Source organism: Rattus norvegicus, chromosome 3, assembly GCF_036323735.1.
Source record: "Rattus norvegicus strain BN/NHsdMcwi chromosome 3, GRCr8, whole genome shotgun sequence".
Taxonomy (NCBI): domain Eukaryota; kingdom Metazoa; phylum Chordata; class Mammalia; order Rodentia; family Muridae; genus Rattus; species Rattus norvegicus.
The window spans coordinates 93,675,013-93,747,101 of record NC_086021.1 but is presented as its reverse complement, the minus strand read 5'-3'; the positions used below and the strand labels follow the sequence as shown (position 1 = coordinate 93,747,101).

The following is a 72,089-nucleotide window of genomic DNA, read 5'->3' as shown; positions in this document are numbered from 1 at the left end:
ATATATCCCTAGGTGGGGCAGTCTCTGGATGGCCTTTCCTTCAGTTTCAGCACCACTCTTTTTTTTTACTTGAAAAGCATATTTATTTATATAATTTATCATTGAAGGTAAATTATTTGTAGTCAGGAATTGTGATGTGCACTTTTAACTGTTGACTTGACACCAAGGAAGAGAGTGTCAGTGAGGAACTGTAGATCAGGTTAACCTGTGAGCATCTGTGGAAGACTGCCTGAACTATACTGACTGGAAACACTGGCATAGACCAGGTGCAGGATATAGAGTGGCATTCAGGAACTCAGTAACCAACACAACAAATGTGAGCAAAGTATAGAATTGGTGGAACCAGATGGGTGGTTCGGCAGTTCAGTTTGCTCAGTCAGCTCCACTCTTTATTCCTGCATTTCCTTTTGACAGGAGGAATACTGGATTAATATTTTTGAGGTGGATGGGTGGCCCCATTCCTCAACTGGGGGGCCATGCCTTTCCACTGCATATGGTCTCTGCAGGTTCTGTCTCCCCTTTGTTGGGTATTTGGGCTAATGTCCTCGCTGTTGGGTCCTGGGAACCTCTGAGATCTCCGTCCTCTGGAACTTTCTAGTAGCTAACCTGAGTTCTCCTTCCCCCACTGCTGCACAGCTACTTTCAAATTCCTGATCCTCTCTACTTCTCACCCATCTCCTCCCTTGCCTGAACTGGTTTCCCCTTTTGCTTCCCCCTCCTCTCTCCCTCCCAGATCCCCCTCTCCCTGTACTTCTCAGAGATTATTCTCTTCTCCCTATGTTATGTAGGACTGTAGCATCAACACTTTGGTGTAATCTTCTTTTTTCTGGGGTTTCATATAGTCTGTGAGTTTATTGTGGGTATTCCAAACTTCCTTTTGGCTAATGCCTACTTATCAACCTCCATCCTAGCATATTGAACCTATATACAAATTACCATATTCTAGGTATCTCTGTTCTTTCAGAGCCAAATAGGAAAAAAAAAATGTGTATCATGATCCAGGAAACAGGGTGCAATAATAACACAGCACAGTGAGCTATAGCATTATGTTTGCACAAAATGTACATTTTGAAAATAACAAGCAAGGTGAGACTTAGAAATATGAAGGAAAAGAAGATAAGACCAGGATAAAAAATTAAGTTTGTTGAATATTTCTATTAAATTCCAATAAATTTTATCTTGCAAATTTTCCTCAACAAATCTTGGTATTGGTTTATACAGTCTTATAAAATCTGAGTAAAAGCAAAGGATAAATACACACACCCACATATACTCATAAACACATTTTTATATACACACGTGTGCACATACACACATGCACATAGAATACACTGTAGCATTTTTGGAACAATTTTACTGCACTCTAGCACTAAAGTAAATACTAGTTTCACTAAATAAATACTAATCAAATTCAAGTTTTCATATGACATAATTTTAAGAAAATAATCATTATACGAAAAAGGTAGAGAATTTTCAATATGTATTCAACAGCATCTCTTATTTTTCAGTTTTTTCAGAGCTTCTTTCACATCCTTGTTCCTCAGGCTATAAATCAGAGGATTTAGCATCGGTATCACAAGGATATAAAACAGTGAGCTCATTTTGTCTTGATCAAGAGAATAAGAAGAACTTGGCCGGAAATACATAAAGAGCACAGTTCCTTGGAAAATCGCAACTGCAATCAGGTGAGAAGCACAGGTAGAGAAAGCTTTGAACCTACCCTCAGTAGAGCTGATCTTCAAGACTGATGAGATGATGTAACAATAGGAGACAAGAACTCCTGAGATGGTGCTCAGTTCAATAAACCCAAAAATTGTGAATATTGCTAACTCATTGACCTGTGTGTCTGAGCAGGACAGTAGTAAGATGGGAGGGATATCACAAAAGAAGTGATCAATTTCGTTAGATCCACAGAAACACAAGTGAAATGTCAATGTTGTATGGATCAAAGAGTCTGCCACACCTACAAGATAGACTCCAGCCATTAGCAAGGAGCACAGTCTGCTGGACATGTTCGTTGTGTAAAGTAAGGGATTGCTGATGGCCTGGTATCGGTCAAAAGCCATCACTGCCAGCAGTATGCACTCAGAGTCCACAAATGTACAGGAAATGAAGAATTGCAAAGCACAGCCAAAAAAAGGAATTGACTTATCATTACCAAATATGTCTGTTAACATCTTAGGACCAACTGCAGAGGAATAGCAGAGATCACAGAAGGAGAGGTTACTGAGGAAAAAGTACATTGGTGTTTGTAGCTGTGGATCCACTTTAATTAAAACAATCATTCCAAGATTCCCAATGAGGTTGATCAGATAGACCACTAGAAATATTGTGAATAGAGCTGCCTTTACCTCAGTGTTGTTGGTAATTCCCATTAATATGAATTCAGTAAAGGAGGAACAATTTTCTCTCTCCATCCTTCTTTGCATGTCTATAATGTTTGCAAAATGTTAAAGAAAGTGGCAGAAGATATTGCCTCCTGAATATCAACAATGCACCTACAACACAGAATATGATTGGCTTCAGGTATTACTAATATATTGTAAGCAAGTCATAAGTCAGTTCAAAAATTCATTGCTTTTTACTTGAAAGAAAAAAAGCTAATGTGTGTTAGATGTTTAACAGCTAAAGTGTTTAGAAAATTTGGTCATATTTCTTTGTTATTCATGGAGCATGCTGCTTTCTACAAGTTCCCTAATTTTTTAATTCATTTTTCCTTGTCATGGAGTATACTTAGCTGAAGGAAATATTTAAAATTTAAAATATCAAAGACTCTAGCATTAAAGACAGTATAACATATAGTCTTATGTGCTTTGCAGTTTTCATGTGACAGAGAGGATCTCATTATCTCCTAAATAAATGATGATGGCTTTGGAAAGAATTATTAATGTTATAGAAGTGTGGATCAGGTAATTAAATATTGTTAAGAGGCTTCTATGTTACTACACTTGATTTCCTCTGGCAAACTGTGTAGTTTGCACACAGTCCTTATTAAGTGTTTGTAGCAGTCAAGAGTCTCCTACTAATAGGCAAGTCTCCAGAACAATGACATATGCCAGAAAAATAAAACAAAAGTGATTATGCATTCTATTAAGCTTGATCTTAAAATTAACTATTATATATAAAGTTGGAAATTGACAAAGATTTAGTTTTTACTACTACATACCAAACAGTTATCCATCTCAAACATATCAGCAACTGAAGGAGCTCACCAACCCATATGTTCTCTGATAGCAGTGCATACAAGACAGAAAGGGAAAGAAAACCTAGCTTAATGAATGTCCTTTCCTCCTAGCCCATGGGAGCCTCAAGTGGCCCCTAGATATCCAACTACATGAACCAGGGCATTGTGTCTTACATAAAGAGTAAAGGACTTCATCATCACTGTTCACCAGGATCTAGAGCATCCTTCCCTGGATGAAATGGACATTGTATTTCATCAATTGATGGAAATAGACAAAAAAATATCCTATAACTGAGTATATGTCTGAGAGCTAACCAGATCCAGAAGATAAACAGAATCATGATTAGTGTTCCATGCAGAAAGGAACAATGATTTAATAAATCCAGAAACTTTGGAAGTTGGATGAAAATAGAATTTTTTCTTGCATATAGAATTTCTCTATCTCTCTGTATTTGCCCTAATTCTGTCTCTATTTCTCTTTCTCTATGTCTGTCTGTATCTGTCTCTCTTTCTATTTCTGTCTTGGTCTCCTCAGTCTCTATCTATGTTTCTCTATCTATCTATCTATCTATCTATCTATCTATCTATCTATCTATCTATCTCTCTCTATCTCTCTTTCTCTCTCTTTCTCTCTCTCTCTCTCTGTGTGAGTGTGTGTGTGTGTGTGTGTGTGTGTGTGTGTGTGTGTGTGAGAGAGAGAGAGAGAGAGAGAGAGAGAGAGAGAGAGAGAGAGAGATTTTGTTTTTATTATTGGATTGGATCTATCTCTTTGTCCACAATGACAAGATATGTAAAACTTGGAATGTGTGTGAAAAACGTTTCAGGAATTTGCTAGATGTAACAAATCATGGCAAGATTCACACATGGAGCTCAATTTAAATATGTTCCTCACTACTTATAATCGCTTTTGATATTAAAAGTCAATTCAGTTCATTGATGTGTTACACAATTATAAAAGAAATAAAGTCCTGTAACCAGACTAAAATAATTTATTTTGTTACTACTATTACCTACTACTTGGACACACATTATTGCCATTCACCACAAATAAATATTTTCAGCAATTAAAAATAAAAACACATGAACTAAATGAAGTAACAAGTAAAATATAAGATATATCTTTCTATGAAGGTAATTTAGAATTTTTATCTTCTGTGTTTAGATTTGGAAACTTAGAACCTACCTTAGTTGAGCAGCAGGTCTCTGCCACCTGCATATGAGAGAGATACCATTTTATCTTAGGGAATGACAATTGGGACTCATTTCCCTTGGGCTTTTGTGTGACTAATTATAATTGTGGGTCTGAATTCCAGATTATAAGTCCAGTGTTAATTCTTTATTATGGCAACCAATTAATATATGTCAGAAAATAAACTATTAGTTGTTCTTTATAATCTTAGGTTTGGTTCTCCCTTCAAAGCAGAAGTCTAAAAAACCAAAATATGCCATCTTAACAGCCTCATCCTCTTCTGTAGTATTACACACCTTCATATTTTAACTTTTCATTATCCCAGAAATATGACAACCTTGACATAATAATTTATTTTTCAATAAAAACATATAGTGTAGTTTTCAACATTTTAAAGCAAAACTGTATTTAATTTCTCAGTATATTTATTGGTTGTTAGCCACAAATACTATATGATTCTAATATTTTCTTTAAGTTTCAGTAACAAATTCATATTCATTAGTAGTCATCCTCCCTCTTCAGTTGTCTGAAGTCTCGGGAATACACATTTCTGATGATAAACATTTGCCTATTCAGCACAGATCATAAAATTATAACTATATAAAATATAGCCTTTTGCAGCAGATTTACTATATTTACCCTAAGGTTTTCAAGTAAATAGCATTTGAATACATCAAACATATTTCCTTTTATGACTAAATCCAGCAGTATTGTGTTCATGCACATAAAAACACATCTATTCCTTAGTGAACATGCAATTTATTGAACCTTCTGGCTACTCTCTGTCTTTTTAGATAATTTATCAGGAATTTCAAAGACATTAGTGACTGTTTACTACACTTGGAATTGTAACAGTTGTGTGCTTGTGTGTGTGCATGTGTGTGTGTGTGTGTGTCCTATAAGTGCTATTTAAGACCACAATAGGATGTTAGATATCTTCCTAGAACTTTCTAGTTTATTCTCTTGATGAAGCGTCCAAAATTGCAAGGAAGTTCACTAACTGTGACTAAGTTGACAGGACAGTGAACTCTCACGACTATTTCTCTTTGTTCCACAATACTGAAGTTACAGACACTAGAAAATTTTATTGATATTATATGAATTTATATTTCAGATGTTTCCCCCTTTCCCAATTTCCCCTATTGAATTCCCCTATCCCATTCTCACTCTCCCTGATTCTATGAAGGTGATCTCCCTCCCAAACAGCCACCCCATTGCACTACCCTGGCATTCCCCTACACTGGGGAATTGAGGCTTGACAGGACCAAAGGCCTCTCACCATCCTGATGCCAGACAAGGGAATTGTCTGCTACATATGTAGCTGGAGCCATAGATCCCTCCATGTATACTCTTTAGTTTGTGGTTTAGTCCCTGAGAGCTCTGAGGGTAATGGTTGGTTAATATTGTTCTTCTTATGGCGTTGTAAACCCCTTTGATAAGAACTTGAAGTTCCTGAAGAAAGCAATCAAAGAAGATCTCAGAAGGTGGAAAAATCACCAATGCACATGGATTGGCAGGATTAATACTGTAAAAATGGCCATCTTGCCTAAAGAAATCTACAGATTTAAAGTAATTCCCATCAAAATTTTCATGCAATTCTTCATTGAGTTACAAAGAGCAATTTGCAAATGTATTTGGAATAACCAAAAACCCAGGATAGTGAAGAATATTACTAATAAAGGGACTTCTGGAGAAGTCATCATCTCTGATCTCAACATGCACTACAGAACAATAATGATAAAAACTGTATGACATTGGTACAGAGACAGGTAGTTAGATCACGGAAATAGAATTGAAAACCCTGAAATGAACCTATACACCTATGGTCACTTGATCTTTAACAAAGGAGCTAATACCAGTCAGTGGAAAAAGACAGCATTATCTACAAATATGCTTGTTCAACTGGCAGTCAGTATGTAGAAGAATGCACATCAATCCATTCTTATCTCTTTGTACAAAACTCAAGTCCAAGTAGATCAAGGACCACTATGTAAAACCAGATACACTAAAACTAATAAAAGAGAAAGTGGAGAAGAGCCTTGAGCACATGAGCACAGGGGAAATTTTCCTGAACAGAACACCAATGGCTCATGCTCTAAGATCAACAATCGTGTATGGGGAATGCCAGGGCATTGAAGTGGGAATGGGTAGGTGGGAGTGTGAGCATTTTCATGAAAACAGGGGGAGGGGTTACGGGAGAGGTGGGAAAGGGGATAACATTTGAAAAGTTAATGCACAAAATAATCAGTAAAAAAGTCGACAAATGGGACCTCATAAATTTGCATTTTTAAGGCAAATGACACTCTCATTAGGACAAAACACCAACCAACAGGTTTGGGAAAAGATCTTTACCAATCCTACATCCAATAGAAGGCTAATATCCAGTATATACAAAGAATACAAGAAGATAGACTCCAAAGGACCAAATGACCCTATTAAATCTGGGGTACAGACATAAAAAATTAACCAAGCAAGTAAAAGATCTGTACAATAAGAACTTCAAGCCTCTGAAGGAAGAAATTGAAGAAGACCTCAGAAGATGGAAAGATCTCCCATCCTCATGGATTGGCAGAATTAATATAGTAAAAATGGCCATTTTACCAAAAGCGATCAACAGATTCAATGAAATCCTCATCAAAACACCAATTTGCAAATTCATCTGGAATAACAAAAAACCCAGGATTTTTGAACTCTCCTCAACAATAAAAGGACTTCAGGGGGAATCACTATCCCTGAACTCAAGCAGTATTACAGAGCAATAGTGATAAAAACTGCATGGTATTGGTACAGAGACAGACAGATAGACAAATGGAATAGAATTGAACACCCAGAAATGAACCCACACACCTATGGTCATGTGATTTCTGACAAAGGAGCCAAAACCATCCAGTGCAAAAAAGATAGCATTTTCAGCAAATGGTGCTGGTTCATCTGGAGGTCAACATGTAGAAGAATGCAGATCGATCCATGCTTATCACCCTGAACAAAGCTTAAGTCCAAGTAGATCAATTTTCTCCACATCAAACCAGATACACTCAAACTAATAGAAGAAAAAGTGGGGAAGCATCTCGAACACATGGGCACTGGAGGAAATTTCCTGAACAAAACACCAATGGCTTCTGCTCTAAGATCAAGAATCGACAAATGGGATCTCATAAAACTGCAAAGCTTCTGTAAGGCAAAGGACATTGTGGTTAGGACAAAACGGCAACCAATAGATTGGGAAAAGATCTTTACCAATCCTACAACAGATAGAGGCCTTATATTCAAAATATACAAAGAACTCAAGAAGTTAGACCGCAGAGAGACAAATAACCCTATTAAAAATGGGGTTCAGAGCTAAACAAAGAATTCATAGCTGAGGAATGCCGAATGGCTGAGAAACACCTAAAGAAATGTTCAACACCTTTAGTCATAAGGGAAATGCAAATCAAAACAACCCTTAGATTCTACCTCACACCAGTCAGAATAGCTAAGATCAAAAACTCAGGGGACAGCAGATGCTGGTGAGGATGTGGAGAAAGAGGAACACTCCTCCATTATTGGTGGGATTGCAGACTGGTACAACCATTCTGGAAATCAGTCTGGTGGTTCTTCAGAAAATTGGACATTGAACTACCTGAGGACCCAGCTATACCTCTCTTGGGCATATACCCAAAAGATGCCACAACATATAAAAAAGACACGTGCTCCACTATGTTCATAGCAGCCTTATTTATAATAGCCAGAAGCTGGAAAGAACCCAGATGCCCTTCAACAGAGGAATGGATACAGAAAATGTGGTACCTCTACACTATGGAATATTACTCAGCTATCAAAAAACAATGACTTTATGAAATTCATAGGCAAATGGATGTAACTGAAAAATATCATCCTGAGTGAGGTAACCCAATCACAGAAAAACACACATGGTATGCACTCATTGATAAGTGGCTATTAGCCCAAATGCTTGAATTGCCCTAGATACACAGAACACATGAAACTCAAGAAGGATGATCAATATGTGAATGCTTCACTCCTTCTTTAAAGGGGGAGCAAGAATACCCTTGACAGGGAATAGGGAGGCAAAGATTAAAACAGAGGCAGAAGGAACACCCATTCAGAGGTTGCCTCACATGTGGCCCATACATATACAGCCACCCAATTAGACAAGATGGATGAAGCAAAGTGCAGGCCGACAGGAACCGGATGTAGATCTCTCCTGAGAGACACAGCCAGAATACAGCAAATACATAGGCGAATGCCAGCCGCAAACCACTGAACTGAGAACGGGACCCCTGTTGAAGGAATCAGAGAAAGGACTGGAAGAGTTTGAAGGGGCTCGAGACCCCATATCAAAAACAATGCCAACCAACCAGAGCTTCCAGTGACTAACCACTATCCAAAGACTATACATGGACTGACCCTGGGTTCCAACCTCAAAGGTAGCAATGAATAGCCTTGTAAGAGCACCAGTGGAAGGGGAAGCCCTTGGTCCTGCTTAGACTGAACCCCCAGTGAACGAATTGTTGTGGGAAGGGCGGTAATGGGGGGAGGGTTGGAAGGGGAACTGCCATATAGAAAGGGAGGGGGAGGGATTAGGTGGATGTTGGCCCGGAAACCAGGAAAGGGAATAACAATCGAAATGTAAATAAGAAATACTCAAGTTAATAAAGAAAAAAATAAATATAATTCTGGACAGATGACAAAAAAAAAAAAAAAAGAATTCTCAACTGAGAAATATTGAGTGGCCAAGAAGCACCTAAAGAAAGGTTCAACATCCTTAGTCATCAGAGAAACACAAATCAAAAGAACCGTGGGATTCCACCTCACAGCTGTAAGAATGGCTAACATTAAATCTCAGATGACAGATGCTGGCTAGGATGTGGAAAAAGAGGAACACCCATTTTTGGTGGAATTGCAAACTGGTACAGCTACTCTGGCAATCACTCTGGCAGTACCTTAGAAAACTGGACATAGTACAATCTGAGAACCCAAGTAAACCACTCCTGGACTTACACCGAAAAGATGCTCCAACATGTAATGAGGGCACATCCTCAACTGTGTTCATGACAGCCTATTTATAATATCCAGACATTGGAAAAACAGACATATTTCAACATACAGAAAATATAGTACATTTATAAAATGTTTTACTACTCAATTATTAAAAACAATAAATTCCGAAATTCTTAGGCAAATGGATGGAACTAGGAAAGATAATCATGGGTGCATTATCCCAGTCACAGTAGAACACACATAGTAAATATTAGCCCAAAATCTCAGGAATACTCAATACTTTGGGGTTAGTTGAAAGAATACTTTCTTGCTTTTTCTAGGGTATAGTTTTCCCTCCTGTGTTGGAGGTTTCCATTTATTATTCTTTGTAGGGCTGCATTGTAGAAAGATATTGTTTAAATTTGGTTTTGTCATGGAATATCTTGCTTTCTCCATGTATAGTAATTGAAAATTTCACTGGGTATATTAGCCCGGGGTGGCATTTGTCTTCTCTTAGGGTCTGTATGACAATTGCCCAGGACCTTCTTGCTTCTATATTCTCTGTTAAGAACTCTGGTGTAATTCTGATTTGTCTGCCTTTAAATTACTATTTTTCCTTACTGCTTTTAATAGTTTTTCTTCTTTTTGTTCATTTGGTGTTTTGACTATTTTGTGAAGGATGGAATTTCTTTTCCAGTCCAATCTATTTGGAGTTCTGTAGGCTTCTTGTGTGTATATAGGATTCTCTTTCTTTAGGTTAGGAAAGTTTTCTTCTATAATTTTGTTGATATTTACTGGCCTTTTAAGTTGGGAGTCTTCACTCTCTTCTATATCTATTATCTTTACATTTTTCTTCTCATTGTGTCCTGGATTTCCTAGATGTTTTAGATCCAACCATTTTTGCATTTTGTATTTTCTCTGACTGTTTTGTCAATGTTTTCTACGGTATCTTCTGCCCCAGAGATTCTCTCTTCTATCTCTTGTATTCTGTTGGTGATGCTTGTGTCTATGACACCTGATCTCTTTCCTAGGTTTATTTCTAGGGTGGTCTCCCTTTGTAATTTCTTTATTGTTTCTATTTCCATTTTTAGATCCTGGATGGATTTGCTCAATTCCTCCACTTGTTTGCTTGTGTTTTCCTGTAATTCTTTAAGGGATTTTTTTTGTGTTTCCTTTTTTAGGACTTCTACCTATTTACTTGTTTCATCTTGTATTTTTTAAGGGATTTATTTGTGTTATTTTTAAAGTCTTCTATCATCATCATGAGATGTGATTTTAAACATGAACTTGCTTTTCCTGTGTAATGAGGTATACAGGGTTTGCTGTAGTAGGGAAACTGTGTTACGGTAATGCCAAGTAATCTTGCCTTCTACTACTCAGCTATTAAAAACAATGAGTTCCTGAAATTCTTAGGCATATGGATGGAACTAAAAAATATTATCCTGAGTGGCATTACCCAGTCACAAAAAATACACATGGAATTCACTCACTGAGTAGTGGATAATATCTCAAAAGCTCAAAAATGCATGAAACAATTCACAGACCATATGAAGCTCAAGGAGAAGGAAAACCAAAGTGTGAATGTTTCTTTCCTTCTTATAAGGGTGAACAAAATACTCATGGAAGGTGAAAGGGGGATACATGGACAGAATGGAGCAGGGAATGAAGAAAATGTCCAACAGAGACTGCCCAACCTGGGGATCCATCCCATATAGAGCCACCAAACCCAGACACTATTGCTTGTGCCAAGAAATGCTTGCTGACCATAGCCTGATAGGGATTTGTCCTGAGAGTCTCTGGCAGAGCCTTATTGATACAGATAAGGATTCTTATACTTAACCATTGGACTGATCACAGGGACCTTAATGGAGGAGTTAGAGAAAGGACTGAAGTAGCTGAAAGGGTTTGTAAACCCACAGGAAGAACAACAATGTCAACCAAACAGACCGCCCAATTCTCCCAGGGTCTAAACCACTAACCAAAAAAGTACACATGGCGGGGGACCCATGGCCCCAGCCGATGTGTAGCAAAGGGTGGTATTATCTGGCATCAATAGGAGCAGAAGCCTTTGGTCCTGTGAAAGCTCATATCCCCAGTGTAGGAAAATGCCAGGATGTTAGGGTGGAAGTGAATATGTGGGATGGAGACCACCCTCATAGAAGCAGGAAGAGGGGTTTATAAAAGGGGGGAGACCTATAAAGCAGATAACATTTGAAATGTAAATTCAAAAAATATCCAATAATATATTAATTTTAAAAAAAGAAAAAGAAATACATTATCACAAATGAAAATATTTCTTCACTGGAAAATTCAAGAACAGACTAAGAAATGAACATGTTTCCCAACCCTAAATTTTTCAAACATCCACTGCAATCCTACTTAAAAACAGGAGACCTACTGTGTATATTTTTGAGGTTTGAAGCATTAATGGATATAGCAGTTTTTCTTTGTTTGTCTTCTGTTTCTATCCTATGCTGTTTGTGAAACTCTCTTCTGCTCAGTTCAGAAGTGCTTTAGTCTACCTCATCATTGTGTAGTATTTACACTTTCATAATATCATAAAATTAAAGTTAAAATTCTGAAAAGTGGGGACCATGATGCTTGTTACAACTTCAAAGAATTTTAAAGTGTCTTCCATTGTTTTATAGTATGAAGAAAATCCAGGTGACTGACAGTGAATTGTTTTCTGACAACTATGTACTATTCACTAAATGCTTACTGGCTTATGTCTTATGTGTAGATGAATCTACTTTTGAAGTTTTGCTGAGGCAGATAATGCAGCAGTGAATCTCTTTTGTTCATTCATGTATTTATATGGACACAATTTTTAGTAAATAGTTGATATTTTATTGAGTTCTGAATTTAATATCAAATATACAATGCAGTTGTCTATAACATGAGTTAGCAAGTCCATTCCTGAGCAAATAATTTTATATCTTTATCTTAACATGTTACTTTCATAAGCAAATGTATTATACATCAAGAGTCGTCATTAACAATGTTAGTATTGAAGATCATGAGTTTTGGGGTTGCGCAAGTAGTTTATCTATGACATTAGACGATAGCACTTGTGAATATAGAGAAAAGACTTCACATGAAAGAAAAAATACATAATACAGAGAAGTATAGCCTAGCCTCACTCTGACAGAGAATCTTCTTGCCATGGCTCTATTATGCTAGGCTTACTGGTATGTGTGCGTACTTTGGCTTATGAAAATGTTTCAATAAGAGCCTACAAAATTCTGTGAAAATGGGAAGAGTAAAAACTAAGTAAATCTAAAGAAACTATGAAATTCAATGTAATAAGACACTATGTAAAAACAGACTAACTGGGCTAGTCCTGTAATTTCAAATATGGGTGGTTAAGGAAGGGGTTTTATAATTTCAAAGTCAGTCTAGAAACGATAATTAATAGCTAAAACTGAATGTGAATGTCAGGAATGTGGTATGGATACTGAATATATATTTAAAACCATATTTTGCTTTTTAACTTTCTTCAAAGCCTCATTCACAACCTTGTTCATCAGGTTGCAAATCAGAGGGTTCAGTATGGGAATCACAGAGTTTAAATAGACACATCATTAATAAAGGTAATAAGAACTTGAGATCTGGCTCTGCCACATGTCTTCCTTTGGTGGAGATGCCATCCCCATCTTGCCCCTTGACACCTGTGGAACCAAGGTCACAATAATGGGTGAGTTGCATTATAAAATATAAGGGAATACCTGGCATGCCTATGTCAAGGTTTTCCCCTGAGATATCATGCCATGCCACCTACCTAGCATAAAGAAGATTTACTGTGTGGAAATGTGAAAATGGTAGCGGCAGAGAAAGAAGGGAGAAGGGCAGAATGGAGAAAGAGAGAAAGAGAGGCCAGCTGGGAACACATGGCAACAGAAAAAGGAGAGGACAAAAAGGAGGAAGAATGGGAGGACAAGGAGGAGGAGGAGGAAGAGAGAGAGAGAGAGAGAGAGAGAGAGAGAGAGAGAGAGAGAGGTGGGGCGCTGGGGGAGTCAGCAGTTCTCTTTATAATCTGTCAACCTGGCTTGCCCCTGGTGGTGAATGATGACACTTCAAGTTGAAGCACTCAGGTGAGCTGGCAGCTGGCCCTGCCCTGGCCTCACAGGAGAGCTAGTCCTGGTAGCAGGGCAAAAGCAAGGAAAAGCTATCTGCCATGGGATGGCATGGATACAGGATTGATTCCCACAATCTCCCTCAACCCTTGCCACCTACAACAGTACAGAGAAATGGCTCCTGTATCATATCATAAGAGCAAATTAGTTGGCTCTGCCTCTCACCAGCTACAACACAGATAAGTCAGTTCTATGGTTGTAGGACCAATAGCAGTGGTCCACCCCTTGCCTGCCTGAGTGTTTGGGAAAATGGACCCTATGTCCCAACTGAACAGTGCAATAGAGCTAGCTATGGAGTCTTGGATATAGGTGAGCCTGCCCCAAAGTCATGAGAGTGGGAGAGATGACTCTGCTTCCTACTGTTAGAGCACATTAGGTGATCTAGCTGGACCAATGCTGGAGAGCTTGCCCTGGTGGTGTGGATGTGGGAGTGACAAAAGGCTGCCAGCTTGTATACTCCCAAGGCCCAGTTCCAAGCCTTTGAGTTTGCCCATTCCAAAATCTACAATGTATGCGATGTGTTGGAGAATGTGAAGGAGCCAGCCCTGCTGTTCCAAAGCTGGAGGATCTCTATGACCCAGGGCTGTAATAGCAAAGCAGGAAGGAGTCCAGGTGATGACCAAATATTTATGGTATGGCAAAAGCCAGAAACCTCAAGTCAGACCAATTACTCATTGCAGTGAACATTTGCAAGTGAAGATGTGCAAATTGAGGAGTATTTTATGGGACTCACTGAGACACATGTTCTACAATGAGATGTTTTCTATGCTTTGATTTGCTAGTTTTGTTTGTTTTGTATTTTTATTTACTTTTGTGTCCCCAGGATGCAATGGCAGAGGTAGACAGGAGGGGATGGGGAGCTGAGTGAGACTGAGGTGCATGATATGAAACTCACAAAGTATCGATGAAAGGCTAAATATTTAAAAAGAGCCACCCTGATAGACTCTCTGGAGCATCTCCCACGTCTTGTCCCTGGAATATTCTAGAGAGCTTCCCTTCCAGGTGCCAATGATTTCCTTTCACTCTCCTAGTCCTCTTTCCCTTTCCCTGTACCTGATCTCTCCATCCCCAAACCCTGCTCCCCTCATCATCCTATTTCACAGGCAGTTCCTTCCTTTCATTCAACTCTGATGAGTATTTCCCCTTCTGAATGAGATTCAAGCATCTTTCCTTAGGCCCTCCTTGTTTTTTAGCTTCTTTGGGCTGGGGATCATAGTTGTGTACTTATTGCCTAACATCCACTTATAAGTGAATACATATCATGTATGATTCTTTAGGGGAGGGTCTGAGTTACATTACACTGAATGATGTTTTCTAGTTCCATCCATTTGCTGGCAATTTTCATGACGTCCTTGTGTTTAATAGCTGAGTACTTTTACCATTCCATGGAATGGTATAGCTGGGTATTGAGGTAGACATGTCAATTTTTTTGGAGAAACTGCCAAATTGATTTCCAGAGTGTTTGTACAAGTTTGCATTCCCACCATCTTTGGTGGTTGGGGGGGATGAGTTCTCCTTGTTCCACATCCTTGCCAGCATGTACTGTTGCTTGAGTTTTTGGTCTTATCCATTCTGATGGGTGGAAGGTAGAATCTCAGATTCAGTTTGATTTCAATTTCCTTTATAACTAAGGACATCGGACATTTCTTGATGTCTTTTAGCTACTGGAAATTCCACTGTCGTGAATTCTCTATTAGCTCTGTACTCCATTTTTAATTGAATAATTTAATTTGATGGTATCTAACTTATTGAGTTCTTTATATCTTGTAGTGGTGACATTCTATAGCCAGGCAGGACTCTCAGTGAATGAATAAGAACACAAATTCACCCATAAAATCTTTAACCCAAAATTTGTTCAGCCTATAGGAAATACAGGGACAAAGATAGAGCAGAGTTGCCAACCAATGACTGGACCAACTTGTGCCCAATCCCATGTGCAAGAACCAATACCTGACACTATTAATGTGACTCATTTATGCTTACAGATAGGAACCTAGCATAATTGTCATCTGAGAGACTCCATCCAGCATCTAACTGAAACAGATAGAGAGACCCACAACCATTAGTGATCTGGCAGTCATTCCAAGGAATTGGGATTGATTGAGGGGATAGGGACTCCAGAAGAAGTTCAGAAGATTCCACTAACCTGGGAGCTTAGGAGCTCACAAACTGAATCACCAACCAAACAGCATACGTAGTCTTAACCTATTCCCCCACACATATGTAACAGATATGCAGCTTGGTTTTCTTGTTGATTCCCCCAACAAATGGAGTTGGTGCTGTCCTTGATTCTGTTGCCTGTTTGTGAATCCTGTTTCCTTATCTGTGCTCTCTTGTCTGACCTTAGTGGTAGATGAGTTGCCTAATTCTGCAGTGACTTGGCATGCCAATACAATAGTAAACATGACTGTCTTCAGAGAGGGTTCATGCAGCAATTGTTGGAAACTGATGCAGAGGCTCAGAGCCTAGCAGTAAGTGGATCTTGGGGAATCCTGTGCAAAAGGGTAAATACATATTGAAGGAGCCAGAGAAGTCAAGGACACCACAAGAAAACCCATGTAATCAACTAACCTGAGCTCATATGGCCTCATACAGACTGAACTGCCAACCAGAAAGCATCCATGGGATGGATCTTGGCTCTCTAAATATATGTATCAACCATGTAGCTCGTTTTTCACATGGGACCTCCTAAGTGGGAGTGGAAGCTGTCTGGATGCATTGCCTGCCTTTGAATCCCTTCCTCCTAACTGGGCTGACTTACCTAGCCTCAATATAAGAAGATATGTCTAGACTTACTGAAACCTAATATGCCAAGTGGTTGATATCCTTGAGAGGTCTCCCCTGTTTTTGAGGAGAAAGGGGGAGAAAGCAGAAGGGGAAAAGAGGTAGTATGGAGCTACATACTAGAGAAGGAAGAGAAAGCTAGGTTCATAGTATAAAGTAAATAAAAATAATAAATAAAAATGAAACAATAAATGAAAGAAAAAGAAATTTGATAAAACTAGATGAATATTAGAGTTAATTGAATATTGATAAATGCAGTCAAGTGTGAAATACAAAGATATATTCGAACCTCCACTCAGTAGAGTGAATTTTCAAGCCTTACGATGATGTAACAATAAGAAACAAAAACCCCTGTGATAGGGCTCAGTCGAAAAAAACTATAAATAATAAGTATCTGAGTATGGGAGAAGGTAAAATACACATAAATTACAGAAGAAATGCTTGATCTCATTGGACTCAGAGATATATAAGTGGAACGCTTCAAAGTGTCTAAAATTCACACTAGGAAAATACAAGCTGTAAGCATGCTAAACAGAGAGAGATGACTCAAGAAAAAGTACATGGATGTGTAGAGCTGGGGATCCATCCTCATTAAAAATGATCATGTCAACTTTCCCTATAAGATTAATCAGATAGATAAGTACAAACATGACAAAGTGTCCCTTTCATCTCAAGGTCATTTGTAACTACCACAAATTTTAATTCATTCAGGGAAGGATTTTCTATGTCAGTTCTTTCTTCCAGTCTATAATATAAAATAATTAAAATTCATTTATTCCATTTTCATTGGTTATTTTTTATTTGCATTTCAAATGTTATCTCCTTTCCCAGTTTCCCCTCCTAAAACCCACTGTCTTCTCACTCTCTCCCTTGCCTCTGTGAGGGTGCGCTCCCTCCTGACCACCCACTCCTGCCTCAGCACCCTAGCGTTCCCCTACCCTGGGTCATCCAACCAGTACAGGACCAAGGGTCTCCCCTCCCAGTGATGCCTGATAAGGTCTTCCTCTGCTACAAATCCAGTTGGAGGCATGGGTCCCTCATGAGTACCCTTTGGTTGTTGGTTTAGTCCCTGGGAGCTTTGGGGATCTGGTTGGTCAATATTATTGTTCTTCCTATGGGGTGGCAAACTCCTTCAGCTCCTTCAGTCCTTGCCCTAACTGATTCTTTGAGGTTCCTGTGCTCAGTCTAATGTTTGGATGCATGCATCTGCATCTGTGTTGGTCAGCCTTTGGCAGAGTCTCTCAGTGAACAGCTAAACCAGGCTCCTGTCAGCAAGGTCTTCTTCATTTTTTTTTTATTAACTTGAGTATTTCTTATATACATTTCGCGTGTAATTCCCTTTCCCGGTATCCGGGCAAACATCCCCCTCCCCCTCCCCTTCCTTATGGGTGTTCCCCTCCCCACCCTCCCCCCATTGCCGCCCTCCCCCCAACAGTCTAGTTCACTGGGGGTTCAGTCTTAGCAGGACCCAGGGCTTCCCCTTCCACTGGTGCTCTTACTAGGATATTCATTGCTACCTATGAGGTCAGAGTCCAGGGTCAGTCCATGTATAGTCTTTAGGTAGTGGCTTAGTCCCTGGAAGCTCTGGTTGCTTGGCATTGTTGTACATGTGGGGTCTCGAGCCCCTTCAAGCTCTTCGAGTTCTTTATCTGATTCCTTCAATGGGGTCCTATTCTCAGTTCAGTGGTTTGCTGCTGGCATTCGCCTCTGTATTTGCTGTATTCTGGCTGTGTCTCTCAGGAGCGATCTACATCCGGCTCCTGTCTGTCTGCACTTCTTTGCTTCATCCATCTTATCTAATTGGGTGGCTGTATATGTATGGGCCACATGTGGGGCAGGCTCTGAATGGGTGTTCCTTCAGTCTCTGTTTTAATCTTTGCCTCTCTCTTCCCTGCCAAGGGTATACTTGTTCCCCTTTTAAAGAAGGAGTGAAGCATTCACATTTTGATCATCCATCTTGAGTTTCATTTGTTCTAGGCATCTAGGGTAATTCAAGCATTTGGGCTAATAGCCACTTATCAATGAGTGCATACCATGTATGTCTTTCTGTGATTGGGTTAGCTCACTCAGGATGATATTTTCCAGTTCCAACCATTTGCCTACGAATTTCATAAAGTCGTTGTTTTTGATAGCTGGGTAATATTCCATTGTGTAGGTGTACCACATTTTCTGTATCCATTCCTCTGTTGAAGGGCATCTGGGTTCTTTCCAGCTTCTGGCTATTATAAATAAGGCTGCGATGAACATAGTGGAGCACGTGACTTTTTTATATGTTGGGGCATCTTTTGGGTATATGCCCAAGAGAGGTATAGCTGGATCCTCAGGCAGTTCAATGTCCAATTTTCTGAGGAACCTCCAGACTGATTTCCAGAATGGTTGTACCAGTCTGCAATCCCACCAACAATGGAGGAGTGTTCCTCTTTCTCCGCATCCTCACCAGCATCTGCAGTCACCTGAGTTTTTGATCTTAGCCATTCTCACTGGTGTGAGGTGAAATCTCAGGGTTGTTTTGATTTGCATTTCCCTTATGACTAAAGATGTTGAACATTTCTTTAGGTGTTTCTCAGCCATTCGGCATTCCTCAGCTGTGAATTCTTTGTTTAGCTCTGAACCCCATTTTTAATAGGGTTATTTGTCTCCCTGCGGTCTAACTTCTTGAGTTCTTTGTATATTTTGGATATAAGGCCTCTATCTGTTGTAGGATTGGTAAAGATCTTTTCCCAATCTGTTGGTTGCCATTTTGTCCTAACCACATTGTCCTTTGCCTTACAGAAGCTTTGCAGTTTTATGAGATCCCATTTGTTGATTCTTGATCTTAGAGCATAAGCCATTGGTGTTTTGTTCAGGAAATTTTTTCCAGTGCCCATGTGTTCCAGATGCTTCCCTAGTTTTTCTTCTATTAGTTTGAGTGTGTCTGGTTTGATGTGGAGGTCCTTGATCCACTTGGACTTAAGCTTTGTACAGGGTGATAAGCATGGATCGATCTGCATTCTTCTACATGTTGCCCTCCAGTTGAACCAGTACTATTTGCTGAAAATGCTATCTTTTTTCCATTGGATGGTTTTGGCTCCTTTGTCAAAAATTAAGTGCCCATAGGTGTGTGGGTTCATTTCTGGGTCTTCAATTCTATTCCATTGGTCTATCTGTCTGTCTCTGTACCAATACCATGCAGTTTTTATCACTATTGCTCTGTAATACTGCTTGAGTTCAGGGATAGTGATTCCCCCTGAAGTCCTTTTATTGTTGAGGATAGCTTTAGCTATCCTGGGTTTTTTGTTATTCCAGATGAATTTGCAAATTTTTCTGTCTAACTCTGTGAAGAATTGGATTGGTATTTTGATGGGGATTGCATTGAATCTGTAGATTGCTTTTGGTAAAATGGCCATTTTTACTAAATTAATCCTGCCAATCCATGAGCATGGGAGATCTTTCCATCTTCTGAGGTCTTCTTCAATTTCTTTCCTCAGTGTCTTGAAGTTCTTATTGTACAGATCTTTTACTTGCTTGGTTAAAGTCACTCCGAGGTACTTTATATTATTTGGGTCTATTATGAAGGGTGTCGTTTCCCTAATTTCTTTCTCGGCTTGTTTCTCTTTTGTGTAGAGGAAGGCTACTGATTTATTTGAGTTAATTGTATACCCAGCCTCTTTGCTGAAGTTGTTTATCAGCTTTAGTAGTTCTCTGGTGGAACTTTTGGGATCACTTAAATATACTATCATATCATCTGCAAATAGCGATATTTTGACTTCTTCTTTTCTGATCTGTATCCCCTTGACCTCCTTTTGTTGTCTGATTGCTCTGGCTAGAACTTCAAGAACTATATTGAATAAGTAGGGAGAGAGTGGGCAGCCTTGTCTAGCCACTAAAATCAGAGTCTTCTTCATTTTAACTGCTGGATATCAACATCATACTAATGGGGTAGAACATCATTTACTTCTCATCTATAACGTAGATTATGGAAATAATATGGACTATATTTCTTAATGCATTTATACTGAATACATTATTTGTGACACAATAAGTCAATAATTTATATTTAATACTTACATCACTTAAGTCAACACCTGCACTCATAAATATAAAATAATTGGGGCTTTCTTATATACAAGACTAGAATAAAATATTTAAAATGCTGTTTTGCTGGCACTGTGACATTTTGTGGGACTCACAGTTCCGTTTAAAAATATTATTTTCATTCATTGACCCCAAACACTGTGACAGTGGTATTTTATTATGTTATGATATTTGTAACAAAAGGTTGTGAAATCATTTCCCCTAAGCTTCAGAATGACTGGTTTCATTTTCTGTATTAGTCTCTGTAAATATATCACCATCCTTAGCAAAAATATAGCTTGAAGACTTTATTATTTTTATTAATTATTCTATTTCAGTAAGAACAGTTTCAGTGTGTGTGTATGTGTGTATATGTGTGTATATGATATAATACATTAGAAATCCAAACTCTCCTTCTCCAAAGTAGAATTTCAATAGGTCAAACATTAAATGCCTTCACTTAATTACCCACAATACATCTTTCCTTGTACATTTCATGTTCAGTATTAAAATATTTGTTTGATATATAATTTAGGAAGGCCACTATTTTTAAAAAAATATTTATTTGTAACTGTAATTCTTTGGGGTTTTCCCCTACCAACTTTGTATCCTAATAACTACAGAGTATTTCTATGACTAATCTAGTCTAGTCTATGTCCAGTATAACTGACCCAGACACCTGGTATTTTTATTAACAAACTGCATGCCTAAGCTGTCCAGGTTCTGAACATTTCTAACCCTGTAAGGCTGTTCTCTCCATCTGGTTTCTCCATAATTTCTTTCTGTTGTGGTCCTTCTTTTCTTCTCCTCTCTCTCTAGTCTCCCCAGGACACTCTCAATCACATTGAACATGCAGTCCCATCCTATTCTCTTCTGCCCAGATAATTGGCTGATCAGCTCTGTATTGACCAATCCAAATGGGGCCAAGTTCTCTTTATTTATTTACAAAACAATGAGAGAGGTGATGCTTCATAAACATTACAAAGTGTGGTCTGTACCCAGAGCTCTGCAGGTAGAGAAACTAGCATTTGAATAATACAAAGACAGTTTTAACCAAAACACAAGGGGATTATACGAACATTAATTCATTTTTGTTTTATGTGTACAAGCATTTTTTTCTGCATGAGTTCATGTGTACTACATGACTGCCTGTTGCCAACAGAGGCCAGAAAAAGATTTTGGATCTTCTAGAAAGTCGCAAGAGGTTTTCTGCTGCCATGTGGGTGCTAGGAACCACACGGTTCCCCTGCGGGAAGGGAAAATACCATCTCTCCAGTCCTTATAGTATGTTATCCATTAAAATGAACATTTTTAAAATTACCATGCTTTTTAGAATGTCCATAAGGCTATAGAATTGTGACCACAACCTAATTGCAGAACATTTTTGATCATTCTATTGTGATCATGGTTTTAGTAAACACATCTAATTTCACTACATCTTTTACAATTAACACACTGACTTGCAAGATTTTGTTTTGAAATAAAATGTCAATGAGAACGGACTTTTTTCCCCTAACTCTCATCTTACTTGAAAATTACTCAGCTTTTTGCTGAATTATGATTATAACTAGGGTTCCCATTGAATATATTATCTTTATTGTGCTGACAATCATTCCTTCAATAACTAGTCTACCAAAAATATTCATCAAAATGGTTAGAAATTTTTCACAGATCCTTGTATCCGTTTATTAAGATAATATCATTTTAACTTTTTATACCTATAATGTTTTAAATGACATCAATTGTATTAATTTCATCCAAAAAAATAAAAACCACCAACCCAAAAGCGTCACTTTTAACACCTTAGAGAGTACTATGAGTAGGGATTAAGAAATGATTCTGTGTTATTGAATGTTTTTGTTAGTTGAATATTTATATTCGTTGCTCCTGTTGCCAGAAGTTCCAACTTAGGCATCTGTAGTTGGAATGAGAAGCATCTTGAAGAGTTCTTTGTCATGAGGATTGTATTTTAGACCTTAGAGCTTTCTTGGCAGCATCCTTTACATCTTTATTTCTCAAACTATAAATAAGTGGATTCAGCACTGGGATAATAATGGTGTAGAACACTGAGATGATTTTATCTGTATTTGGGGAATATAGGGAGCTGGGCCGAGAATAAATGAATAGAAGTGTGCCCTGATAGATGGCCACAGAGGTCAGGTGAGAGGCACATGTGGAGAAGGTTTTTTTTCTCCCACTCGTAGACCGGATCTTCAAGACTGAGAGAAGGATGAAAAAGTAGGAGATGATGATGATGAAGAAACAGATGACCTCCACGGAACTCCCATAAGTGGAAAGTAGCCACTCATTAATGGACGTGTCTGTACAGGAAAGCTTCAGGAGAGGAGGGAGGTCGCAGAAGAAATGATTAATGATATTTTTGTCACAATATTTCAGAATAAAGGCGAAAGATGTGTGAACAAGGGAACTCATGTTGCCACCAACATATGACAGCACGATTAACCATGTGCAGAGACTCTTGGACATTGCAACTGTGTATAACAAAGGATTGCAAATGGCAACGTAGCGATCATAAGCCATGGCAGCCAAGATAAAGGATTCAGTATCTGCAAATGTGCAGAAGAAATAAAATTGCAACGCACAGCCAAGGTAAGAGATAGATTTCTTTGATGAGAGGAAATTAACAAGCATGTTGGGAACAATGACTGAGGAATAACAAAGGTCTACAAAGGAGAGGTTGCTGAGGAAAAAGTACATAGGAGTTTGAAGATGTGAGTCCGTCCTAATTAACAACATCAAGCCAATATTCCCTATCAATATCATACCATATAACATCAGAAACAGAAGGAATAAGATGATTTGGAGTTCAGGTCGTGTTGGAAATCCTAAGAGGATAAATTCAGTGACCAATGTGTAGTTTCCATTTGTAAATTCCATGACTACAGAGTTTTTCTCTTTTAGAGAAATCAAAAATATGGTACAGGTGGAAAAGTAAGACAATTCAAAATAAGGTTATTTCATGATTTTAAACATGCTACTAAAGAAATAAAAATGTATACCCACACTGTTTCCAAACACAATATTTAAGAGATATATTTCAGATTTTTGTGGATGCCAGGAACTAAAGAAGGTCTGGTACTATTTGATTTATAACTCTGACATTGAACAATTGGCATTTTCTGTACTATGTTTAAAGAATACATGGTTTTGTTTACATTTTTAACATAAACACATAGCCTCTTGATAAGAATGAAGAAATGTTTATTAGAAACACTATGTTAAAAGAAAAACCATATGTATTTAAATTGATACCTTGATTTTTATTTAAGAAGAATTTTAGAAAAGCCTAATTCCCTTTCTTTTTTGCTCTCCAAAGGCCAAGATTTAAAAGTTACATGCATGATGGTTGGCTGATTTTTTATTTATTTTTTGTTTGGTTGTTTGTTTACTTGTTTTGTTTTTTTTGTCCAATTGACACAGGTAGCCTCAATAGAGAGTAGAAAGAATCCTGCAGCAAGGAAATTTGTCCATAATATTGAACTATGGACAAGACTATGAGTCATTGGCTTCATGAGTGATTTATGTGGGAGGGTCCAAGTGATTGTGGATAAGTCTATCTCTGCAATGTTGGTCCTGGGTTCTATAAGAAAGCTGTCTGTGCAACCTATGAGGAACAATCCAGTATTTAGTATTCCTCCAGGACCTCTGCATCAGCTTCTGCCTCCAGGTCCCTGTCTTCTTAAGTTCCTGTGCTTATTTTCCTTAATGATAAACATTAATGTGGAAGTGTAAGCAAAATAAATCCTTCCCAAGATGTTTTTGATGTGGTAATTCATTAAAGGAATAGTAATTCTAAGACACAGGGGTTATGTTTTGTAAATGTGGGTGTAGTTGTATAACAAAAACATACTAGATAACTATTTATTTTCCAGCTGAAAAAACGAACCATTATTAGTGAGATTAAGTGAATTTTTAGGAACCATAAACTAAGTATGTTTGAGAAAGAGAAAATTTAGGATAATTATGAGTTTTCCATAATTAAAAAAACTGATTATGTTGGTAAGCATCTTTGGTAACATATGCTTAGTTTAAAGCATTAAGCATTACCCACTAAATATTATTTAGTTGACTAAATAAAATATTGTAGTAGTTGGTCATAAATTAATTTCTTATGGTCATCAGACTGAATACAGGGACAGCAATGGAGGAGTTAGAGAAAGGACTGAAGGACCTGAGGGGTTGTAAAGGAAGAAAAACAATATCAACCAAACAGATCCCCCAGAACTTCCGGAGATTAAACCACCAACCAAAGAATACACGTGAATGGACCCATGGCTCCAGCCGCACATGTAGCAGAGGACAGGATTGTCTGGCATCAATAGGAGGAGAAGTCCTTGGTCCTGTGAAGGCTTGTTTCCCCAGTCTTGGAAAATGCCAGCATGATGAGGTGGGAGTTGGTAGGTAGGAGTGGGAGCATCTTCATAGAAGCAGAGGGAGGTTGGAGAGAGTATGGGAAAGGTGGGAAAGTGGATAACATTTGAAATGTAAATGTGCAAAATATCCAACAAAAATAAGTTTAAAAAAAGCCTGTAAAATTATCTATCACTTTCACAAATATTAGTTACAAATAAAATAACTAACAATTTTATCATAGTATGAAAAAAGTTATTGTATCTGAGAAGTCTGATAATCAATATTTTTGTGCTTTAGGGCTATTTAAGTGGTAGATGATTAAGATTTGAATGGTTTTATGTAGTATAATTTTGTAATAAATAAAATCTGTACTTAATCTGGAAAATTATTTTGGAAAGATAAAAAAATGAGTGAAATATTCAAAGCCTATATTAATGTTACCAAGAGCCTCATGAAGGAAAACATACCTGTTTCTAGAGTATTCACTAATTCCTTTCTTTTTGCTTTCCAAAAGCCAAGATTTAAAAGGTACATGTATGATGGGCTGGCTGATTTTGTATTTATTTTTGTTTGTTTGTTTGTTTTGTCCAATTGACACAGGTAGCCTCAATAGAGAATAGAAGGTATCCTCAAGTGAGAAAATTCCTCCATAATATTGAACTGTAGACAAGACTGCGAGTCATTGGCTTCATGAGTGATTTATTCACTAGAATAAAGGTGCTAAGGTGGTATGAATAATTAGTACGATGTCTTTCATATTTAATCATTAAAACATCCCTTACAATATGTATACATCAGAGAACAGAAGGTTCATTATCAGAGAAAAGGCTATCAACAGAGAGTATAAAGGTATACCCCATTTGGGATAGTGGAAAGTAATTCTCATTTTTTGGTAGCTTTTAAAGTATTATGATATTAACCAAGACATTACCTTCTTACTAGTATGTAATAAAATATAATTTGTTTTGGTTATATTCATGTTATAAAACTTTTGAACATTAACTTACTGTACAATCTATAAAACAATATTGATGCATCTTGTGGTTCTGTGTTAGGCTAAAGAGTTATTTAATTATTTGCATATTTGTGTGTACATTATTCACTTGTCTGCCTATCATCTCTTGATTCCTTTCTTTTTGTTTTTCTCACACATCACATTTTAGACAGAATAACAAGTAGAAATAGTATTTTAAGATGCTTACACAGCTTTACAAACAGGAACTACTAGCTGTATAAGGTTCTTCAGATATAATGCAATGTTTCAAATACTTTCCTTGTAGCTTATCAGTGTGTCGCCAAAACAACTTAAGAATACAAGTAAAACCTACAGTCATTATCAGTCTTAACCTAACAACCTTATTTTATAGAGGGAAAAATAAAGGAATAGAAAATTTGAGGTTAAAGGGAAAATTGAAACAAAGTGGAGATAAAAACAATTATGACCCCACAATTCTTAGATGTGTTATTAGCTTGGCATAAACTTCCATTTTATCCCTATTACCTGTCAGGTAGATGCTTAAAATAATGTACAAAAATATTCCACTAGTCAGTCATGATTTAGAAATGTATCATTAGTCAAAGTCACTGGGGAAGAACAAACAGGTCAAGACTTCCTAGTGAAATCGCGCTGAGACAGGCTGAGTGGAGGAAATGTTTTCTCATTTTCAAGAAAAGCATGGGAGCCACTCCGGGGAACTTGGGATAAAACATGCCTAGTGGGAGTCACAGAAACCAAAGAAGAAGACATGAAGGGAATAAGAAGAAGACAAAAAACCTTAAGTCCTCGGAAATCTAAACATAAAAGAAAATTTTAAAAAATAGACCCACCCAAAAACAATGTTTAATATAAAATAAAATATTTCAGTTTTTCAAATAGGCAGCATAGAAAATTTCATATCTATAACAAAAACTGTATTTACACAAAGATGTTACAAATTATTTTGCTATAATAGTGAGAAATTTTTTTTTGCAAACCAAATCTCTTTATCTTTTCCTTCCATTTTTGTCATGATTCATCATTTTTATTTATCTCAAATCTACAAAACCTAATTTTTATGCAAGGGAAGTCCTTTTTACACCCACCAAAATGACTTACCAAGGACAGGACTGTTTTCAAATAGATTAAATGAATAATTTCACAGAAGAACAAAGGACTTTTTACTACACTCTCATGCCATAGGGGATTTGATAACTGAGATCCCAAATTAATCCTTCCAAGGGACCCTGGGGAACCCAAATTGGATTACCGCAACTGCGGTATGTTTTCTTATAAACATATTAATAATTACTGAAAAAAACTCTCAGTGTTAATTATTTGTAGAGGTAATTATCACTCTCAATAATATTTGGATTTGTTCCTTTTCTTGCTTTTCTATTTTTTTTTTTTTTTGGTTCTATTTTTCGGAGCTGGGGACCGAACCCAGGGCCTTGCGCTTGCTAGGCAAGCGCTCTGCCACTGAGCTAAATCCCCAACCCCGCTTTTCTATTTTTTTAAACTGGTAACTAACCTTAGGGACTCAAACATACTAAATCCATATGCTTTCAACCTCACACAATAATAGTAGAAGACTACAACATTCCACTCTCAGGAACAGCCAGATCATGGAAATAGAAACTAAACAGAGACACAGTAAATTTACCAGAAGCTATAAACCGAAAAGATAATGTTTTACTGTTGCAGACACAGATGAAAGGATATTTTTCAGTAGTAGATATGTTAAAGTATGTGTGATGTTTAAAAAGAATGTAAATATGACCGCACAGACAGTGGAAGCAGCAGCTCTGGTTTTGCCTTCGTCCAAATCTTTAGTTTTTGCTGACAACATGCATGTAGTGGTTCATCGTACACTATGTTACTCGACTTCACTTGTGGTGACTTCATAGAAAGAAACTCAGCAAAGAACTTCTCATGAGGTTCCTGTGGATTCTGGCTGCGTTTCCAGACTTGAGCTGGTTTTGTAAGCCTCACAGTCTCATCCGGATTGAACTGCCCTTCCTGATTCATGTGTGTTGTCTGCTAAGTAAACTGGTCTGCAGCCGCTTATTCGATTCATGTTAGGTGTTTGAACAACATAGTTTGGAAACACTCTGAAGAACTATTTCTAAACAGGTGGTCAACTTCCCCTGTATTCTAATAACCTTGCTTTTTCTACTACGTCTGGTGGGTGGTGGGCTAGAGGAAAATTTGAATGATTTTTTGGGTTTTATTTTATTTTATTTTATTTTATTTTATTTTATGGGATATGCTTTTTATTTACATTTTAAATGTTTTCCCCTTTCCCAGTTTCCCTTCCAAAAACCCGCTACCACATCCCCATGCTTCTATGAGGGTGCTCCCTACCCAACCACCCACTCACTCCCACCTCCCCACCCCATTATTCCCCTACACTGCAAAATCAAGCCTTAAAGCCATCCAGAGACTACCCCACCTGGAGATCCCTCCAATATGTAGACATCAAGCCCAGACAAATATTGTAGATACCAAGAAGTACATTGCTGACAGGAGTCTGATAATAGCTACCTCATAAGAGGCTCTGCCAGAACCAGACAAATACAGATGCAGATGCTTGCAATCAACCATAGGACTGAATTGGGTCCCCAATAGAGGAGTTATAGAAAGGACTGAAGGGTTTGCAACTCCATAAGAACAACAATATCAACTAATCAAACCCCGAAGAGCTCCCAGGGACTAAACCGCCCTGTTGAATATTTCTTCTCAGCCATTTGAGATTCCTCTGATAGGAATTCCTTCTGTGGCTCATTTTTTAAAATGGGTTATTTGATTCTCTGGACCATAACTTCTTGAGTTCTCTGTATATATTAGACATTACCCCTCTATTGGATATAGGATTGGTAAAGATTTTTTTTCCCAATCAGTTGGCTGCTATTTTGTCCAATTGACAGTGTTCTTTGCCTTACAGAACCTTTGTAATTTTATGAGGTCCTCTTTGCCAATTCTTGATCTTAGAACATAAAAGCCATTGGTGCTTTGTTCAGGATACTTTCCCTTGTAAACCTTTGTTCAAGGCTCTTCCCTACTTGCTCTTAATTAGTTTCACTGTATCTGGTTTTATATGGAGATTCAAAATCCACGTGGACTTGACTTTGTACAAGACTATAGCAATGAATCAATTGGCATTCTTCAGGTTTTTTTTTCTTTTTTCGGAGCTGGGGACCAAACCCAGGGCCTTGCCCTTGCTAGGCAAGCGCTCTAGCACTGAGCTAAATCTCCAACCCCTCAATTGGCATTCTTATACATGCTGAACCCCAATTGAACCAGCACCATTTGGTGAACATGCTACTTTTATACCACTGGATTGTTTTAGCTGCTTTGTCAAACACAAGTGACCATTTGTGCATAGGTTCATGTCTGGATCTTCCATTGATCTACCTGCCTGTCTCTCTACCAAAACCATACAGCTTTTTATCACCATGACTCTGTAATACACCTGAAAGTTAGGGATGGTGATTTCCCTCAGAAGTACTTTTATTGTTAAGGATAGTTTTGGTTACCCTGGGATTTTTGTTATTCCAAATAAATTTGCAAATTGTTCTTTCTAACTCTGTGAAGAATTGACTTGGGATTTTGATGGGGATTACATTGAATCTGTAGATTGCTTTCCTCAAGATGGCCATTTTTACTTTATTAATCCTGCCAATCCATGATCATGGGATGTCTCTCAAGCTTCTGAGATCTTCTTCAATTTCTTTCTTCAGAGACTTGAAGTACTTGCCATACAGATCTTTCTCTTGCTTGGTTCTAGTCACATGGAGGTATTTTATATTACTTGGGATTTTTATGAAGGGTGTTATTTCCCTAATTTCTTTCTGAGACTATTCATCCTTTGATGTGTTTGAGTAAATTTTATATCCAGCCATTTCGCTAGAGTTACCAGCTGTAGGAGTTCTCTGGTGGAATATTTTGGGTCATTTAAACATGCTATAATATCATCTGCAAATAGTGAAATTTTGACTCCTTCTTTTCCAATTTGTTTCACTTGGACCTCTTTTTGTTGTTTAATTGCTTTGGTAAGGAATTCAAATATTATATTGAATAGGTATGGAGAGTGCGAGCAGCCTTGTCTAGGAGATTTTAATGGGATTGCTTCGTTTTTCTCCATTTAGCTTGATGTTGGCTACTAGTTTGTGGATTATTGCTTTTACTGTGTTTAGTGATGGGCCTTGAATTCTGATCTTTCTAAGACTTTTATCATGAAGGGGTGTTGAATTTTGTAAAATGCTTTCCCCTCATCTAATGAGATGATTATGTGGGATTTTTTTTCTTTGTGCTTGTTTATATAGTGGGTTACTTTGATGGATTTCCATATATTCTGTATTCCTGGGATGAAGCCAACTTGATCAGGATGGATGATCATTTTGATTCAATCTTGGATGCAGTTTGTGAGACTCTTATTAATTTGGAAACAATATTCAGGAGGGAAATTTTTCTGAACTTCTCTTTGTTGGGTTTTGTGTGTTTTAGGTATACATATAATTGTGGCTTCATAGAACAAACATGGTAGTGTTCGTTCTGTTTCTGTTTTACAGAAAAGTTTGGAAAGTATTGATATTAGGTCTTCTATGAACGTCTGACAGTATTCTACACTAAACCAATCTTGTCTTGCATTTTTTTTGGTTGGGATATTTTTAATGACTGCTCTATTTCTTTAGGAGTTTTGGGACTGTTTATATGGTTTATCTAATCCTGATTTAATTTTGGTAGCTTGTATCTGTTTAGAAAAATTATCCATTTCATCTATATTTTCCAGTTGTATATTTTTTGAGTATAGGCTTTTTATAGGATCTAATGATATTTTTTGAATTTCTTCCATTTCTGTTGTTATGTCTTCCTTTTCATTTCTAATTTTGTTAGATTGGATATTGTCTCTAGGCTTTCTGGTTAGTCTGGCTAACAGTTTAACTATCTTGTTGATATTCTCAAAAACCAGCTCCTGGTTTTGTTGATTCTTTCGATTGTCCTTTTTGTTTCTATTTGGTTGATTTCAGCTCTGAGTTTGATTATTTCATACCTTCTACTCCTCTTGGGTGTATTTGTTTTTTGTTTTTTTTTTTGTTTTTTTTTTTTTTGTTAGAGAGCTTTTAAGTGTGCTGTCAAGCTGCTGATATATGCTCTCTCCTGTTTCTTTCTGCAGGCACTCAGAGCTATGAGTTTTCCTCTTAGCACATCTTTCATTGTGTCCCATAAGTTTGGGTACGTTGTACCTTCATTTTCATTAAATTCTAAGAAGTCTTTAATTTCTTTCTTTATTTCTTCCTTGACTAGGTTATCATTGAGTAGAGCATTGTTCAACTTCCATGTATATGAGGGTGTTCTTTCCTTATTGTTATTGAAGACAAGCTTTATCCCGTGGTGGTCTGATAGGACACATGGGATTATTCTATCTTTCTGTATCTGTTGAGACCTGTTTTATGACCGATTATATGGTCAATTTTGGAGAAAGTACCATGAGGTACTATGCAGAAGATATGTTCTTTTGCTTTAGGGTGAAATGTTCTACAGATCTGTTAAATTTGTTTGGTTCAAAACTTTTAATAGTTTCACTGTGTCTCTGTTCAGTTTCTGTTTCCATCATCTGTCCATTGATGGGAGTGGAATGATGTGACTATTATTATATGAGGTGCAATGTGTGCTTTGAGTTTTAGTAAAGTTTCTTTTATGAATGTGAGTGCCCTTGAATTTGGAGCATAGTTATTCAGAAGGGAAAGATTATCTTGGTGGATTTTTCCTTTGATGAGTATGAAGTGTCCTGCCTTATCTTTTTTGATAACTTTTGATTGAAAGTCCATTTTATTTGAAATTAGTATGGCTACTACAGCTTGTTTCTTGAGATCATATGCTTGGATCTTTTTCCTTATCTTTTATTCTGAGGAAGTGTCTGTCTTTGTCACTGAGGTATGTTTCCTGTATGTTGCAAAATACTGGGTCCTGTTTATGTATCCACTCTGTTAGTCTATGTCTTTTAATTGGGGAATTGAGTGCATTGATGTTGAGAGATATTAGGGAACAATGATTGTTGTTTCCTATTATTTATGTTGTTAGAGGTGGATTTATGTTTGTGTGGTTAGTTGAAAGATTACTTTTTTTAGGTTGTACCTTCCCTCCTTTTGATGGAGTTTTCCATCTGTTATCCTTTGCAGTACTAGATTTGTGGAAAGATATTTTTTAAATTTGGTTTTGTCATGGACTATTTTGGTTTCTCCATCTATGGTATAGGAGAGTTTTGCAGGGTATAGCAGCCTCAGCTAGCATTTATGTTATCTTAGGTTCTATATGACATGTGTCCAGGATCTTCTCGCTTTCGTAGTCTCTGTAGAAGTCTGGTGTACTTCTTATATATCTGCCTTTATATGTTACTTGACTGTTTTCTCTTAATGCTTTCAATATGTTTTCTTTGCTTAGTGCATTTTGTGTTTTAACTATTATGTGACAGGAGGAATTTCTTTTATGGTTCAATCTATTTGTAGTTCTGTAGGCATCTTGTATGCTCATTGGCATCTCTTACTTTAGGTTAGGGTAATTTTCTTCCATAATTTTGTTGAAGATATTTACGGGCCCCATAAGTTGGGAGTCTTTGTTCTCCTCTATACCTCTATACTTATCCTTAGGTTTGGAATTCTCATTGTGTCCTGGATTTCCTGGATGTTTTGGGTTTGGAGCTTTTTGCTCTTTGCATTTTCTTTGACAATGTGTGTCAATGTTTTCTATGTTATCTTCTTCCCCAGAGATTCTCTCTTCTATATCTTACATTCTGTTGGTGATGCTTGCAAGTATAACTCCTGATCTCTTTTCTAGGTTTTCTATATCCAGGGTTATCTTTCTTTTTCATTTTTTTTATGTTTCTATTTCCATTTTTAGATCTTGGATAGTTTTGTTCAATTCCTTCACCTGTTTGCTTGTGTTTTCCTGTAATTCTTTAAGGGATTTTTTTATGTTTCCTCTTTAAGGGCTTGTATCTGGTTACTGGAGTTGTCCTGTATTTCTTTCCTTATTTATTTATTTATTTATTTCCTTCTTAATTTTGTCTAAAATCATCATGAGGTGTGACTTAAAACAGAACCTTCCTTTTCAGGTATGTTGGGGTATCCTGGACTTACTGTGGTGGGAGAAATGAGTTCTGAAGATGCGAAGTAACCTGGGTTTTTGTTGCTTATGTTCTTGTACTTGCCTCTCACCATCTGGTTATCTCTGGTGTTAGCTGGTCTTGCTGTCTTTGAAAGTGGCTTGATCCTTCTGAAAGTCTGTGTTTCTTCACTCCTGGGATAACAGTTCTCTCCCTGTGGGATCTAGTCACAAAGAGCATGTTCCAGTGTCAGCTCTTGAAATAGTCAGAAACTCGTAGGATCCTGTCCCAGACTGATCTTCACCTCTTGTATCCTGAGGGCTCCAGGATAGTCCTTTGGAGCAGAAATGGTAATCTCACCCATGCTCCCAGGTGTATCAGTACTCCTAGAAGCTCAGCTCTCTCCCAGCTGAATCCCAGCACTAAGTGATTATTGTTTTCTAATTGAACATAAAATTACTTAACTGGAACTATTTTTGTGATGCCATACTGAAAACCCAATTTTGTAAACATGGGTCTGGTAAGGTATAATAAAGAAATTCTTTTGAAAGAAATTTCTTGGGATTGTGAGATGACTCAGTGATTAAGAGCATTCACTCCTCTTGCAAAGAGCCAAAGTTTGATTTTCAGAACCCACATGTCAATTCAAAACTATCTCTAATGCCAGTTCCATGGGATGCAATGCCTTCTGATTTCCACGGGGTCTTTCACACATGTGGTGCACATAAACTCATGCAAGAACACAGATGCATATAAGAATAGAAATAAATCTATATATAAAGTTCCTGTGTGTGTGTGTTTGTGTGTGTGTGTGTGTGTGTTTAGTACATTTTGTGCAGAAATTTTCTGACACATATTTGCATTAAAATTTTCTTATTGTTCCTCCCACTTTAAATATATGTTTACTGAACATTATTTCTTTGTGTGTGTGTGTGTGTGTGTGTGTGTGTGTGTGTGTGTAGAGAGAAACGCTGTCTTTCTTTGTGGCCCTAAGTGCCTTCTGACTATGCCTGCTGGGTGCTGGGATTAAAGATATATACCACCTCACCCAGCTCTCACTGTTATTTTTAACACATTCAGAAACTTTGCATTGCATGGAAATATTATATTTGTGAGAAAGTTGATTCTATCCTATAATGGAAAAGAAGAAACTAATTAACCAGCATATAATTCACATAAGCTTTAAAGTAGTTCTGAAATACAAATCATAATGTCTCAAAGTAGAAAATAAAAATTCTAAACCCATTGTGTGAGAGAGGTGTCTTTGGATTGAGAAAATCATTATTAATGGGCAAACATGCTAACCAGGGAAATAAAGGAACTTTGGACAACTCTGAGATGTTTTGAAAGTAATGAATTCTGTGGTGTTTGGCTATAAGGAGTGATTCAAATGAAAAGATATCTTTTGTATTATCAATTCCTCTCTCCCTCATTTACTCTACAACGTCTTACTCTATTTGTCTAAATTATCATAACCTTGCTAAACAACCCTCTGTATGTTAATTGTTTCTTGAACAAATTATTTATTGTAATAATTATCCTTAAACATGTTTTGTTTCATTTTATTTATTATGTATATAAGTATGTAAAAAATATAATCAACAAACTCTTTCCCTTGCCTTAAATTATACACGTCACTAATGTCACCCAGTGACTTTTGACTATTTAAATACCCAAACACCTGTATACTAATGAACACATGTTTCAAAGTCATGGATGTAGTGTTTGGGTGTCTGTTAAAATGAATCACTAGCTCAAACAATAAATCAAACTTAAAGATCGTGACTCTTTTGCTGTTTGCAGACAATAATAAAATATGTATTAATGAAAAATACATATGGTTACATTGCTATATATTACAGACTAAGAAGACTGTCTCAGAATTCAAATAAAAAAAGGTAAAGAAAAGGGAAAAGGGGGAGAAAGTAATGAAATTTATTAATATAGGTGCCATTTCGAGTTCATTGGATGTTTGGTTTTATTTGCAGAAGTTAATTCATGGTAGCAAACTATAGTGTGTTGTAGTTATAATATAATTATAGATATAACATAATTATATTTATTTAAACTATAAAATAATCATAGTTATAATATAATTATAGTTAATTAAATTCTCTTGAAAGATCAATTGGTGAAAAGAGTAAAGAATTAAAAGTTTAGCTTTACTGAACCTTGTACAGTTTTTCTCAGGAGAAAATATGTATCTAATTATCCATATTCAAATAATGCAGAAGAGTGAAGGCAGATGCTGATTTGTGCAAATCCCAGTTGTCAGTAGTTGAAAAAATAAATAATTTAACAAGATATGTACTCCTGACACCAGTAAAAGGTAGGAAGGATTTTTGCATCTCAGATATGCCAGTGAATCCAGCATCTGAGAAATAAAGAAATAAAGAAGCTATTTTATTTTGAAAAGCAACATTGGTGAGTTTGTAATGATTGAATAATGTGTAGTCATTCAATTAAATATAACAACTATTCAAATGGTTATTATTTCTTTGTATTTGGCTAATAATAAATATGAAATATTAAAATATATAGCTTTAATCCTAGATACACCACATACCATGATATTTAAATCTAGAATCTCTAACAGCTAATTACCCAATTCAAATTTAGGTAAATAAATGACAGCTAGGTAGATAGGCAGCTAGGGAGTCAGACAGGCACTTTCTATGTATACTTATAACTACAAAAGACAAAGACAAATCGGTCATAAATAATTGAAATAACTGCTGTATTTTCTTTTTTAGGTAAATAAAATCACTAAAAATCCAACAATTTAAATCATACATATTATAAATCCTTGCTTCTATTTCATTCTTATTGGCTGTTTAAGGGATTCATACTGAGAGTCAAGCAAGTTACAAAGAGGGATGTTAGTAGTTTGGCAAACCCTCAAATAAGGTTAGAAAGAAAACAAAAACCAACAAATTATATTTTGATTTTAACTAAAATTATACTCCAAAACTGATATGATAATCCTGTTTAGTAACTGTCTTTCAATATAACTGTTGATGATTCAAGTGATTATATTTGTTGAATATGCAATGATCATGCTTTTTGTAGACAAAGATATGTCAGTTCACAACCCTTCTGTTTTGACTTTCAAAATTTGAAAGTTTCCTTGTACCATTTTAGATACAAAAATCACCATTAATTTTTTTCAAAAAGCACTTTCTAATATGAATGATGGAGACACAGACAACTCAGATCCCCCATGAATTATAAAACAATTCAAATTTCAACTTCCTGAAGTAGAACTTTATTTTTACACCACAATGTTTCTTTTAAACTACTTCTACCTCACTAGTTTTAGAAGTATATATTTAAGCAAATTTCTTTTGTCTAAAAGATTATTTATTAATATATCCAGAAAAAAGACATCTAATCAATTTTCCTTTGACTTTTACAACATGATAGGAAACGAAGAAAGAATCATGGACAAGGGAAACTGTTCTTCATTACATGAATTCCTCCTCTTGGGAATTACCAATAACCCTGACATGAAAGTGCTAATATTTACTGTGTTCCTTGCTATTTATCTTAGTATTCTCATAACTAATATTGGAATGATTATTTTGATCAAGATGGATCCCCAGCTCCAAACACCAATGTACTTCTTTCTCAGCCACCTCTCTTTCTCTGACCTCTGCTATTCCTCTGCAGTTGGGCCCAAGATGTTGATAGACATTTTCAGCAAGTACAAAACCATCCCATTTGTTGGTTGTGCCTTGCAATTCTTTTTTGTCTGTATCTTTATAGATGTTGAATGTGTGTTGCTGGCAGTGATGGCTTTTGATCGGTACAAAGCCATAAACCAACCCCTGCTATATGCAGTAGACATGTCCAACAGGGTATGCTACCAATTCCTGGCTGGTGTTTACCTTGTAGGAATGACAGATGCTTTGATACACACAACATTAACATTCCGCCTATGTTTCTGTGAGTCAAATGAGATTAATCATTTTTTCTGTGATATCCCTCCCATACTGTTACTATCTTGTTCAGATACTCAGGTCAATGAGTTAGTGATATTCGCTATTTTTGGATTTATTGAGTTGAGCACGATTTCAGGAGTCCTTGTCTCCTATTGCTATATTATCTTATCAGTCTTGAAGATCCATTCTGCCAAAGGAAGATTTAAAGCTTTTTCCACCTGTACCTCACACCTGACTGCTGTTGCAATTTTTCAGGGAACCCTGCTTTTTACATATTTCCAGCCAAGTACTTCTTATTCTCTAGATCAAGACAAAATGACCTCCCTGTTTTATACTCTGGTGATTCCTATGCTGAACCCTCTGATTTATAGCCTGAGAAACAAAGATGTAAAAGAGGCCTTGCAAAAACTGGGAAATAAAAGGTGGTGTAAATAGTTGCATTATGTGTATACAATTCAAATAATGATGGTAATTTGTATACAATGATATTGCATAATTGTAGGAAAGCTGTGTTAATAATTTACATGTTTAGCATAAGCATTTCAAATAATTTTAATCATAAGAAAATGCTGTAAGTATTCTAATGTTTTATAATTCATATTTGCTATGGAGTCAGATGTGATACACATGTGCAGAAATTTTTCTGAACATTTCACTTGTGAAATGACTGCATTTATTCTTTCATTTGATTTTAATTTTGTTAAGCTTTCTTGAGTTTAAGTGGTTACCTTTTCTGCATATATTTTTGTATTGAATCCAAAAGCTACTTCTATATTGATAACAATAAATCATACATTCAAATAAAATGAGGTTATTAAATATATACTCAGAACCTGCACAATTTTTACAAAAGAATAAAATTTTATTTTATTCCAAAATAGAAAAGAATTTAATCATAATCTAGAACTAAGTCTCTACACTCAATGGGCAGAAGAAAGAATTTCTATATTATAGCACTCATTTGGTATTTCTGGGAAAATTGTGAAAATACATACATGTGTGTCTCTGAATTTACATATATTTCTTGTGCTTATCATTGAGTTCATTTGTCATTCTAATTGTTTAGTACTTTTGTCGTATTCTGATTTGTGTGTGTGTGTGTGTGTGTGTGTGTGTGTGTGATCTATCTTACATTATTTTATTGTCTTTCCTCAGTTGTCTGTTTGTTTTGTAATGAAAGACAGAAAAGTTGTGGATCCAAATGGAAAGAGAGTTGGGGAAGAACTGGGAAGAAGGTTTTGAAAGTGAAATCAGAATACTTTCTATGAAAACAAAATACTGGCAATTTAAAAAAAAAAAAGATAGGAAATCAGGACTCTTGGATCTAAAGAAATACTTGCTGGTGAGAAAGAACAGGGTCTTGAAGCAGGGCATGTAATTATATGGATTTTAAGAAACACTACTCCAATCCAGTTAGAAAATGAACAAATTTAACTTGAATAAATTCTGAACAATAATGAAAATATTTAGGCACATGTATGTGCGGGGGTCACCAGTCATCTAAACTGGACTTAGTCCATTATTGTTTGTCTCCTTCTTTACCATTATCACCCTTTCATAATGAAAAAGAATCTTTTCTTTCTCCCATTTTTCTTCTTAAATGCTACTCTGATAATAATAATGCCCTTGATGCACTATTCAAATAATACTTAAAAAAAAAACCCTTAACCTCAAATGAGAGAATTAGTTTCCATTGACGGATTGGACATTGCAGCTCTACAATGTCAATATTATGTATTCTGTTTGGTAAATAAAATAGGGAAAATGCAATAAAGCAAAATTGGAGAAAACATGGTATTTTAAGTCAATACTAGACACTGGTAATGAGACCTTTAGCATATTACACAAATGCACACAAATAAAGAGGCACCCAAATATGCATCTTCCCCATATGCTTCAACAGATAAAGAGTACAAGATACAAGATGCCCTTGTAGTAAAATGACTGGATGTAATTGCTATCTTCCAGAAAATGGGAAAGTATAGACATAACAAAGTATTTTGATGGACAACTCTTTTATTATCCCTTTCTTCTGTAACAGTTTCTGTTGTTTAAACCACTGAATGAGTTATCTGAAAGCATAGTAATGACATCTATGCAAATGACTGAACATACAAAATAAGAAAATTTTAATTATTCATATTTATTATAGACATGAAAGCAACTGGGTTATTCATAGTGGGAAGTGTACCTATGTAAGACTATTTTAGAATTCAGTAACATCAAAATGTGTTTTTTTAATTAGGCTTTTTATTACATTTAATAATCTATAATGATTTTTAATTTAGAGTAAATGATTTAGGGTTTTCAATTAGTATCAATGTTTTATTAATTTCTACTGTATTTAATTGGTAACTTAAGAATACTGCAGTTTCTTTTCTTTTCTATATATTGAGTTTCCAAACTTGAAAGCAACAGTAAACAATTTTGGAACAGATAAATTCATCACCCAGAGTATTATGGAATGAAATTGGTGTCCTTATGAAAAAGGACTGTAGGTTTTTCTATCCTATTAGGCTAGAAAAGATTCCCCTAAAATGAGACTTTTAATAAAATAAAGCTGAAGTTCTCACCAAATATTATGCAAGTTAGTGACATGATCTGACACAACAACCACAGGCCCTCAGTGGCTTTGATAACTCAGACCATTTTCCACCATTGAGGAATTTTTAAGTTCTGGTACTCTATTGATAGTTTTGATTTGAAAAATGGAATCATATTTCTGGATTACTATAAAATGAACCTCTACTTTTTATTTTCATACCTAGAGATTGGTTTTGCTCTCAGAATTCATCAGTGGCATGCACACACATACAAACAAACACATACACAAACACATTCAGTAGAAAGTGCAAAATATACAAGTCAAAGAGCCAAGGATGAGTGTATGTGGAGTACTCAGCCATAATTGTGGCATCTATAACCTGTTCTCTGCATCCCAGTCAACATCTTGAAAAAAGGGCAGAACAGATTGGAGATAGAGGTTAGGGAAAGACTGGTGCAAAATTGTTTTATGGCCATGAGACCACCACTGATTTTTGTGAAGTAAGAATAGGGTGGTTGTCTTTCCAAAGCAAGGCATTCAACAATCCAGAATAGAGCAAAAGGTGCTTATGCACTTGCAGCTCTTTCTGAGGACATTGATTGCTTATCACTGATGAAGGAAAGAACTCAGTTTTCATTAACTGAGACTTTCATTAATTGGCCTTGTTCAATAAAGCATGATCCAAGGGATGATCACATGTCAACAAACGTGCTGAGGGTACCTGGAAGAGAAAGGGGGACAAGAGACACAAAGAAGGACACCAAGACAAGAGTCTGATCAAGGCAACAATTTTATTTTTTCCCAAGGCTGAATTCATACCATATCAGGGGTAACAGAGGAAGAGGGTAAGTGGGAAACATTTACACAGGCCAAGAACACAGCTCTCTTCTGGTCAGGCAATTGGCTGATGTTAACAGGATGTTAGAAAGGTCACAGGTTTGTCATATCTACTAGTCAGCAGGATGTTGGTTTTTCAGAAAGGTTACAGGCCATCACATTGGACATCTTGACATATTTCTCAGCAAGGTCACAACTTTTATCATACCATTATTTATCCTGACCACCAGATATGTATTAGTCTTCTGCAGCTGGCTGGGGATTTTCCATGAACTCAGTCATACTTAACTCTAACCATAATATTAACATCAATAATGGAGGGTTTCAAGGGCATCGCTCCCAACAATCACACACCTGTGAACAGACAGAGAACACAAATAGGCTTTTGTGTGCTAATGTAACTAGAAAAGGAGGAGGACATAAAGTCTGAAGAAAATGAAAGTTAATAATTAAGCAGAAGAGTGGGTGTGAATTTAATGAAAATGCATACTGTACACATAAATTCTAAAAGTTACAAATAAAATTGGAAAAGAGAAATGGCATCATTCAATAACATTTTAGAGGGGAGGAATTTCATGAATATTTTAACAGAACTGGTAAATGTGAAGGAAGAAATGATTGTTAGTGAATTATCAGCATAGCATTTAATAAGCACTGAAGATGGGGAAGAAAGAGAAAGATAATGGAGTAAGTGATGGTATAAATGTTTGATAATTGCAGCACATGGGGTCTTTACAACCTCTGGCAAAATGTCCTTTAGGATGCAGATTGATTGGATTTATTCAACTGTCATAGAAAATTTGTTCTTAAAGGTGGTATAATGTTAGTTACAAAACTGACAAATTGGTCTGTGAGTTTTGCATTTACTTTGTGGAAGGATTTCCACTATTCTGTAAAAGCTCTAAGATGCTACAACCAGAACTTAAAGAGAACTACTAGGAAGAATCTGGAAAATCAGAATTGTGACAGAGATATGCACACTAAAAATGTACTCACATGGCTGGTACCAAGGGTTGGGATAAAAATCCAATATTTAGGCAATGAGTCTCCTGTTAGGAGAACTTGTCTTCACATCCACCAATTGACATTTCAAGGAATGAACCATAGTTATTGCCAAAAGTTGTTGAGAAGAATGAGGCATGTTGGGCTCCCTGAAGAAAAGACATGAGAAGCTTATTTTTGTATTTGTGTTAGGAAGTGTCCACATATCTATGTACAGTTGATTTTTGATAAAGTAGCCAAAACCTTACAATGGAAAAAAGAATGCATCTTCAACAAATTGTACAGTTCTAACTTGATGTCTACATGCAGAAGAATGAAAATAGATCCATACTTATAATCCTACACAAAACTCAAGTACAAGTGGATCAAGGACCTCTACATAAACCTACACTAAATGTCATAGAAGAGAAAGTAGGAAATACCTTTGAAAGCATTGGTTCAGGACGCAATTTCCTGATTAGAACACCAATGATTCAGGCCATCAATAAGTGATAAATGGGTCATCATGAAACTGCAAAGCTTCTTCAAACACAAAAAAGCTTCTGTCAATAGGACAAAACAGCAACCTACCAATTGGGAAAAGGTCTTCACCGACCCTACTTCTGACAGAGGGCTAATATCAAAATTTATAAAGAACTCAAGAAGATAAACACCAACAACCCAAATATCCCAATTAAAAACATTTTCTTTCTTTAATTTTATTTTTCTTGGGTATTTTATGTATTAACATTTCAAATGTTATCCCCTTCATTCCCTCTCCCATACCCCCTCTTCCCTCCCCCTGCTTCTCTGACCATGCTCCTATTCCCACCCTCCCACTAAAAACATATTCTTAATCATTGTGCTAGGGAATTTTTTAGGCCAAGGAATAAGAACAATGACAGTCTAACTAGTATTGGCTGCAGTGAGTCTTACTAAGGGCGGACTGGCAATTTATTTGATGATTAGTTCCTTGTACCTATTTTTGCCCTCAACTTCCTGATATGATTTAGTAAAAGTTGCTGGTGAGTAGTTATGCATTCTGACAATTTAAATTATAAATGATAAAGTAAAATATAAACATTTTATATAAGTTTATATTTGTGATCCTTTAATATTTTTATGAGATTACTTTTTAAGATAATGAAGTAATTGATTCTATCTTTGCAACCACAAATTGCTATCTGCCAGGAAGAAAAACTGGCTGAGAAAATTATCTTGTTTGCTCAAACTTTGTTAATCTATATCAGGTTGCTTAGTTATGTATGTATATGAATTCTTGGGAATAATTTGTTCATTTTAAATACCTGTACTACATAGTGTGTGTTCATGTAAAGGTATTGGGGAAACATACTGTTTTTTTTATAGTCAATCACTAAAAAAATGGAATTTAGTCACATTGTAATTTCTATACTGCATGAATGATTTTGCTGGGATGTGTAAGTTGTGTGGGAATAAAATTTGCTTGTTGGAGCTTAAAGAAGTTTGATTCATCCACTATGTCCATGTGTGAGTGCATGTGTGTGTGTGTGTGTGTGTGTGTGTGTGTGTGTGTGTGTGTGTGTGTGATTCTTTCCCCCTTTCTCCTTTTTGCAATTGCCTTTTGTGGCCCCAAAGGAGATTTTTCAAAATAATTCTTTGTTGTTTTCGTAGGGAACATTCTCACAGGCCCCAGTCAATAATCTCCAATTCTGTATTCCATGTCGGTTTTTCCTGGAGGTCAAAGCTGAACTTAACAGATTCTCATCCAAGAAACTTTTTATTATGGACAATGAGTATAAAGGAGGGGGGAAGGGATAGGGGGAATGTAGTTGGGAAACCAGGAGAGGGGATATTTGAAATGTAAATAAATAAATAAAATATTCAATTAAAAAAAGACTTTGCTCATGTTCTTGTTTGAGTGAATCAGAAAGGAGGCTGCAACCATGGTGGTGGTGGTGGTGGTGGTGGTGGTGGTGGTGGTATTCCCTCTCCCTGCCTTCTTTCCTAACCCTTTCCCCTCCCCAGGCCACTCACCTATCCCAGCTCTCTGCAGAGATACAGGTTTCTTCTTATTTCATGGTAAATAAGAAAAATGTTCTACACATATTTTGTCCTCAGTAAACGACGGCCTCTGCACAATATAGGTGATGGCCCATTGGGACAAGAAGCTAACCAAAGCCCATGTGTTTGAGTGTAACTTAGAGAGCAGTGTGGATAGCATCATCTCACCAAAGGTGAAGATGGCTCTGCAGATGTCAGGAAACTTCCTGCTGGGTGTAGTCTTCATCTATCACAGGAAGGCCAAATACTTCCTCGAAAGCTGTAATGAAGCATTTATTAAAATAAAAATGGCTTTTTGGCCAGGTGTTACCGACCTACCTGAGGAAAATCAGGAAGTGGCTTATAATGTCATTACTTTATTTGAGAAAATTCACTATTTTGACCAGCCACTGCCAGATTTGGATGGCATTCACATCACCCAGCAATTCCCCATGAACAGAGCATAGTAGAAGAGATAGCCATCAGAAAAATAGATGGATATATGACTATCATACAGGAAAATGATGTTGGGGATTTCTGAATGGACCACTGTAAAATAGTGTGAGAAGGCAATGCTTTTGAGGATGATGACATGTTAGTGAGCACCAGAGCTTCCAACCTCCTCCTGGAGCCTGAGCAGAGGTGCCAGCAACCTGAATGAAAAAAAATCAATCATTTAGAGTACAAAGACTAGTACAATGATGAAAATTCTAGAGAAGGAAATGGGTGGTATATTCGATGTCAAACGTTAATAATGATGGTGGTATCTTTGACAATCCCTCTGCCTTATCTCAGTTCATGTTACCAGAGCAGCCTACACATGATGAAGAGGACAGTGGCTCATAGGGTGGGCCTGATAGTCCTGACTTTGTAGATCCTTTTGAACCGATGCCAACTATGTCTGATCAAACTACACTTGTCCCAAATGAGGAGGAAGCTTTTGCCTTGGAGTCCATTGATATAACTCTTGAAGAAGCAAAAGGCAAGAGGAAGAGGAAGCTGATTGTTGACAGTGTCTAAGAATTGGAGAGTAAGACAATTAGAGCCAAACTTAGTGATTATTCTGATATTGTTACAACTCTGAACCTGGCCCCGCCTACCAAGAAACTAGTGATGTGGAGACCGATAGGAGGGGTAAAGAAGCTTTTCTCCTCACTAGTGCAGTCATTTTGGAATAACCAACTTCTGAAGCTCTTTACATGCTGCTGAACTCCACTTGTACCAGAAGACCTTAGGAAAAGAAGGAAAGGGAACATAGCAGCAGTGTGGTGTCATTGATGAGCTCATAATAGAAGAGCAAAACCACCTTTAGGACTCAGTGATGGAGCCCATCAGAGCAAAGAGAGATGAGTCAGCCATGTCCCCACAACCCTGTCAAAGAGTTAAAAGTCCGACAAATAGACCCAGAGCCTGTAGAACCTCCTCAGCAGGTAGAGCTAATGGGAAGACCACCAGTAGAACTTCCCCCAGAAGAGCCTCCAAATATCTGTCAGCTGATACTGGAATTAGAGCTTCAACCAGAAAAGGAGGAGAAGAAAGAGAAGGTCACAGAAGAGGAAGAGGTTGACAGTCCATCAGGGGGTGATCAGGATCATGAAGAAATGAGATGAAACAAAAGGACTCAGCATATGCTTCATGGTCTTCAGTGAGCTCTTGCTAAAACTAGAGCAGAGACTGTCAGTTTATTTAAGGTATGTTGAAACACAAACCAAAAGCAGGCAGCAGCAAATTTCTACAGCTCTTTGGTTCTTAAAAAGCAGTAAGACATCAAGCTACTATAGGAAGAGCCATACAGTGACATTGCAATACCTGGACCAAGGTTCCATATTATCTGAGGAGCTAGATGCATTATAGCTACTGTTAACTCACTAGTACATAAAAATTGTCCCAATGTGTAGGGCACCAAAACTCTTTAAGGAAGTTTTTAGATTTTTGTTTGTACAAAATCTTTGTCATTTCTTTCCTCATCCCCTCACCCACCACAGTGTTTCTAATTTTGTCAACCATATTTTAAGGAAAATTGTTTACTTGGCTTGGGTTTGTATTCCTGGAGAAGACAGTACCCCAAAAACCCAGAAAACTTTTAATAGATCAGAGCAGATATGTGCAATATTGGTACAGGTAAGAATATGGAGTAACAATCAAAAGTCCTCATTTTTATGTTAGTTTTCCATTGCTATGTATAAAAAGAAAACCTGCCTAGGGAAATGCCTGCCACTTTAAGAACTATGGTTTGAGTCTCTTGACAGGAAGAGAAAAATGTATTCCCATCAGTGAAACCAACAGTCTGGTTAACCACTGTACCTAGAGATAGTGTGAGAACTAGCACCATGCTTGTCATCTTGATCATGTTTTAAAGTAAGTCCATAATGAGCAAGAATTTGTGAGTTTCTGCTGATTGATCCTCTTTGACTATTGTGTTCTGAAATCATTTCGTTCAGGAACTCTGACTCTAGTGCAGCTCAGAATGATCAGACTTCTACAGTGCTGTGACTCCTCAGGGGCTGCAGATCACTTTCTCAAAGATGTTCAGATGTTTGTTTGAGTAATGAGATCATGAAAATAGAAATTCTCTTGCCTGCCAAATGGCAAACCAATGAGTAACTACACCAGATTGACTTACTTTAGGCAAAGAATGCTGTTAAAAACTAAAGGTATCTCTGATATTTATTATACATGTTAATACTTATCTTTTTCCAAAGCTACACATTTCTATATTGAAAACTAATTTTAATAACTTTAAAACTGCAATCGTGTATCATATTCCTATATCTTAAATGGAAAAAAATCATTCTAATAAAGGCTTCATTATTAACAAACCAGATAGGACCAGAATTATGTTACTTTATGAATATCAAAACATGTGTGGATTTTGTTGGAAAAAATATGTTGAAAGTTCTAGGTTAAGTGTTGGTACATCTATGGGGTAGGGGGAGAATGAGTTTTAAAACTTAGACTTCCATGTATACTCAGTAATTTAAAATTATGTCAAATATTTTAAACGTGTCAACTCATAATGACTATTTTAATGATTAACTTTCTTGAGAATGATATTGTAGAAAATTGCTTTTCAGTTTTCTTTTCAATACAACATACCTATAAACCATGGATATCCCTTTTGTAAAAAGATACTATAAATAATTGAATATTTGATTATAACATGGTCATTAGTTTCTTGTTACACATTTTGTTGGTCCAGATTCTGTCACTTTTTGGGTTTAATTTTGTTCTTGAAAATACAATGGAATAGAATTGAAGATCCAGAAATGAACCTACACATCTATGGTCACTTGATCTTTGACAAAGGAGATAAAACCATCCAGTGGAAAAAAGATAGCAATTTCAACAAATGGTGCTAGCTCAACTGGCGGGAGGTGTGTAGGAGAATATTAATTGATCCATTATTATCACCCTGTACAAAGCTCTTGTCCAAGTAGATCAACGATCACCACATAAAACCAGATACACTCAAACTAATAGAAGAAAAAGTGGGGAAGAGTCTCAAACACATAGGCACTGGGGAAAATTTCAAGAATAAAACACCAGTGGCTTATGCTCTGAAATCAAGTATTGACAAATGGGACTTCAATAAATTGCAAAGCTTCTCTCGGGCAAAGGACACTGTCATTAAGACAAAATGGCAACCAAAAGATCGGGGAAAGAGCTTTACCATGCCTACATCCAATAGAGTACTAATATTAGACTCCAGATAATCTAATAACTCTATTGAAAAATGGGGTACAAAACTAAACAACACAATTCTCAACCACACAATATCAATCTGCTGAGAAACACAACATCCTTAGTCATTAGGGAAATGCAAATCAAAATAACCCTGAGATTCCACCTCACACCATTCAGTATTGTTAAAATCAAAACTCAGATGCCAACAGATGCTAACAAGGATGTGGAGAAAGAGGAATGTTTCTTCATTGTTGATGAGATTACAAGCCAGTATAACCACTCTGGAAATCAGTCTGGAGGTTCCACAGAAAATTGGACATAGTACTACCTGAGGACTCAGCTATACCACTCCTAGGCATGTACCCAAAAGGTGATCCAACATAAAACAAGGACACATGTTCCACTATGTTCATAGCAGCCTTGTTTATAATAGCCAGAAGCTGGGAAAAACCCAGATGTCCTTCAACAGAGGACTGGATATAGAAATCAAGTACTACTCAGCTATTAAAAACAACTACTTCATGAAATTCATAGGCAAATTGAACTATAAAATATCATCCTGAGTGGGGTAACCTAATCACAAATGGACACCTATGGTATGCACTCACTGAAAAGTAGACCTTAGCCCAAAAGCTTGGATTATACATTGGTACAATCCACAGACCTCATGAAGCTCAAGGAGAAGGACTAACAAAGTGCAGATGTTTCAGTTCTTCTTAGAAGAGGTTACAAAAACATTAATAGGAGAAAATATGGAGACAAAGTTTGGAGCAGAGACTAAAGGAAAGGCCATCCAGAAACTGCCCCACCTGGGGATCCAGCCCAGATACACTGAGCCCCCAAACCTAGACAATATTGCTGATGCTAAGAAATGTATGCTGACAGGAGCCTGATATAGCTGTCTCTTGAGAGGCTGTGCCAAAGCATGACCAATACAGAGGCAAGGCTCACAGCTTATCATTGAACTAAGGATGGTGTCCCCATTGGAGGAGTTAGAGAAAGGATTGAAGGAGCTGAAATAGTTTGTAACACCATAATACTAACCACCCAGAATTCCCAGGGACTAAACCATCATCCAAAGAGTACACATGAACAGATCTATGGGTCCAGCTGAATATGTAGTAGAGGATGGCCTTGTTGGTCATGAATGGGAGGAGAAGCCCTTGTTCCTGCCAAGGTTGGACCCCCAGTGTAGGGAATGTCAGGGTGGATATGTGGCAAGGGGTGAATGGATGGGTGGGGGAATACCCTTATAGAAGAAGGTGGATGGGGGGATGGAATGGTTTCTACATTATGGACTGGAAACCGCTAAAGGGAATAATATTTGAAATATAAATTTAAAAAATGCAATAGAATAAAAGGAAAAAAGTCATAGTTAATGTAAAAATCACAAGACATAAAAACACTTTATGTTAATTAAACATACTTTGGGTATCTAAGTGATATATCTTAAAATTCCTTTATTAGGTTATATTGCTATGGATTTCTTCTTCAAAGATATTTTTGACCCAATTGGTAAGATATAATTGCCCACCTAAACATACAAAGCCCCGTATCATCCATCCCTTAAGAACATTAATAACAACCTGTAAATACAGAGTGGAATCTTAACGTCACCTGCCATGGCTTCTCGCCCTCTCCCTCCAGTCTCCTCCTCTTCCTTCCAAGTATTCTTCCATCCATCCTTCCTTCTCATACATTGACAAGTCTCCTTCTATCTTGTACCTGCCTCACCTGTGACATCATCCCACATAGCATCCTTTTTGTCTAACCAAAAAAAAAAAAAAAAACCTTTTCTCTCAAATATAAGCTGAGAACAAAACTATTATTTTTGTAATTAAAAGCATAAAATATATATACCCAGTCCAATACTTTATCAATTAAACAGAACATTTAGTTATCCATTCCAGCTTAAGAAAGGCTTAATATCTATGTTATAGCTTGGCTAGCTTGTATACTATCTTATCCAATAGAGTTAAACAGCCTGATAGGCTATGAGACTATAATCAATCTTCAACCCTGTCAGAAATCTGAGAATGACCAAATATCTATACACATAGGAAGCCTAACACGACTTCCAGAACTGAGAGGCTATAGAAACAAATCTCCACTAGCACAGTCCCCTGTTAGCAACATGTGAGTGTAAGTCTTCAGCCTTCTGGCCCAAAATCAGCTGACACACTGTTGAAATGCAGATTTTGAAGGGCTGATCACCCTGTGTTAGCAGTCGACTATTCTGCACAATTTGTAATTTTCTGGATAGTATTACTCTGCAGATGAAACAGGCAGTTGTGCCCAGTGGCTGCCTAGCCACAAAGTATTGCTTCACCTGGAGACAGAGATATTCATTCTTCATTAAATCCAACAATGGGGAACTGTTAGGAGCAGATACGTCTCAACAAAAGATAACTATAAATTTCAAATTTTGTGGATTTCTGACGGTTTTGAAAACCATCTATCTATACAAGACAATCTGGACTGTTGTCTTTATATGCTAATATTATCTTGAAAGTGCTCTCACGAAGTCACAGCCATGAATTTGCTATTTGGTCCTTAACTCACATGTATAATCAACTCAGGAGTTTGTAATGACATCAACAAAAGGACTGGCTCTAAACCTTGTACTTTTAAACTTTTTTTACAAATAAATTTTATACCAAAGCAAAGATACGATTTTAGCTTAGTTACCAAATGAGATTATGACTGTACAACTCAATCTAGCTAATTCCTCCTTATTAAATTACAACAAATTTTAAATTTCTCATAAAAACAACTTTAGAGTAACTGCTTTCAGCCCCCCAAAAGTCCAGGCAGGGAATTGGGGCAACAATTCCATCATAACTTCTTCAAGCTCTACGTGGGTGTTGATATATCTTCAAGGGTAGGGGGTAGGAAGAATGAATCAAATGCTATAGTGGGACGTGTCCTGGCTGGACCCAGCTGAAAGTCCTTGAGACCAGGAATCCAAGTAGGCACATTCTGTAAAATAAAACTCTCAAGACAAAAGTTTAGAATTGAGATATCTTTTTGTTTGATTCTCCTGAATCAATTTTTTTCTGGCTGTCTATTTCTATTAAATCTGATCAGTATGACTCTGTGAGGTTTCCAGAGCCTAATCAAACTTTTTAGAATCAAAAAGACAAAATCTTTCTCCCAAAATATTGTGTTCCTTAGTCTGTAACCAGAAAAACTTGTATCTTGCACTCTCTCCCAGAGTAACAATATAACCATAAAATTCAAAGTCATACCCATTATGAAGATTAAACAATTTTTAAAAAGGAAGTAAGCTGAACAATGAACCTGATAGGCTTTTGTACTCTATGATATCAGGAAATTAACCCAAAATTCCCGTGGAGCCCACATTAAGAGAATCCGAGCTTCCTGTTGTGGTAAATACCAAAAGTAACCACAAACCCTCGCTAGCCAGTATCAATGAGCCATATGGCCTTTAGTGGAGTAATTCATAAAACAAACTAAACACCTTCTATCAATTCTAATACTAATAAGCAATGTATCAAACCAGGACTTTAACCCAAAGTATATCAACCTGTCAAGCTCGCAACCCAGAGCCATGGATTTTTCTTTAACATTAATAACTTGTAAATACCTTCTATCAATCCCAATATCAATAAACAACTTAAAATCAGGACTTTCGCCCAAAATATATCCGTTAAGCTCTCTACCTGGAGACACAGATTTTTATTTAACCTTAATAACTTCTATAATATATGTCTGCATTCACTCTGCCTGGTGCTACAGACACTTACCACAACTCTGTACTTGGAGTTAGTGAGTAAGGTTTACCTATCAAAGTTCCGAACCATGGATGAAAATCCCCACATGATTCGGGTAATCTCTGTACTCTCCTTGAAACAAATCTAAACACCTTCTATCAATTCTAAAACCAATAACCAACTGAAAACTCAGGACTTTAGCCCAAAATATATCCATCTGATAAGTTCTCTACCCAGAGCCACAGATTTTTATTTAACCTTAATAACTTCTATATTATGTCTGCATTCACTCTGCCTGGTGTTACATTTATCACAACTCTCTATTTGGAGTCAGTGACCAATTTTTCCCTATCTAAGTTCCGAACCATGGATGAAAATCCCCACGTGATTCAGGTAATCTCTTTACTCTCTTCTTTCTAAAAACAAACTTAATCACATTTTAATGCCTGTCATTAAGAAGTAGCTTGTCTAACAAGGATTTCATCCCACATTTTCTGTGGAGCCCACGTTAGAAGGAATATGAGTATCCTGAAAGACTTTCTAAACAACTTTCTTTAAAAAGCAGCTTTTAATCTCTAACTCTCTGATCTGCCATTACTTATCACACAGCAGGGGACCTACGGCCTGCCAGCCCAGGCTGCTTCCATGTTTCTTTGAATTCCCACCCTTGAGATATCACATGACTTAACATGGCCCTGGTCTCCTCTTAGAAAATAAAACTTTCTCTCAATTCTTAGGATTACTAGTGGTTTCTAGCCCACAGGTTGGTTCACCATCTGTTGTTGTAAAAATATAAAAAAAAAAAAGTAGGGTTGTCTTTTATCCCCACTCAGGTCTGGCACCTCAGTGCCCCAAGATATCTGCTGGATATCTTGCCAGAAGCACACATCCCAGACCAGCCGCCCCACACTCCATTACACTTAAATCTACATATGAAAGACCACACAACACAATAACCTTTGACCCAATTGGTAAGATATAATTGCCCACCTAAACATACAAAGTCCAGTACCATCCATCCCTTAAGAACACTAATAACAACCTGTAAATACACAGAGCAGAATCTTAATGTCACCTGCCGTGGTTTCTCGCCCTCCCAAAAATATTTTTAATTAAAGTTTTTAATAGGCTGTTTTAAAAGAAGAAAATTCCATGCTCTGTTATGTATAACTTTTCTAATAAAAGTTGTGTTTCAAGCTAAAAAACTGATTTAACTCTAGATTACTCTCCAAATACATTTTGCTGCTGAAAAAAGTATAATTTTATTTTTCCTAAAATTAGTAATGTTTACAATATGTAGTTAATATCTATGTCTTTCACCTTAATAAAGATTTATTTTTCATAATCTAGAGATTCCTCAGCGATTCAATAAAAAGAAATATATAAAAAGTACATAATAAAATTAAAATTGAATAAAAACTATTTTTGTAACTGAAATAGTAAATAAACATGATTGATCAGTATATCGATAACATTACCTTATCTCTAAAATTGAGGAGAAATATATTTTTTAAGCAGTTAAATTAGGTGACACAGATTCCGTATGATTCATGCAGTATAATTTTGCAACAATCGCCTCTACTATATCTTGCACATATACAAATATAATGTAATTATTTAAACAACCTTTTATTTCTCACTTTGTACAGGGCTTCTTTCACATCCTTGTTTCTCAGGCTGTAAATAATAGGATTGAGCATGGGAATCACCAGGGTATAAAACAATGAGGCTATTTTGTCTTGATCTAAGGAATATGAAGAACTTGGCCGGAAATACATAAAGAACAGAGTTCCCTGAAAAATTGCAACTGCAGTCAGATGGGAGGCACAAGTGGAGAATGCTTTGAATCTGCCTTCGTCAGAGCTGATCTTCAAGACTGATGTGATAATGTAACAGTAAGAGACAAGAAGTCCTGAAATAGTACATAACTCAACAAACCCAGAAAACACAAACATTGCTAATTCATTGACATATATATCTGAGCAAGATAATAATAAGATAGGTGGAAGATCACAGAAGAAATGATTAATCTTATTTGACCTACAGAAACATAACTCAAAGGTCATTATAGTATGCATCAGAGTATCTATCATTGCTAATATATAAACTCCAGCCAGAAGTTGGTAACAAAATCTACTGGACATGTCTACAGCATATATCAGGGGATTGCTGATGGCCTTGTACCGATCAAAAGCCATCACTGCCAGCAGCACACACTCAGCATCTATAAAGATACAGGTGAAAAAAAATTGCAAAGCACAACCCCCAAAAGATATAGATTTGCATTTGGTCAGTAGGTCTACTAGCATCTTTGGCCCAACAGCAGTGGAATAACAGATGTCTGAGAAAGACAGGTGGCAGAGGAAGAAGTACATCGGTGTGCGAAGCTGGGAATCCAGTTTAATCAAAACGATCATTCCAATATTTGCCACAAGAATAATGAGATAGATGAGAAGAAAAGCAACGAATAGAACCACTTTCATGCTGGGGTCATTGGTGATTCCCACTAGAATAAATTCAGTGATTGAGGAGCAGTTTCTGACATCCATTCTTCTTTGTTGTTTGCCTGAATAGATGCAGAAAGTATTAAAGGAATAGACTGGGTTTTACTTTATCTAGGCAAGAAGATTGTAGTCAATATTCAGGCTCTAATATTATTCTATAGAAGGTTTTCTGTGTATTCATAAAACAGTCTAGAAGCAAATCACTCTTAAAGTGTCACACTCTCTGAAAATTCCCTTGAATATTTAAAGTAGCAGTTGATAATTATGTAATATAAATACTAATTCCTGACATGTGATTTTTACATTCATCCTGAGGCTGTGGGATTGAGAAGCCTAAAAGTTGTTATCAGAGCACAATTCATATGAGGGAAATAACAAAATATGAATTGGGAACCCCAAAGATATGAAAACCTAAACATTTCATGAAATTAAACCAAAGGATCTCATTCTTCATATTTAGAAAGAATAATAGTTTAACCTCTCATCATATCAAATATAAAGACATTTATGGAAATAGCTATGTTATAGTTTTGCTATATTTTCTTAATGATACCTATTTCATTAAAGCATCTGTCTCTTAACATCATTCATTGATTTAAACATACCAGACTCAAAGCACAATTAAAAAAAGTGATCAATCTAGTGTTACAAAATGCTTCTGGGTTTGTAAATACCCGGAAAGTGCCTGAAAACATTAGAAGCTTCTGATGTGCATATTTTCAGTCTCTTGTATTTGTCTTTTTTAAAAAATAGGTGTATGTCAGAGAATGCTTGTTCATGGTCATCGATAAATGATTCTACTTTTCTATACTGAATCCTATTAGCATATAGTTTATATGTAGTTTGATTAACATGAATGTTTATAATGTTTTGATTTCACTGATATTTGAGAAAACATGGAAAAATTAAATTACATATGCTTATAATGTCACTTACACAGTCATTCTAAAAATAAATTTGTCCTATTAGTTAAATGTCTGAAACTTTTACAAAATTGCAGAATTGAAAATTGAAGGCAGTTAAGTCACACAATTATAGCAAAAAAACATCATTAACAGCTTGATTTTAGAGTGTGAAGTTGATCATCAATTCTAATTAGTGTGATCACTCCTAGATTTCCCAGCAAAATGGTGATATAAACATCCAGAAGCACCTTGAATGAAAACACTTTAATGTCATGGCTATTAGTAATTGCTCAAAGAAAAAAATTGAAATTGAAAAACCGTTCTCTTTCTTTGTTCTTTTGTTCTTGGTCTATACAATCATAAAAATTATCAGTGCTGTGATAGCATAGCACTTTTTGTCTGAATATGTGGAATTATTGTAGATCAAAACACAATTCCAGTGTTATTTAGTTTATTAAGGATATAAGTTTAACTGCAGAAGTAGCTCAGGTCAAAGGAATTTGGTAGACTTTACAAAAGCTTCTACTGTATTTACTTTTGTACCACATATTGAGTTACAAATGTAGATATAACTCATTATTTGTCTTACTTGTTTAACTATCCTCTACATATTATCAGTAAATGTGTTTAAATGAAATAGAAGTTCATCAAAATACAATATAATAGATAGAAAGTATCTAATAACAGACAAGCAATATAGAGCTACTTTTTCACTTATACGATAAGACAGGAGTTCTACTTTTCAATACAATAACTGCATTTGCTGTATTATTTGCTATATTATTAAAGTAATTATGAAGCATAGCCAAATTCTCACATAATAGATCAATTTTTCTCTGGAAATGTTAGTAGTTTTATAGCATTTACAGAAAATTAAAACAATTTATTTAAAAGTTTGGCCACTCCTCTTATATTGTGCACAATTTTTTAACTGCTGTGTTTATTTTTTTTAACCTGGGTCCAACTCTTCAGAAGAGTAAAGAAGCAAGAAAAATAATTATGAACTGATTATTCTGGCGGACAAAGTGACTACACATTTCTTGGAAAATGTGGAAAGAAAAAAGAAGCTGTCCAAATTCCTGTTTCCTGTCTTAACATATAAATTTATGTGTTTACATCTTAAGATGTCTTTTGAGTTTCTTTGCTGTTGCATGAGAAAGCTAATGTGGAATGTATTGTCTAATCCCAACATTATGAAAGTAACGTTACATAAACTTGAGTTGTTATGTATTGCTATTCATAGCATTGATCATCTATTATTATCTGCATGAAATTAGAAGAAATTAATGTTTTCCATACCACATCACAGATTCACAGCTTTGAAAAGGAAACAGCATACTAATATTTGTCATAATAAATACTAAAATATTATATATATTTACCAACCTTTTACAAGCAAGTGAAGGCCCTCAGATTCATCTAAAAATGTATGTCTCTGTTCTTTCGCTGGCATGATTCATGCAACTGCATAGCAGATGAGCCAGAGCCATGTACTCACTCATTTGTCAACTGTGTAGTTCATGTTTCAAATGAGTTACTGTGTTTTCTTCTAGCCTTGCAAGTATGTATTCCCAAACCAACCTGATTCCAGTGAGTCTTTCCATCTTTACCTGCAATTACAGAAAAAACTGGTTGATCACTTTTAATTTCAACTTGTACTGATGGGACATAATTTCCCTAAGGCCAAGACTTTCTATTTTGCTATATCCCAATTAGCTTCTGGGCTCAATATTTTCTAGGGAATATCCAACAACTACGTTCCTGGCTATCATCTTTATACTTTACACATGATACTATTGTTGATAAGGGATAGACACTTATTGAGAATTGCAATGACACTCAATGAAATAGACATTTCCCTATCCATAATTATATCCCTACTCTGCAGGCTTTACTTTACTTCTCCCATCTCTTAAATAATCTCCAACATTTCCAAGTTGGAGAAATAATAATCCTATACACTTTTTCATAATTGTCTGAATGTACTTTCAATTCCATCCTGAACATACCTATTTTAATTATTTTATGACTGATCAGACTCTTAAGCACCTGATAGATTCTTTTTAGTTTTTCATATCTCATTGCCCAAATCATCCTCTCATTACTATCATGGGTTTCCGCATAAGCAAGGGGTCATTTAAAAGTGTTTTGTTACATAATATCTGGCATTAACTTTGTGATTGCATGGAGATTATCTTTTTTTTTTCAAAATATACATTAAGAAAATGTTTTTGTTTGTTTTTGTTGTTGCTGTCGTTTTAAAGGAGAATTTCTATATCCTAAAATGTTATCATTCCTAGCATCTTTTTTGAACTGGAAAATGAAATATTACAGGCAATCAAAAATCACCAAAATTTTCTATAAGGAATATTCACCTCTCAATATTGGTGGAATGCTTTGACTTCCATCTATTGCATTACGATAAAGAGCTAGCCTTGAAATCACTTCCTCAAGAAATTGCTCAACACTTTCATTTCTACAAATGATTTAAAAGAATCTCTTCATTCAGCAGTGGACTTTTTTGAACAAAATCTTTGATCTTTGTTGTAAATAACTATGGATATGCTATTAAAAATGATCAGTTTGTTTATTTTCAAACAAGTATAGTCACATTAACTGATCTCCATGTATACCGGATATCCAGACATTACCTTGTATTTCCATATTTAACAACTTCATTATATGGAAAGAAAAATTTATGTGAAAAAACAATGCTTCTTTTTTTTTATTATTATTAACTTGAGTATTTCTTATATACATTTCGAGTGTTATTCCCTTTCCCGGTTTCGGGGCAAACATCCCCCTCCCCCCTCCCCTTCCTTATGGGTGTTCCTCTCCCAACCCTTCCCCCATTGACGCCCTCCCCCCATAGACTAGTTCACTGGGGGTTCAGTCTTAGCAGGACCCAGGGCTTCCCCTTCCACTGGTGCTCTTACTAGGATATTCATTGCTACCTATGGGGTCAGAGTCCAGGGTCAGTCCATGTATAGTCTTTAAGTAGTGGCTTAGTCCCTGGAAACTCTGGTTGCTTGACATTGTTGTACTTTTGGGGTCTTGAGCCCCTTCAAGCTCTTCCAGTTCTTTCTCTGATTCCTTCAATAGGGGACCTATTCTCAGTTCAGTGGTTTGCTGCTGGCATTCGCCTCTGTATTTGCTGTATTCTGGCTGTGTCACTCAGGAGCTATCTACATCCGGCTCCTGTCGGTCTGCACTTCTTCCCTTCATCAATCTTGTCTAATTGGGTGGCTGTATATGTATGGGCCACATGTGGGGCAGGCTCTGAATGGGTGTTCCTTCAGTCTCTGTTTTAATCTTTGCCTCTCCCTTCCCTGCCAAGGGTATTCTTTTTCCTCATTTAAAGAAGGAGTGAAGCATTCACATTTTGATCATCCGTCTTGAGTTTCGTTTGTTCTAGGGATCTAGGGTAATTCAAGCATTTGGGCTAATAGCCACTTATCAATGAGTGCATACCATGTATGTCTTTCTGTGATTGGGTTAGCTCACTCAGGATGATATTTTCCAGTTCCAACCATTTGCCTACGAATTTCATAAACTCGTTGTTTTTGATAGCTGAGTAATATTCCATTGAGTAGATGTACTACATTTTCTGTATCCATTCCTCTGTTGAAGGGCATCTGGGTTCTTTCCATTTTCTGGCTATTATAAATAAAGCTGCGATGAACATAGTGGAGCACGTGTCTCTTTTATATGTTGAGGAATCTTTTGGGTATATGCCCAAGAGAGGTATAGCTGGATCCTCAGGCAGTTCAATGTCCAATTTTCTGAGGAACCTCCAGACTGATTTCCAGAATGGTTTTACCAGTCTGCAATCCCACCAACAATGGAGGAGTGTTCCTCTTTCTCCACATCCTCGCCAGCATCTGCTGTCACCTGAGTTTTTGATCTTAGCCAATCGCACTGGTGTGAGGTGAAATCTCAGGGTTGTTTTGATTTGCATTTCCCTTATAACTAAAGATGTTGAACATTTCTTTAGGTGTTTCTCAGCCAGTCAGCATTCCTCAGCTGTGAATTCTTTGTTTAGCTCTGAACCCCATTTTTAATAGGGTTATTTGTTTCCCTGCGGTCTAACTTCTTGAGTTCTTTGTATATTTTGGATATAAGGCCTCTATCTGTTGTAGGATTGGTAAAGATCTTTTCCCAATCTGTTGGTTGCCGTTTTGTCCTAACCACAGTGTACTTTGCCTTACAGAAGCTTTGCAGTTTTATGAGATCCCATTTGTCGATTCTTGATCTTAGAGCATAAGCCATTGGTGTTTTGTTCAGGAAATTTTTTCCAGTGCCCATGTGTTCCAGATGCTTCCCTAGTTTTTCTTCTTTTAGTTTGAGTGTGTCTGGTTTGATGTGGAGGTCCTTGATCCACTTGGACTTAAGCTTTGTACAGGGTGATAAGCATGGATCGATCTGCATTCTTCTACATGTTGCCCTCCAGTTGAACCAGCACCATTTGCTGAAAATGCTATCTTTTTTCCATTGGATGGTTTTGGCTCCTTTATCAAAAATCAAGTGACCATAGGTGTGTGGGTTCATTTCTGGGTCTTCAATTCTATTCCATTGGTCTATCTGTCTGTCTCTGTACCAATACCATGCAGTTTTTATCACTATTGCTCTGTAATACTGCTTGAGTTCAGGGATAGTGATTCCCCCTGAAGTCCTTTTATTGTTGAGGATAGCTTTAGCTATCCTGGGTTTTTTGTTATTCCAGATGAATTTGCAAATTGTTCTGTCTAACTCTTTGAAGAATTGGATTGGTATTTTGATGGGGATTGCATTGAATCTGTAGATTGCTTTTGGTAAAATGGCCATTTTTTCTATATTAATCCTGCCAATCCATGAGCATGGGAGATCTTTCCATCTTCTGAGGTCTTCTTCAATTTCTTTCCTCAGTGTCTTGAAGTTCTTATTGTACAGATCTTTTACTAGCTTGGTTGAAGTCACTCCAAGGTACTTTATATTATTTGGGTCTATTATGAAGGGTGTCGTTTCCCTAATTTCTTTCTCGGCTTGTTTCTCTTTTGTATAGAAGAAGGCAACTGATTTATTTGAGTTAATTTTATACCCAGCCACTTTGCTGAAGTTGTTTATCAGCTTTAGTAGTTCTCTGGTGGAACTTTTGGGATCACTTAAATATACTATCATGTCATCTGCAAATAGTGATATTTTGACCTCTTCTTTTCCGATCTGTATCCCTTTGATCTCCTTTTGTTGTCTGATTGCTCTGGCTAGAACTTCAAGAACTATATTGAATAAGTAGGGAGAGAGTGGGCAGCCTTGTCTAGTCCCTGATTTTAGTGGGATTGCTTCAAGTTTCTCTCCATTTAGTTTAATGTTAGCAACTGGTTTGCTGTATATGGCTTTTACTATGTTTAGGTATGGGCCTTGAATTCCTATTCTTTCCAGGACTTTTATCATGAAGGGGTGTTGAATTTTGTCAAATGCTTTCTCAGCATCTAATGAAATGATCATGTGGTTCTGTTCTTTCAGTTTGTTTATATAATGGATCACGTTGATGGTTTTCCTTATATTAAACCATCCCTGCATGCCTGGGATGAAGCCTACTTGATCATGGTGGATGATTGTTTTGATGTGCTCTTGAATTCGGTTTGCCAGAATTTTATTGAGTATTTTTGCGTCGATATTCATAAGGGAAATTGGTCTGAAGTTCTCTTTCTTTGTTGTGTCTTTGTGTGGTTTAGGTATAAGAGTAATTGTGGCTTCGTAGAAGGAATTCGGTAGGGCTCCATCTGTTTCAATTTTGTGGAATAGTTTGGATAATATTGGTATGAGGTCTTCTATGAAGGTTTGATAGAATTCTGCACTAAACCCGTCTGGACCTGGGCTCTTTTTGGTTGGGAGACCTTTAATGACTGCTTCTATTTCCTTAGGAGTTTTGGGGTTGTTTAACTGGTTTATCTGTTCCTGATTTAACTTCGATACCTGGTATCTGTCTAGGAAATTGTCCATTTCCTGAAGATTTTCAAATTTTGTTGAATATAGGTTTTTATAGTAAGATCTGATGATTTTTTGAATTTCCTCTGAATCTGTAGTTATGTCTCCCTTTTCATTTCTGATTTTGTTAATTTGGACGCACTCTCTGTGTCCTCTCGTTAGTCTGGCTAAGGGTTTATCTATCTTGTTGATTTTCTCAAAGAACCAACTTTTGGTTCTGTTGATTCTTTCTATGGTCCTTTTTGTTTCTACTTGGTTGATTTCAGCTCTGAGTTTGATTATTTCCTGCCTTCTACTCCTCCTGGGTGTTTTTGCTTCTTTTTGTTCTAGAGCTTTTAGGTGTGCTGTCAAGCTGCTGACATATGCTCTTTCCTGTTTCTTTCTGCAGGCGCTCAGCGCTATGAGTTTTCCTCTTAGCACAGCTTTCATTGTGTCCCATAAGTTTGAGTATGTTGTATCTTCATTTTCATTAAATTCTAAAAAGTTTTTAATTTCTTTCTTTATTTCTTCCTTGACCAGGTTATCATTGAGTAGAGCATTGTTCAATTTCCACGTATATGTGGGCATTCTTCCCTTATTGTTATTGAAGACCAGTTTTAGGCCGTGGTGGTCCGATAGCACGCATGGGATTATTTCTGCCTTTCTGTAACTGTTGAGGCCCGTTTTTTGACCAATTATATGGTCAATTTTGGAGAAAGTACCATGAGGAGCTGAGAAGAAGGTATATCCTTTTGCTTTAGGATAGAATGTTCTATAAATATCCGTTAAGTCCATTTGGCTCATGACTTCTCTTAGTCTGTCGACATCACTGTTTAATTTCTGTTTCCATGATCTGTCCATTGATGAGAGTGGGGTGTTGAAATCTCCCACTATTATTGTGTGAGGTGCAATGTGTGTTTTGAGCTTTAGTAAGGTTTCTTTTACGTATGTAGGTGCCCTTGTATTTGGGGCATAGATATTTAGGATTGAGAGTTCATCTTGGTGGATTTTTCCTTTGATGAATATGAAGTGTCCTTCCTTATCTTTTTTGATGACTTTTAGTTGGAAATTGATTTTATTTGATATTAGAATGGCTACTCCAGCTTGCTTCTTCTGACCATTTGCTTGGAAAGTTGTTTTCCAGCCTTTCACTCTGAGGTGGTATCTGTCTTTGTCTCTGAGGTGTGTTTCCTGTAGGCAGCAGAATGCAGGGTCCTCGTTGCATATCCAGTTTGTTAATCTATGTCTTTTTATTGGGGAGTTGAGGCCATTGATATTGAGAGATATTAAGGAATAGTGATTATTGTTTCCCTTTATATTCATATTTGGATGTGAGGTTATGTTTGTGTGCTTTCATTCTCTTTGTTTTGTTGCCAAGACGATTAGTTTCTTGCTTCTTCTAGGGTATAGCTTGCCTCCTTATGTTGGGCTTTACCATTTATTATCCTTTGTAGTGCTGGATTTGTAGAAAGATATTGTGTAAATTTGGTTTTGTCATGGAATATCTTGGTTTCTCCATCAATGTTAATTGAGAGTTTTGCTGGATACAGTAACCTGGGCTGGCATTTGTGTTCTCTTAGGGTCTGTATGACATCAGTCCAGGATCTTCTGGCCTTCATAGTTTCTGGCGAGAAGTCTGGTGTGATTCTGATAGGTCTGCCTTTATATGTTACTTGACCTTTTTCTCTTACTGCTTTTAATATTCTTTCTTTATTTTGTGCGTTTGGTGTTTTGACAATTATGTGACGGGAGGTGTTTCTTTTCTGGTCCAATCTATTTGGAGTTCTGTAGGCTTCTTGTATGTCTATGGGTATCTCTTTTTTTAGGTTAGGAAAGTTTTCTTCTATGATTTTGTTGAAGATATTTACTGGTCCTTTGAGCTGGGAGTCTTCACTCTCTCCTATACCTATTATCCTTAGGTTTGATCTTCTCATTGAGTCCTGGATTTCCTGTATGTTTTGGACCAGTAGCTTTTTCCGCTTTACATTATCTTTGACAATTGAGTCAATGATTTCTATGGAATCTTCTGCTCCTGAGATTCTCTCTTCCATCTCTTGTATTCTGTTGGTGAAGCTTGTATCTACAGCTCCTTGTCTCTTCTTTTGGTTTTCTATATCCAGGGTTGTTTCCATGTGTTCTTTCTTGATTGCTTCTATTTCCATTTTTAATTCCTTCAGCTGTTTGATTGTGTTTTCCTGGAATTCTTTCAGGGATTTTTGCGATTCCTCTCTGTAGGCTTCTACTTGTTTATTAATGTTTTCCTGTGTTTCCCTAAGTGTGTTCATGTCTTTCTTGAAGTCCTCCAGCATCATGATCAAATATGATTTTGAAACTAGATCTTGCTTTTCTGGTGTGTTTGGATATTCCATGTTTGTTTTGGTGGGAGAATTGGGCTCCGATGATGCCATGTAGTCTTGGTTTCTGTTGCTTGCGTTCCTGCGCTTGCCTCTCGCCATCATATTATCTCTAGTGTTACTTTGTTCTGCTGTTTCTGACAGTGGCTAGACTGTCCTATAAGCCTGTGTGTCAGGCGTGCTGTAGACCTGTTTTCCTCTCTTTCAGTCAGTTATGGGGACAGAGTGTTCTGCTTTCGGGCGTGTAGTTTTTCCTCTCTACAGGTCTTCAGCTGTTCCTGTGGGCATGTGTCTTGAGTTCACCAGGCAGCTTTCTTGCAGCAGAAAATTTGGTCTTACCTGTGGTCCCGAGGCTCAAGTTTGCTCGTGGGGTGCTGCCCAGGGACTCTCTGCAGCGGCAGCAACCAGGAAGACCTGTGCCGCCCCTTCCGGGAGCTTCAGTGCACCAGGGTTCCAGATGGTCTTTGGCTTTTTCCTCTGGTGTCCGAGATGTGTGTGCAGGGAGCAGTCTCTTCTGGTTTCCCAGGCTTGTCTGCCTCTCTGAAGGTTTAGCTCTCCCTCCCACGGGATTTGGGTGCAGAGAACTGTTTATCCGGTCTGTTTCCTTCAGGGTCCAGCGGTGTCTCTGGCAGGGGTCCTGCCGTTCCTGGGCCCTCCCCCACGGGAGCCCAGAGGCCTTATACAGTTTTCTCTTGGGCCAGGGATGTGGGCAGGGGTGAGCAATGTTGGTGGTCTCTTCCGCTCTGCAGCCTCAGGAGTGCCCACCTGACCAGGCGGTTGGGTCTCTCTCACCGGGTCTGGCAGCAGAGAGCTGCTGGGGCCGGGATCCGCGGGTGTGGGACTTCCGGTAAACACAGAACGTGCCAGGTCCTAGAGAAATTCTGCTTTCCTGTGTCCCAAGCTCACCAGGCAGCTTTCTTGCAGCAGAAAATTTGGTCTTACCTGTGGTCCCGAGGCGCAGATTCGCTCGTGGGGTGCTGCCCAGGGGCTCTCTGCAGCGGCAGCAACCAGGAAAAAACAATGCTTCTTTATCCTGTTTGTCTTACTACAACGCACCTGTTCTCCAAATATTTCTAATATTTGACTGAGTGAAGACAAACTCCTATACAAATGGTGGTGGTGTTGGTAGTAGTAGTATTTTTGACAGTATAATAAAATATTTATTTTGCATTTAAAATAAGAAATAGTGGTCTATATAATAATCTTATGTATCTAATATAATGATATGTTTTTCCAAGTCCCCTTGTTGTACCAGCAAGTAACCACTGCAGCTTAAGTATACAAGGAAATTGTAGTGATAGGTTTGAAAATAAAATATAATTTCCATTTGATTTTATGAGTTATTTTCCACTTTTCCTGCTTACTAAATATATCATTTATATTCTAAATAATATCGTCCTTCACATTCTCTACCTTTGTCAATGATTCCAAAAAAATTAATCACCCCTAAATGTACTATTTTATGAAGCCATTTTCTATTTTAACACATTATTCTTTAAAACATTAAACATATAATTAACATATTTTTTCATATTCACACTAATTCCTTCCCTCATATCTTTATCATATACTCATTTATGTCTTCATGTTCTCTTGCTTGATTTTTGTTATTGTTGTCTTGATAGCATGTTAAATTTTATTCATGTTTTCAGGATATATTTTAGGTATGGAGATATACCTAGATGATGCTTGACCAACCAGAGGCCATATACTTAAAGAAAACTGGCTCACTATCTTCCAGCAGCCACTGACTCTCTGTCTCTTGACCGAGTACATGAGGACTTCCTTGCTTTACATTGGGATGTTGAGTGACTTGATCCTGTGCCAACAACCATAACCGTTGAATTAATGATGACATGGGTCTTTTAGATCCAGAATATATTGTTTTACTCCAGGCTGCTCCAGCCACCAGTTCAAATCCTGTCCATTCATGAACCTTGGAAGAAAGTCATAGGGTATCCAGTTCTCATTTAGTGAATAATTTTATTAGGTACAGTGTTTTATCTATTTATGCATTGACTTTATATTTTACTTATAAAGTTCACTATAGAATATTTTCACAAAAATGAAACACAACTGTTAGAAAGATCCAGTGTATCTGAAAACAGTTCCAGGACTTTACAAAGTCTTCTTGAGTGGTACAAAGGAAAAACAATGCTCTCCCAATTGTACTTAGTTATTAACTACTGAGGGAAAGAAGAATATTGCAATTTTATATTTGAAAACTTAGGGTGACATCACAGAAACAATGTGAGATGGAAAAAAGTCCTTCTGGGAAAATTTCTACACTTCTGAGTGTTGTGGAATGGTGTTTTCAGAGTTCATAGCATTATGGCAGCTTTGGTTTTTTTCAACTGTTAAACACATCGATGCATTCATCTAAGAGCTAATAGATTACTTAAAGTTAAAGAGCATTCTGGGATGTGGTCCTTGTTTAGATTTGTCCCACCATGCCAGTTCTGTCTTAATAGTGATGCCAAGAAGTGCTCGGTAACAACATGATATGGTTTTCCCCTGAGAGTCTCTGCCAGAACCTGACCATGTAGATGCAGATGCTTGCAATCAACCATCAGACTGAGCACAGGGACCCCAAGGGAGAAGTTAGGGGAAACACTGAAGGAGATAAAAGGGTTTGCAACTCCATAGGATAAACAAGAATGCCAACCAACCAGAACCCCAGAGCTCCCAGGGAATAAACCACCAACCAAAGAGTACACATGGAAGGACCCATGGATCCAGTTACTTACGTAGCAGAGGATTGAGTTATCTGGCATTAATGGGAAGGAAATCCCTTGGTCCTGTGGAGAGTTGATCCCCCAGTGTAGGGGAATGTTGTTAGGGCAATGAGATGGGAGTGGAAGAGTGGGTGTGGGAGTTTCCTCATAGAGGCAGCAGGGAGGGGGAGGGGATAAGGGGTTTGCAGAGGGGAAATCTGGAAGGGGAAAATATTTGAAATATAAATATATAAAATAACCAATAAAAATGGTGAGCAAATTAGTTCATTACTTTAAAAGTACTTGTTCTTTACAGATATACTCATTTTTTACTAGTATACTATCACATTGACAAAAAAACTGCTCTGTTTATACAGTACTTAAAAATAAAGGGAGGATTAATATCTCCCTCCCTCCAGTGGAAGTCCCTCCTGGCCTATAGAGGTGGCCAATTCAATCTCCAATCCCCAGTTTGTAGGAGTCTTAGCTAGCGTGATCCACATAGACTTACAGAAGCCTCCTATGCTAAGTCTCCAGTAAGTCCCAGATTTGCCCCACACTAATTTCCATTCTGTCTCCAAGACCTCTCCCACATACCCTGCTGGCAGTAATCTCAGATAGACTGTCTGCAACCTCCTCCATCCCATATTGCCAGCTAGTCCCAGAGATGCCCAAAATGCCCTCACACACATCTGATCCATCCTTTTCTCCTCCTGACTCATTTCTCATCCAGTTTCCTTCCGTGGGGCACCTCCAATGACTACTTTGTCTTTCTTTGTGAGATCCATGCAACCTTCTTGAGACAAATTTATTACCCAGTTTCCTAGGGTCTGTTGATCAGAAGATGATTGTTTCTTTAAGTGCTTTTCAGCCATTAGACATTCTTAGCATGCTCCGTGTAACCTGTATTTGTAAAACTATTCCCAGTAAAACTGCTATACATACCCTTCACACACCACCTCCCTCCATCCTTTCCCCCATCCTCCGGTTACTCATAAGTAGCCTCTCTTTCATGTGCTGTTCTTGTGTGAACTGGGTATATCCTCATTCTGTCAAATCCTCCAGTATATCACTTTGCCTGCTGCTAAATTGGACATTGCTGTCCAACATGGCTTATGGCTTCTACAAACTAACCTTACCTTAACTGTTAGGGATTAAAGGTGTGTACTAACATAACATGCTGTAATCCTGGGAATGTCTGCGTTCTGTCTGGATCATTTCTTTGGATATGATTCCTTGGCTGAAAAGCCATATTGTTGGATTAAATGTTCTCTACAGATAACGAGAAAAACCTTTCCAGAAGATTTGATCAGAACTTTTCTTAACCAAAGCTTATTTGTCAACCCTAGCTTACAAGTTTTTATTTTTCCACCAATACAAAGGTTTTACTTTAGTGGCTCTTGTCCCTTGATAATCACACCTAATTATTCAGCTACAGTTGAATACACTAAATACCACAGATTCTTCATACAAATGGCCCAGGACAGTCTTTCTTACTTGTGAAACTTCAGAGGTCAGTCCTTTATCATCTGCACTGCTTCCTCTGCTTAGCCCTTACACCACAGCTGAGTGAGGTCTCAACACTCAATGGCTAATTTTTTTCTTCAGAAAGTTTCAGTAGACTTCAAAGTCATCCACTATCCTCTCTAAAACGACAAGGTCAGGTCTGTCTCAACAATATTACACCATCCTGGTTCAAATTTCTGTCCTAGCTATGATTACTATTGCTGTGATAAAAACCTATAACTTACTAAAGTAGGGGAGGAAAATGTTTATTTGGGTTTTGCTTCCTCATTACTGATAATCAGGGAAGGAAGTCAGGGAAGAAGTTGACCAGCACCAGAACTTGGAAACAGAAGCTGACATAAAAGTTAATTATTAATATTCTCTATATGTTAATTAGTGCTGGAAATTAATGTGGTGTGAGTCACTCATTAACCAGCTTGTCCCCCAAATAATTACACAGCGACCTTTTACTATTTCAGAGCTTAGGCCTTAGCTGACAGACTCTCAATTAGTTAATTGAACCACATTGCACTATCTTCATTATATTCATACAATGTGTATTATAAATCATATGAATATAATATATAAATATATATCACATTATATTTGAAGCATCATAAATAGAAGGTATTGAAGAAAAATGATCAAAAAGAGAGCACAACGGAGCACTACAACTTTGATTCAACTAAAAAAATCCAAAATTATTAAGTAGCAATCACTAAATCATTTAGGGCCAGAACATCCAGAAATTTAGATCATGACTAAACACACATAGTATTGAGTTAATGTGTTTAAAGAAAGAGATAAATAAACAAATGAAGACAGAAAACCTATTCAAAGACATTATGAGATAGACTTTCATTTCTGGACAAAGAAATTAACAGGAATAGGAAAGACACTTATGACTCCAGAAGGGCAAGGCTAAAGTAGAATATTGATCTCATAAATCACAGCAATCGGGCCAGAAGTATAAATAAAAAGATGGTTACAAGTTTTAAAAGAGTCCACATCAAATGCAAGGTCATCTGCGGAAGTTGTGGGACTGGGTGGGGTTTGGGAGGGGCAGTTTATGGCTGGTAAAGGCATGGCCTCAAGGAAAACGGGTGGAGTCATGCATTAGAAAATGGAGCTCAGGGTATGGTTGCAGTTTCCTCCTGTTTGATGTGTTTTAACGGTATTTGATGGTCATATAGTATATAATGGGTTCTTATCTGGGATCCACAGAATTGGTGTTGCCTCTAGGAAACCCAAAAGTTCAGAACATTTTAAACAGCTAAATAACATCCCATTGTGTAAACCTAAAATCCCAGTACTTTACTCAGTTATTAGGTATCTAGTCTGTTTGCAAATTTTTGGTTCCTAAGAATAGAGAAGCAACATTAATGATGGGCAAAAAATTCTGCAGTAAGATATAGTCTTTGGAGGATATGGTTTGTCTTAGCTTCTATTTTATTGTGGTACAAGGGACAGCACGACCAACGTGTCTTATATTTAATTGTAAGATTCTTATAATATCTAAGGTATAATTCATGAACATTATATGTACTGGCTGCTTTTTATGTGTCAACTTGACAAAAGCTGGAGTTATCACAGAGGAAGAAGCCTCCCTTGAGGAAATGCCTCCATGAGATCCCGTTGTAAGCCATTGTCTCAATTAGTGATCAAGTGTAGGAGGGCCCATTTTGGTGGTGCCATCCCTGGGCTGGTAGTCTTGGGATCTATAAGACAGCAAGCTGAGCAAGTCATGGGAGGCAAGCCAATAAGTAGCATTCCTCCATGGCTTATGCATCCACTGCTGCCTCCAAGTTCCTATGCTATGTGTGTTCCTGTCTTGACTTCATTTGGTGATGAACAGCAACATGGAAATATAAGTTGAATAAACCCTTTCCACACCAGCTGGCTTCTTGGTTTTGTTCTGTGCAGGAATACAAACCCTGACTAAGACATTAAGTCAATAATCATGTTTTTAGTCAGGCATGGAACTGGAGCAGTATCTTGGAGCTTATATTTCATTTATAAGCATATGGCAAAAAGATCAAGACTGTGTCTGGCCTGGGCTATTAAAACTTCAAAACCCTGTCCTAATGGCATGCTTCCTCCCTGGAAATGATTAAACATCTCAGGCTATTGCCAAAACTATTTTCTTGCCATAAACCAAGTAAAATGCCTTCTGCTTTTATGATAACACAGATATGTCATTGAACATTGGAATCTTGATCTTGTGCCTAATTAGCCCCTTCATCCTTACTGACCTCATCCTGGTACTGTAGTGTTCATGGTACTAACAGGTACTCTGTTTATTATTAAGGAGAAATGTAATCACTAAACTAAGTAAAAAGTCTGAGACTTTTTATATGAAATGATGATACAAAAGTGTCAAGATGTTCTGATAGATATCACCTACTCTAACTGGATCTGCGTTCACTCCACAGGATGTAATTCATGTCCAAAACTGTATTGGTGCCCATGAAACATAGACTGAATAGGCCATGGGGATAGGGGAAAACTAAATACTATTATTCTACTATAGGAACATAGCTATAGAAGGATTTCTAGTGACATCCTACCATATTCATAGACAAATCCCTCAATCAGCCATCATCAGAGAAGTTTTCACATACTGTAGATGGGAACTTGAAAAGAGAACCACAACTAGGTAACATGTAAACACTGAAAAATTTGTAGCATACTGTCCTAAATTGGATCTTATAATCAAAATTTCTCAGATCTCAGGGAGCAGAGCAGAAAAGACAGAAAGATGTTCCTACCCATAGTAGAAGGACTTCTCTTTGAAACAGTGTCTCCTCAAAACTAAAGGTCTGATGTATATAAGAAAAACTGCCACAAAAATTGGCACCAACACAGGGACCGCACAGGTTCAAAACAGGATGAGGTCCCAGAGTTCAGAAGGACTCAAACAAAGAAACTATCTGGAATCGGTATGTGATTTCAAGGGAATATAATTAATCTTCATCAGTGAAGTTTGAGTATGTTCACCACAGTTAATGGAGGCACTATGCCTACAATGCAGTAGATGGCCAACAAAAAAGGAAATCAATGTTTTTCTAAAATTGCTTAATAGGAATATTTTAATAGAATTTTACTTCTATATGATGGTTGTTAAATTTGTGGTTTTTTTTATATTGTGTGTATGTGTGTGTATTTCTTATCTGCTTTTTTCTCTTTTTTATTCCTTTTGTTTGCCTGATTTTTGATTGATGAGAGAACAAGATGAGGGGGGGTATGTTCTATGTTTATCTACACTGAGTGCATGGAAGTTAGGAGAAGAACTGGGAGACAGGAAATATGACCTGAATAAGTTGCATAGAAAATGTTATTTAAAAAATATCTGTGGAGATCCCTTCAGATTCCATATCCCCAATGTAATAAGTCATATCTAAGGTCACCCTCATTGGTTTTTAGGTCCCTCCTGTATCCCAGGTATCTGCCTCCTCCTGGGGATGTCACCTCACCACCTCACCTGAATCAGTTTAAGAATTCCATTCATTTTCATGGTTATCTAGCCATTTCTCCTGTCCTTCTCCATACCAGATCCTGAATCCCCCATTCTTTTCTGTATCCCCTTTTCTCCCTCAATTACCATCTGTCTCTTCCCCTTCTAAGTGAGAGTCAAGCTTCCTTGCTTGGTCCTTCCTTCTGGTTTAGAATATTTGAGTCTGTGGTATCTAACATGCAGAAACCCCAGTGGAGTGACAGTAACCCATCCACAAAACTTTCAACCCAAAATTTATCTTCTCTATAAGTAATGCAGGATGAGGGAGGGAGCAGAGATTAAAGGAATGGCCAATCAATAACAGGCCCAACTTGACACACATACCATGAGCTAGCACTAATCTCTAAGACTATTAATGATACTCTGTTATGCATACTAACAGGAGCATGTTGTCCTTTTAGAGACGCCACCTAACAGCTGACCAAGAAAGATACAGACACCCACAGACAGTTAATGTAGCTGGAATAACTCTATGGAAAAATAGGAAGAAGGACTATGGTCCCAAAAGGGATAGGAACTCCACCGAAAGACAAGCAGAGTTAACTATTCTGGACCATTGGGGCTCTCAGAGTCTGAATCACCATCCAAAGGACATACACAGGATGGACCTAGGCCTCCTTGCTCATACATAGCAGATAATGCTGCTTGATGTTTGTATGCACCCTGAATAACTGGAACAGGTGCTATCTCAAAATATGTTAACTGTCTGTGGGATATATTCTAATATGGGCTGCCTTGTCTGGCATCAGAGGAAAAGGGAGTGACTAGTCTTACAGAAGAGATTTTAGTGCTAGGGTGATGGGAATACCCAAGGGGGCACCCACCTGCTCCCATGAAAAGGCAAAGGGGATGGGGGAAGGATTGTGGGAGGAGGTGACCTGGAGGAGAGCAGTGAGCAAGACAAAAAGTGAATAACCAGAAGAATTTCAATTAATTTTTTTAAAAAGGCTATGGATATAATAGAGAAAAGAGTGACATGTGGGAGATTTCAGGGGAGAAGAGTTGAGGGAGAATTAACTGCATTATCTCAAACACTAAATGAAATAATTTAGACACACTGCTTCTAGTGCTTCTAATATATCTGAATTACTGAAGTTCTGAAATAATAACAACCAGAGCTTAGTTAAAAAATGAAGAGACTTTTAAAGTTTTTTATGATATACTTAATATAAAATACACCTTAAAAAGTTAATTATCGAGACCCCGTGAGAGAGAGACCCAACCGCCTGGTCAGGTGGGCACTCCTGAGGCTGCAGAGCGGAAGAGACCACCAACACTGCTCACCCCTGCCCACATCCCTGGCCCAAGAGGAAACTGTATAAGGCCTCTGGGCTCCCGTGGGGGAGGGCCCAGGAGCGGCAGGACCCCTGCCAGAGACACCGCCAGACCCTGAAGGAAACAGACCGGATAAACAGTTCTCTGCACCCAAATCCCGTGGGAGGGAGAGCTAAACCTTCAGAGAGGCAGACAAGCCTGGGAAACCAGAAGAGACTGCTCCCTGCACACACATCTCGGACGCCAGAGGAAAAAGCCAAAGACCATCTGGAACCCTGGTGCACTGAAGCTCCCGGAAGGGGCGGCACAGGTCTTCCTGGTTGCTGCCGCTGCAGAGAGCCCCAGGGCAGCACCCCACGAGCGAACCTGAGCCTCGGGACCACAGGTAAGACCAAATTTTCTGCTGCAAGAAAGCTGCCTGGTGAACTCAAGACACAGGCCCACAGGAACAGCTGAAGACCTGTAGAGAGGAAAAACTACACGCCCGAAAGCAGAACACTCTGTCCCCATAACTGACTGAAAGAGAGGAAAACAGGTCTACAGCACTCCTGACACACAGGCTTATAGGACAGTCTAGCCACTGTCAGAAATAGCAGAACAAAGTAACACTAGAGATAATCTGATGGCGAGAGGCAAGCGCAGGAACCCAAGCAACAGAAACCAAGACTACATGGCATCATCGGAGCCCAATTCTCCCACCAAAACAAACATGGAATATCCAAACACACCAGAAAAGCAAGATCTAGTTTCAAAATCATATTTGATCATGATGCTGGAGGACTTCAAGAAAGACATGAACACACTTAGGGAAACACAGGAAAACATTAATAAACAAGTAGAAGCCTACAGAGA

At 37.2% G+C, this 72,089-nt stretch overlaps 4 protein-coding genes and 3 pseudogenes across 4 annotated transcripts; 2 read left to right on the top strand and 5 right to left on the bottom strand.

Moving 5' to 3' along the window:
- Positions 1 to 1,484: 1,484 nt before the first annotated feature.
- Or5w18 (olfactory receptor family 5 subfamily W member 18) lies at positions 1,485 to 2,417 on the bottom strand. The gene has a single exon (NM_001000658.1). It carries the CDS (start codon positions 2,415 to 2,417, stop codon positions 1,485 to 1,487), a length of 933 nt encoding a protein of 310 aa, NP_001000658.1.
- On the bottom strand, positions 16,446 to 16,917 carry Olr589-ps (olfactory receptor pseudogene 589; annotated as a pseudogene).
- Positions 22,274 to 23,218, bottom strand: Or5i1 (olfactory receptor family 5 subfamily I member 1). The gene has a single exon (NM_001000329.1). It carries the CDS (start codon positions 23,216 to 23,218, stop codon positions 22,274 to 22,276), a length of 945 nt encoding a protein of 314 aa, NP_001000329.1.
- A 12,997-nt stretch (positions 23,219 to 36,215) lies between these two features.
- On the top strand, positions 36,216 to 37,151 carry Or5w17 (olfactory receptor family 5 subfamily W member 17). The gene has a single exon (NM_001000659.1). It carries the CDS (start codon positions 36,216 to 36,218, stop codon positions 37,149 to 37,151), a length of 936 nt encoding a protein of 311 aa, NP_001000659.1.
- A 6,002-nt stretch (positions 37,152 to 43,153) lies between these two features.
- Positions 43,154 to 51,630, top strand: Rad21-ps1 (RAD21 cohesin complex component, pseudogene 1; annotated as a pseudogene).
- A 502-nt stretch (positions 51,631 to 52,132) lies between these two features.
- Positions 52,133 to 53,068, bottom strand: Or5w16 (olfactory receptor family 5 subfamily W member 16). The gene has a single exon (NM_001000660.1). The coding sequence runs from the start codon at positions 53,066 to 53,068 to the stop codon at positions 52,133 to 52,135; it is 936 nt and encodes a 311-aa protein (NP_001000660.1).
- Olr585-ps (olfactory receptor pseudogene 585) lies at positions 54,075 to 54,263 on the bottom strand (annotated as a pseudogene).

What these genes read in the sequence shown, in the direction of transcription:
- Or5i1 (NM_001000329.1), bottom strand. Translation starts at nt 23,218, where the DNA reads ATGGAATTTACAAATGGAAACTACACATTGGTCACTGAATTTATCCTC.
- Or5w17 (NM_001000659.1), top strand. Translation starts at nt 36,216, where the DNA reads ATGGACAAGGGAAACTGTTCTTCATTACATGAATTCCTCCTCTTGGGA.
- Or5w18 (NM_001000658.1), bottom strand. Translation starts at nt 2,417, where the DNA reads ATGGAGAGAGAAAATTGTTCCTCCTTTACTGAATTCATATTAATGGGA.
- Or5w16 (NM_001000660.1), bottom strand. Translation starts at nt 53,068, where the DNA reads ATGGATGTCAGAAACTGCTCCTCAATCACTGAATTTATTCTAGTGGGA.